The sequence below is a fragment of the Mugil cephalus genome, chromosome 2 (genome assembly GCF_022458985.1).
Source record: "Mugil cephalus isolate CIBA_MC_2020 chromosome 2, CIBA_Mcephalus_1.1, whole genome shotgun sequence".
Taxonomy (NCBI): Eukaryota; Metazoa; Chordata; class Actinopteri; order Mugiliformes; family Mugilidae; genus Mugil; species Mugil cephalus.
In genome coordinates, this window is record NC_061771.1 from 20,670,510 (window position 1) to 20,742,598 (window position 72,089).

Sequence of the window (72,089 nt, forward strand, 5' to 3'; positions counted from 1 at the left end):
AACAAGTTACTAAACTATACTTCAACAAAATGAAATTTCTTATGAAAAATAAGTTCAACTTAGATACATTACTGTTTGCTGTTTTGTCCCGGGTCTCAGTGTTGTGTTTGTCCACTTCTCTGACTAAAACAGTGGACAAATTATTGATGACTTCTTCTATCTCTTCTATGTCTACTTTTTTTGCAATTTGCAAATTCATGCTGCCGGCCAGATCAGATCATCACCTGTAACTGAAACTTTGAAGCAAACACAGAAGTAACAAAAACCTCAAAGATTTTTATTGTCCATCCTCTATATTTTCAGGCAAAGTAAACAGTAGATATAAAACAAAGAATAAAATATATAACCTGTGAACAACAGTGGCAATGGTGCAATATACATAGTAAGCCTCAACTTGCTGCTTCTTGCTCACAATTACACCCATCTCTGTGCTACAACCTCTTATCATTCCAGCCTTTTCTCAAAAAATAAATAAATGCCTATTTAGGACATACCCAAATGAAACTGAATGCTGTTGATGAACATTTTAGAGCTCATGCATGGTCTTGGTCTCTTTTGAAAGCCAAGACTCTGACATTTCTATCACAAAAAAAAAAAAAAACTCTCTGAGTGGTATCATTCTTGAGGAATCAAAGGTGGCACAGTTAAAACATAAGAAGTCGCTGGGTTCGCCTGGTTTTGAAAAATGCATTGGTTGTGTCAGCCCTGCAATGGGTTTTGTCAGTGAAATCAGAACAAAACGAGATTTCCAACGACATATCGCATGCAGCATTTATTCAAACACAACTCGTGCACAGAGCTCTGATTGGTTCAGAAAGATACTGCTGTCCCACATAGCTACGACCCAGCTCAGTGTTAACGGGTCAAATGACACAAAAGCAAATAAATATTGTGAGTAAAATTAAAAACTAGTAATGATTACCAAATCTTGAAATGATCAACAAAGTTGATAGAGTTGAATCACGACTTAGATTGGTTAATGGTAATGTATTTATGTTAATGAATGAACATGAATACCAGTAGAGCCGGCGTTAGTGCCTCTTACTTTTCCTTCTACAAAATCACAAACCAGATTTAGTTCTTATCCGACCAGGTTTGGCACTTACATGATTTGTAATATCCAGTTTCTCATCATCTCCTCTGAGACAGATTTAATGGATTGTTGCATCCTGATCTTCGAACAATGACGGCACAGCTTGATCAGTTTCTGGGTCACGGGCTTGAGGACGGATGAGTGAGGAGGAGATGGATGGAGCATAATTAGCAGAAGGAAAATCGCTCGGTGAGGCTCAGTGAGGCTCAGTGAGGTGTTCACACAAAGTTTATCCACACGTGCTGCTCAGGTATTCCCATAAGAACAACTTTCCTATTACAACTTTCAAATTCTAGCTCCTATGATGGGTGTGGTGGTGGGAATAACCTTTTGTGGTGGGTGGCCCTATGTCGAAGCTGGGGGGTGGTTTTGTGGGAGTGGGCTGTCTGTCACAACCGCATGTCTGATTAAAACTGTCAGGGTCATGTGACTTCTTGACCCGGCTGTTTGCCTTTGACAGGGTTTACTGGAGCTTGACTCCGTCTCTCAGATCGAAACTGACCCATGATTGTGTGTAATCAGTGCCTAAATGACACGCGCTCACCTGAGATTCAACATTCAGAGAGTTAAGCCTCAGCCTCACACCTCTGCACTGCAGCTGTCCTCTCAAATCTGAGAAAGTTCTAGAGATATCCAGATTTAATTTTTTTTTAATCAGATCTGGAGGACACTTCACAGTTGGTTCATTATTCATTTTACTTCCTCTGTTGTTTCCATGTTAACTTTAACACACAAAAGATACTGAAAATGGTTAATTTATATAATTTAACATGGAAATATAATGAAAAAGATGAGCCGTTTGGTTTATTCACGTTCCTGAAGCAAAAGATGTGATCTTGGAACGTGTTTTTACAACGTTATGCTTCGTGGTGATAATATTTGTCACTGGCAGAAGATCAGACTGTAAAGGAAGCTAGTTAACTACTAAATGAATAACACTGACTCAAAAACAAAAGAAAAACAAAGGCGCCGTCACACCTTCCTGCTGGTGGCAGAATTCCCCTCCGGCTCCATGTTTCTGACTTATTTGTTTCTTGTGAACACAGCATCTCAAGCCTTGAGGGAATATCCTGATATTTGGCACAAACGTCGAGTTGCACTCAAGGATGAATTGATTACATGTTGGCGGTCAAAGGTCAAAGTCACTGAAGCCTCATGGGTGTCACATTCTTGACAGTTTGACAGTCGTGTCCTTAGGGGACACATCTAAATTTGGCACAAGCCTCCATTTGGACTCCACAATGAAATGATCTGTTTGTTTGTTTAACTTTGCAAAAATTATTTAGGAAAGAAAATGGAGTCATTATGATGATGTTAACTTTGTCCTGATGTGATAAAAGTTAAGCACGTTGACTACGCACAGAAAGGCCCCAGTTGGCATCAGTGCTCACCACCAAATGGGTTAGCCCTAAGAGTGTTCCTCACTTTATGTATTGATCAGTTATAATAAATTCAAATTGTAAATTATTTTGGACAAACTCAGGAAAGCAGTATGATGCTGCGTTTTGGCTTCTAGTTTAAACAATTATACATTTAGGATTCACATTAGCTGCGTTTCCATTACAGTTTATTTTGTGCAAAAACACAATTGAGCTTTGTGCGTGTTTCCATTGAAAGGTGTTTTGCGAATGAGCTGCAACTCCCTAAAGTCTCGTATCACGAGACGTGACTTTGAGGATAATGGACTTCAGATGAACTGGTCACATGACCCACTGCGTCATCTCCGGTGACGGGGAAATGCGGAAAAAGTGATTCCATTGCACTTTTTGCTCTTATATCAATATGAAAAACAACCTCATGAGAACTTAAAAGTGTTTTAGCTTTATATATTTGAGAGTTTTTTTCGAAATGGCATTTCCATTACCAGAGGTTTGTTGTTATATTTGGGTTTTGCACATTTCTAGGGGTAATGGAAACATAGCAGGTCTCTTGATAACACTGGCAAGGACTCGTTTTTAGATCTTGTAAAGTATTTAGAGTTGCTACTACTACTACTACTAACAATATTTATAATGAGTCATGATTTCTCAGGAGCAAGGCTGAAATACAAAGTATTTGCCAATAACAGTCACAGATGAAAACCAGTCTTAATTCTTCTGTTATAATAAAGACTTTCAGCCTGATAAGTAGGAGAAAGTGGTTATCAATCAATCTCTGATTTAACACAAGGAATTTGAGTGAAAGTTTGTCACCAAATGTCCTGATAAACATCTTTATTTGCACGAACAGACGTCAAACTGTAAGAAACTCCTGTTGTGTTGCTGTGGAGGCGTGGTAACATGAGCTTTCTGTCAGTTTGTGCTTTCGTAAGGACACGCTGAGGTTGAGAAGTCACTTAAAAACAGAAAGTGCTTCACACCACATGCACGCAGTCATTTTTCCTCCTTTTCCTTTCCCGCTGCTTTGTTCTCATTTCGGTTCTTGTGACTTCTTTCCTGTTTCTCCTTCTTTCAAATTACAGACAGATGACGTCTCTCCTCCCTCGAGCCCTGACGGCGGCGCGCCTTGAAGAGAGCTGTTTATGTTTATTTATACAATAAAGCCGTAGGCACATAAACTCATATTCGGAGCCCATTCTACTTTCGCCCTTAAAGCTTCTGGAATAAACTCGACATGATTTACAGGAATCCCCCAGTCTTGAATGGTTGCAGTGAGGAGGTTTAGAAAAGGAAAAAAAAAACGTATGTGTGGGGGGGAAACATTCCAACAGGGGGGGAAAAAAAAGGCAAAAAAAAACAAAAAAAACGCCCATCCCAAAGAAGGCAAAGAAGACTTTCATGAAAGTAAAATATGACCTGTAGATTACTGGGTATAAATCTTAACAGGAAAAGGTTACAGGTCCAGGAATTGTTTCGTCATCTCTGAATAAAACCTTCATTCACATGAACAAATTATGACAAGAGCTTCGGATCACTGGGCAGGGCCGCAGTGAATCCATCATCCTTTAAAACCTCAGATTTACAGCAGATTTCCATTTATAACGATTTTCGGTTTGCTCCCTCTTTCCAGTTTAGAAAGCCAAGGTAGTTTTTTTCTTCTTCTTTTTTTTTCCTGCCAGCTTCTGTTCTTCTCTTTTACACCGTTCACACCTTTTACGCCTGCACTGCTGCCTTGTTTTGAGGCGTTGGGTTAAATGAAGAATAAAAAATGTCCACAAACTGCCGAGTGAGTTCAACGCGCACGTGGGTTTTCACTAGTGGCGCTGGAACGCAGCCACACGAGAGAAGCTAACTGAAGTCAAATAAAAAATCAGTGTGTGGGAATGCTCATTTCCCTATCCTATTAGATGCAATCAGGATCGGATTTTGGGAGAGCGTTGTGTGCATATTTGCGGTATTCCTGTTAAATGATACAATAGACAATAGATGGGGAGTGTTACAGTGTTGATGAGGGTTGCCTGCAAGCGAAGCCAGGATGTAAACCTGTAGATCAGGCATAACAGACTGAATAGGCTGTCTTTAAATTAAAAAAAAAAAATATATATATATATATATGAAGGCTGCAGAATGGGAAAGCAGGAGTCTTACATGTCCAAAGAGACAGGATTTTTAATGCATCCTTACAACCAGTGCACTTTTAGTTCAGATTTTCAGATGTTTCATATTCATATTCTCTTCTTCCATGTTACCTGAAAAATACGAGAAACGATCAGTTTGATAAGATCGTGCCTGCATCCATCCACACAGACTGTATCTTACCTGTTCCAGCTTCCTGTGTTTTCTCCGGCGTAAACCTTCACTCCCGCAGCCTTCTCCCACGAACGCCTCCGCGCACTAATTGAGACCTGCTACGACGCCCGACGCCCACACAATGACGGCTGATCCCCTCCTGGAGAGTGGGAAAGCTGGGCCGATTTAACCAGCTCAGGCGGGAGAGGGGTCGGGGGGGGGGGACACAGGGAGACGTATAATGTAATTTTCAAAAGGGAGTTTGATTTCATCCTGCAGGTATTTGAAAAGGAGAGGGAAAGGCATGCCCCAGGGATAAGGCTCTCCTTTGTGTAAACGTTTCGCTGTATGAAAAAAGATCAACAAGTTAAAAAAAAAAAAAAGAAAGAAAGGAAGAAAGAGTGGGGGAAAGGAAAAAAAAAAAGGACTGCTTTAATTTCTAGAATCCTGCAGGAGCTGCGGTGGAAAAGTCGGGGGCAAGTGCCGGGCATGGTTTTGATTAAATGTTATGAGGCACCGCAGGGAGGTTTGCCAAAGCGTTTGTATATTCGTAATTCCGGCCGTCACTCAGCACTCAGCCCGCTCGTACCTCGGACGCTGAATGAGAAAAGCAGATCTGATTCTTAGGTACAGGAACAATACTCAGACAGGGAATTATTCTCACTGGTCAATTTAAAACAGGACTAGAGGGACAAAAAGCTGTTGTGGAGCACGTGTTGTGCGCAGCTTGAATTTGGATGTCTAACTCTGCCTCTATCGTTCTCCTCAAATCTCCTGCATTCATGAGCTGCCTTACTAGAAGCTGTTTGTACATTATCTCTCTGCTGCCTGTGGGCACATGTTGGCTTCGACAAACAAGGAGGAAACGGTACTATTAGGCAACTATTAAACACATAATCCATGATAAACAGAGCAGCTGACAAGAGACGTCGAGTAGCTCTTTCCATAATTATATTACTCTGTTGTTTAGAAGTTTTCTTATGGCCGCTGTGTTATTTTTGGTCTCGTTGTTGGCTGCAGCCCCAGTGACCTTAAACAGAATGGAAAAATAAATATAAAAGCTGAATTTGAGGCAGTAAGTGACCTTTTCTTGTCTTAAAAAGTACAAGCCTGCGATGCTTTGCCATCGATCGCTACAGACAAGTCCACGTGTGATGAGGAGCTGACACCCTGATGGAGTTAGAAACACGTAGCTAGAGAAGCTGACGAGGATGAGCGTGTATTTGTATTGGGGAGTCTGAATCTGGAAAAATAAAAGATTGGTCTCTAAAGACTCCTGCGTTTCCAAGAATCCACTCACTAGCCACAAACCAAACTCTGGGATCTTCTAGTAATATTGAGAATTTAATCGTCAGTAAGCTACAACTCCTGTTATAACCCTCCAAATCTATGATTAAACCTGAAGATTTATCGCAAAATCAAAATTCTGCCTTGCACTTAAGGCTAAAGACTGCTTTCTTGTTGGAAATAATGAGGTACAATCACATTGTGTGCGGAAATTATATAAATTAAGTTACTACAACTTATGTTAAGGAAGTAGGTCACATCCCATATAATTCCATTTCACGTACAGTACTTACCTATAAAAGTGTGTCCCAAACAATCTTCTTCCTTATTACATCATGGGAACCAGGTGGACAAGGATCCGAAGCTTCCTGAGAAGTGCCCCCACCCTGAGTCTCACTCCCTGGGTTCCTCTACTATCAGGAGTCTACACATTCCTCCCCCTTTTCATCCCATCCTCTCGACTCCTTTTCATCCCTCCATTTGTCTCACAACCTGTCTACCAATAAACTTGTTTGCATCAATTAAGGTGTCGGCCTCGTGAGTAAAGGAACCACTGTGCTGTCGTTATTACCTAGATTACATATCCAGATCATGTTTTGCCATCGGATATGAATGAATAGCCGACATTTACCAGCTCTCTGCTGTTCCTGAACAATTAAAGTGTGGCCAAGTCAAATCAGTTGGTAGTGCTGTGCTTCTTTCATCTCCCTTCTGAAGGAAGTCCTATTCAGTATACCAGTGAGGAGAAGGAAAAGAGTGACCGCAGCAAACGTGAAAGTGAAAACAGGCAGGACGTGTGAGCTTTAGCAAAGCTGAATGAAACTGCATCATGGGAGTTGCAGTCACAGCAGCAGCAGCAGCAGCAGCAGCAGCGTTGGTTTTGATTATTCCGCACCGAGCAACTCATGTTCCCCAGTCGATGCTGTAATCCATCCATTCATAATGTAATTTCCAAACGTAATTAAAATGTCACCTAACACACCTTTTAACTGTTATGTGCTGGCGGATGATTAAGACAAGCTGGCTTACTGAAAACAATGAGGTAAAGGGCACATTGTTCACTGGGAGGATTAGTTCTTTTGGCGTTTGTTGGTGAAACGAAAGCTTCCTCGCTATGAGACCCTGGAGAGTTCTGGCTCACACAAAATTATGTTTGAGGAAAGGGACATAACTTAGCACAGCAATCAGGCATAGCATTATGACCACCTTCCTTGTATTGTGTAGGTCAGTATGTTGTTAGTGGGAACTTTGGGTGCAGATATTTGATCAGTTTGATTGGAGTTTTACATGTTTTTTTTTTTTTTCGTTTGTTTGTTTTAGTTGTTGTTGTTTTTGTGTGTGCATGGTCTGATCTAGGTGGGTGCTACATGTCTACATGACATCCACACCAGTGCCAGGTCCAAAAGTTTCCCAGCAGGACACTGAACTGTCACGAGATGATCAGTGTTATTAACTTCTCCTGTCAGTGGTTTTAATGTTTTGGCTGATCGGTTTATGTGAAAATGAATATGTATAATTCACTGAGCCACTGTTTATACTTCACGAAACCGATTTCATGACTAATTTACAGTGCTTGTGAACAACAACAAAACCCGGAGAACCATTTTCCCCCGGTGTCATATTGGCCTGTTTTGCATGTGTGCTCATGTTTACTCGATTGCGTGTGTTTCTCTCCGCCACAACCGGTCTACTATCAGAGAAGAAAGAGTTCTGCCGTGATTCTTAAGATTAGCGTGTCATCGCGACTCTAGTTTTAGCCCCTGGTTTGTTGGAACACACCTCTGTTTTTCCTGTCCGACTGCTCGAGTTTCTTCCACTGTCTGTCATTACGCAGGTTTGGTTCGCTGAAATGACAGACTCACTCAGTGGAGCTCCTTCTCCTACAGACATCTGATTGTGTTTGCATGAGTCTGACAGGATGTCGTAGCTTTAGCAAGGACATAAAAGGAAAAGTGCCACATGTGACGTTAGATGAGGCTAAACTCCATTTAGTGCAAAGACAATTTAGACTGCTGGGGCTTTTAAACTATTGTGGAAGTTTACATCTTTTTACCCAAATTATACTCAAGGGACAATTCCTCTAAAAATAAGACGTGTTTAATGCATACATTTGGATGCATATATTCACTTAAGAGCACCACAGTGGCTCAGTGTGAGGGCGAATGGTTGTTTGTCTATGTGTTAGACAACTGGGATAGGCTCCAGCAACCCCCTGCGACCCCAGTGAGGACAAGCGGCGGTAGAAGATGAGATATTCACTTAAACTAACATCTTCTGGTTTCTCCATGACAACCTGTCTGCTCGTCATGGCAGTTTTTCGCATCTCATATTGCTTCAGTGAGTGGGCTTCACACGAACTGCTGCTGAGTTTTAATATTCCACCTAACTGAGAGCTTTTCGTTGTTCACACAGCTCACTGCTGATCCTGCACAATCATAATCTCCCCTTGAGTTAGAGAGGGGAGGGGATTGGAGGGGAGTTTTTTTTCCTTGGGAGAGTCTAACATGAGTGAATTTAGTGCTAGATCTCAGTGACTAGTGCTTTCGGAACAATATGAGAAACACTCCAAGATTTAGGAGCCGCTTTAATGGCCAAGGTCTCATCTGAAACATTAAAAACAACCCTGAATCAGCACCATGTTGCATATCTACTGATTTTCTGACAGCCATTCCTCTTACAAAGTCTCTGGAATCAAAACCAGACTCAACCCCTGGTTCACTCCAGAACTTGCTTCAGCAACACACTATAAAAAACAAATGTTGGAATGGACATTGGAACATGGAAATCGTCCCACCTTCTACCAACAGCAATCCGTCGGCATTCTGCAAAGGATAAAAGTGGGATGCTTGAAATATTTGACTCTGAATCATGCCATGTGTGTCAATGAAATGTATATCCATGCCAACTGCAAAATGCAGGGACCTTTCTGCAGTGGTTACAGTGTAGCCATACGTAGCTATGTTGGTGGTGCAGCTTTCCGATGCAAAGCGTGAGAAATAGAAGTCCCTCCAAACAATCAATGTGCGAGGTCAAAGGTCAAAGAGGTTATTATTGTCATTTCAACCATATATAGTAGGTTCAGTACATGGTTAGATGACAGCACCTTCCTCCAGGACCATGGAGCTACTTGAAGATATCATCTTGTCTTCTACTATTGCTTATCCTCACTAGGGTTGTGGGGTTTGCTGGAGGCTATCCCAGCTTTCATCGGGCGAGAGGTGAGGTACACCCTGGACAGGTCGCCAGTCTATCACAGGGCTAACACAGAGACAAACAACCATTCACAGTCACACTTAGGGTCAATTTAGGGTCACATGAAGAGGTACAATAATACAGTACGAGGGACTGAGAATAAAGTTTGTCTGTGCAAGCTTATAAAGACAGTACAAACATTTGGCAGACGATGCTTATCAAAAAGGACACAACTCAAAAACAGAGAGCAGCGCTGTCTAATAAGCATACTAACAGAGTGTGAGTGGGGGTGATTGGAGGTGATCTCACTGATTCGCAGCAGAGTGTGTGCAAAAGATGCAAAGATGTGACAGACAAACCCAGCGATGGAGGAGACTGGTATACACTGTTATGTTCCGAGCTACAGCACTCACTGTGCGTCACAATGTTACTGACGCGACTGGGCCGAGACACTTTCACAAAACATACTTGTAAACTTGGAGTAACATTTCAAAACGCCTACAGTTTTTATTTCTGCTGTCCAGACTTTCTGACCTCAGTCTGACCTGATCTCACGCCGTCTAAACAAGGCTCTGGCTCTCAGTTATGGACACCCAAATCTAAATTTACCTCGTACAGTAAACTGGTGGCCGACGCAGGAGAAAGTACAATTCCTTTGAACTTCTTTTATGCCGGACACTATTAGAGAACTTGAGAAAAATAGATATTATTCTTTAATTTTAACTCTCTGGTGTGGTTACATAAATCTCACAACTTTTAAATCCCAGTGAAAGGACATTACTGTACTGTTGTTACATCCTGTGATTTCAGAAGTGTTGATTGAGACAAATGGGGATATACAGTAAGGGACAAAGGGAATAACTTCTCTCACAATGGAAGTGTCGCTGACCTTGTCTGTCTGGTCTCCGAGGTGAATATGTTTCCCTCGCTGGACTGCACCTGCTAACCTCGTCGGGCCTACACAGAGCCTAACAAGATTAAATATGTCATCACGCACTCTTGTTTGAGCGGAGACACACACAATGTCTTTTGTGTAAGGAGGAAAACCTCAAAACCGAGAGTGGAGGTCACTCCTTTGTTCCAAAGCTCTTGGGGAGATTACTCTGTAAAAGGGAACAAACAGTCTTTGCCTGTCAGTAAGCTTAAAGAAGCCATAACAGATATAAAATCTAAAGGGCAAAGAGTTTATACACCTCTCTCAGGAGTTCTTCAGACATTCTGCATTTGGCCACAGCTCGTCCTACAACTGTTTTCATGAAATTGAGAAATGAAAAAGTACTTTAGAGTTAATGACGAAGCGCAAAATAGCATAATATGCTAAGAAGGTACAGGGAACAATACGTTTTAATGAAATCTTGAAGACTCCACCCTACACGAAGCCTGGCATTATCCTGCTCTTACTAAAAGAAAGGTCTGTTCATACACACTATGGCACACTGAGCTATGATTCACACACTAATCTTGTATTATTCCACTGGATTTTGCAAAATGTCACTCATCCGGATTCCCTTTTCCTCCTCACCTCCGCTAACCACCGCTGAGTAGGCCCATGAAAAAAAACAAAAAAAAAGCATCTCTAGTAGGAAACACTGAAGCCCAGACTTTGGTAGCAGAAACCACAGTAATCCTCTCTCCATAAAAACAAATAAGCATTATGGCGGGTGCCCATCACCAAAGCCACTGGAAAGTCCAAAGTATGTGAAACAGCCTGGCAGCCTTCTCGTCTCTTCTTTTTTCTTTTCTCGTCTCTTCTCGTCTCTTTTTAAGATTAAGATGAGACTATTAAATATGAAACTACTGCCACCGATTGTAATCCTCAGGTAAAAAAACCTTTCTTCACAGCTACCGTTGTTGGCGCAGATACAGCCCACATTCCATCACCACCTCTCTAACCACATCTTGTTATTTTTATACTACTGTATTTCTACAGTTAAACAGACCGGTCATTCATGAGCTTCAGAGGTGCTTAGTAGTGGATTTTAGTCGAAGCTGCTGTCTTGTATCTTTATGTTTAGCTGCATCTTTGCAAGAAATTAAGAAATTAAAGCATATTTCACAAAGTTCACCTATTTCTTTAAGTTGTGTGTAAATTGCAACCAAAACAAAAAATATTAATTTAAACTAGGGGCTGTACCGACTACTGTGGTTTAATGCTGTGCCATGACACTCTAAGGATTAAATCACGTAGTCGCAAATCACGTGGACGCCTCCGAGCCGACAGGTGAGGAGCAAACTAGCAGCGGTTCAAGTGTGTGGAAATACTTCACTTAAGGTGAATCATTCATCTTCATTCTACCGTGACATGCAGAGTAAGTAAGTCAGTCCTGAAATACAACAAATGTACTACTGCACTACACACTCATCTGAAAAGACATCCGCTAACGCTAGCAGAGGAATGGTACAAATCCTCTCTAAGGCAGTAACAACTTCACCAAGGCGCCACCTCAATAATTTACTGCTGGATTTGATCGTCTAAAGTTATTATACCTTTAGCTGTCATTCATGGGCTCCAAGGATATGCAGCATGTGTTTTTATCCGAACCACACTATCCTATCTTACAATTCACTGTGAAGTACTATTAAACACTACTGGCAGTGCTAATTTATATTCTAAACACATCTGCAGCACGCAGTATTGATAAGCTCATGTGTTTATATTCAGTTCTGTTGTGTTCTATTAGTTGACATCGTTGCTGTGGTTGTAGAGCATTTTCTTCTCCTTTTTTCTTTTTTTTGTCCTTGATGTCAGTGAATGCATCATGCAAGAGACAGATGTTATGGTAGAGGTGAGAGTTTGCTGAGTGAGAGCCGCATATTATAAGTGTCAGACTGACAAAGTTTATGGTGTTGGTGTTGGCTTCAGCCGACAGTATTTTAATACACTTGCAGAAAAGATGCTACTATATGTATTTAGGTGAAGAACATACAAAGAAGATACAAAACTGAGAAGTCTCGTGAGTGTGAACCCAGTTGCAAAAAGGGAAGGCGAGGCAGAGGTACACGGGCCAGAACATAAATTCTTTAATCCGGAGGGAAGCAGGCGGTCATACATGAAATGGCTGGTATAGTCAGCCAAATGAACAGGCAAGGAGTAGGCAAAAAGACAAAGAGCAAGACCAGTCATACACTTTAGACAAATAGGAGTAACGCTGGAATACAAAGACACGAGGTATTAAGACAATCTGGCAAGGAAAACACAGTGGGACAGGCTTAAATACACAGAGGTGAAGCACATAAGTAATCAACTAAGGCGGGAAAACAGGGGAAGTAAAAATGACAAAAACAATATGAAGACAAGGCTTTCAAAATAAAACAGGAAGCGCACAAGAAAGTAACAGGCTCTGACAAAGGCATAACTTTCTACATTCACCACATATTTCGTCGTTCAGCCCCAGATTTAAACAGGTGAACTTTCATGACACTGTTGCTTTAGAGAAATAAATTTTGAGTAGCAGGAAAATTCCTGTCTCTCCAGAGCAAAAGAACAGGGACAAACATCAGATTTATCAGTGGTCAGAATGACTCTGCAAATTGCTCTGCGTCCTCCTCTTCTTGTGTCTGCTAATGAAATTCCGTTGGGAAAACAAACGATGAGAGCAGATAAAAGATTCTTATGTGGCTTCAACTGGCAGAAGATTTGCACAGATCAGCAGGCAACGATGGTGGTGCACAACTTAGAATGCAAACTCCAAGCCAAGAGGGAAATATGAAAATGAAAACATTCTCAGAATAATAAACCGACTTGTGTCTTTTCTCTTCCCACATTTACCCCCAAACAAGTCTGAGCTGAGTTTAAATTTAAATGTGAGGTTTTGGGACGATCAAAGAAAAATATGGATTTAAGATTTAATGAAGTTCTGTCTTCAACTAAAAGAATTACAGTCTCTTTCCATTTTCTTGTTGGTCTATCTCACTTTAAAGAAACACTAATATATTGTAATATCATGGTCCCAATCTGTAATCACTGCTCTTTCTAATTACGTTCACATACATACATTTGGTTCCATCCAGTTTATTGCTGTTCTCCTTCATGCCAATTCATGTTTAAACCTGCCTCACATCTGGCCTGACAATAAAACAAAGCTCTTTGTTATGGTGGCAGCAATTCAATAATTCAATTGGTATCAATTTGATGAGGGGAAAGGAAAAGCCTGGGGACTTGCTAGACCTTTAAACCAAGGCAGGAACAGACAGAACGAGTCCAGGAAGGGGGGTGGGAGAGAAACCCAATAATAAAAACTGACAGGTTAAGAAAAAGATGCTCAAAAGTAACTGATGCAGCCGTGGTTGAAAGCACGCACGACGCAGGATGAGAAAGATTTAAAGAAAGCCTCATGAAATTAAATCAAAAGCATGCCGGGTGGAATGACGAGTGGGGGAGAAAATTAAAAGCAGCAGAGGGAGAGACATGAGAAGGAGCCTGATGAAAAGCAAGTGATTAACGTTGACAAGGAGATGAGACGTGTAACCGAAAATATCTAAATAGTCCAAACACACCCTTCCTCGTATAAGTGGGCACGAGGAGGCTATTCCTGCCGGGGGTCAAAGGTCACCTGTTAGGGAGGTGAAAGGTGAAGGGGAACGAGCCCTGCAGCAGTCAAGTGTTTAGAGAGGAGCTCTGGGAGGGAAAGCTGAGAAGCGGCACTTGAGAGCAACAGTTGGATTCTGAGTCGTGAATTAAAAGAAGCATATAACGCTCAATAGCTGAGTATCAGATACTCGCTGACTGATATGGTTGGAATGTGGTTTGACGCTCGCTGGCCTCGAGGATGGAAGCTGTAATTACCTCACAGTAATAACAATAGTGGTGATTCACATACAAAGAAAAAATACAATTCTTCAGTGCTCAAGACACAAATAAGTCGTTCATGCCCTCTCATGCTTTTTAGTTTACGGTAACCATGGTGTCTGCGTGTAATAAACGTTTATCACGATCGTCCCTAATCTTCAGCGTACTGAACCTTGGACATACACTGACCAGTCATAACATTATGACCACCTCCCTAATACCCATAGTCTATGAAGTCTCCTTGTAGTCTCCCTTGTGTCTCTCAAACAGCTGTGACTCATCACAGAATGGACATGGGCCTTCTGAGGGTGACCTGCGGTGTCTGGCAACACAATGTTGTTGGTGGGGGCCTTTGGGTCCTGTGGGTTGAGGGGAGGGGCGTCTGTGGAGTTTTTAAGTTGCTCCTAAAGCGTTTTTGTGTGTGTCTGTGTCAGGCTGCATCCTGCTGGGGAAGAAGAAGTGTCAAGGAGTGTCATGAGTGCCACATAAATAACAGGTCCAAATGATTCCAAGCAGAAAACTGTATTGATTGCCAACGTTATTTATTTCACCTATCAGTGGTCATGATGTTTGGCCTGATCTCTGTGTACTATACTGTTTTCAACTGCAGTATTTTCAACTGCTACTCAAAGTGACGTGAGATAAACTGAAACTGATGATGATTTGTTGGTTTAGGAAAACCCTTGATGTTTTTAACGTTCAAAAACTCTTCATTTAATCATGTTTTCCACTCATATAACTCTCACACTGAAATCTACCCGGAATAGTTTTTCTCCGTAACGTTTACGACCTTTATCGGTACTGTCACGGCCTCTCAGCATCTGTGATTCAGCTAAGCCCTCACGCAAGAGTCGACCTTTTCTCATGCTCATCCGTGTTTTATGGCCCTTGCACATTACATGCATGTTCACCAGCATATGGCGTACAGGCCCGTATGCATCGCCTCGGTGCTGTATTGGTTTTGCCTGTTATGCTTTGCGCGAAGGCCTAAGAAAGGTGCAGGGCTGTGGTAATCCCTGCTCCGTGCAGTCATGTCACCTCCTATCACAACATGACCCTGTCCGGCCCCCCGAGGGTCCATTGTTGAGCCACAAAAATACTGGAGCACAATAAACCCTCAGCTGCTGCTTCAGGGCACAATGAACACAGCTCCTCCCTTCATATACCTGCAGGTTCCATCTGAGGTTCCTTTTCCCTTTAGTTCTCTCTTAAATGTTCATTTCCTTTCTTCGTTTTCAGCTCGTTACATTTTCAAGTAACCAGTCCTCTAAAAAAGAGCATAGTTTCATTTGACAAGAAGACGATGGTTCAGCCATGTGCATCTTCTCTCTGGTTTCTCATTTTCTGATTTCTTCACCATCAGCGTTTTATTTTTGGTTGCAGCGGCGATGGCAGGAACTCCAATCGGCATACTTTCAGAAAATGTTTTTAACTAACTGACATCTGTGAGATCTCGGGTGGTCCTGTGATATGTTGTGTTAAAGAGTTCTGCCCTTTGAGAACGTGGAAGTCATTAAAGGCCCTGGGTAAAAGGAGACCCTTGGGTTCCACGGGCAAATGAATAGGAATTAAAGCTAATTCAATTAAACCTTGTGCTGCATTTCAGAGAGGAAAATGGCCATCCACGGCTTTATCCACCGTGTCTTTCTCATGAGAATAAAGGAACATGAGCTCTCAACCCACTTAGTGTGGGAAGTCATTTTGGAGAGTACTACAAAGTGAGCCTGCGCTGTGTCTCTTTAACTGATTCATTCTGTTTAAAAGCAGTGGTGTAAACACATATGTGACCTTTTATTCTGCTTTACTTCAATTTTAATGGCAGGTTTCATTAGACGAGAATAAGCAAATCTGAATGCTTATCTTTTTCATTCCAAATTTTCCTCTCAGATCCGCGCTGACAGTATTTTCTGCAAGTTCTGTCTGTTCATAGGTATTTTGTTCAATTATGCAAGCAGTGTGATTATGGCCTGACTTGGAATGTCTGAGATTTGTGGTTCAGAATGAAATATGTCGACTGCCGAGTATGTTGCCATGAAATGTGCCTCAGGCATTCATGGCCCCCACAGAATCTTTATGAAGTCGGTGAAGTCCCAGCTGTTCCTCTGGCACCGTCATCGAGTATATTTCAGTGCCAGTGGAATATATGTGACTAATATTTGAGACATTCATTACCCCCAGAGGAGGCATTCTGACTCTGGCACCGGTCACAAGGTTTAAAGTTAGGCCTCGTGACTGAAATGTATTAATCAAGTATTTTGAGGATTGTGCACATAAAGACATACAAGGAATCCTAAACCCAAACGCCCCACAAACCAGCAGTGGCATAGGATGAATTCTGTTATGCCACAGGATGGAAAATGCGTGGCACCTAGAAGTATTTTTCTAGGAAAAAGGGTGCACTTTCTACAGTATGTGATGCAAACATTATGATAAAATGCCCGAGTGACACAAGACCGAAGGTGAAAAAAAAGATGGATACACCCATCAAATGATCAACATTTCCATTAATGTCATCCGTGCATAATTGCAAATAAGCATATATTAGCATGTTAATTTCTTCACTGTAAGTAATTCAACACGCGACTTTAGCATTTAGCGTAAATGTGCTCAAATACAACTTCACAGAGCAGCTAATGGCTGCAGACTAATGCACTAAACCATAGGTCTTCAATAGGGGATCCGCGACCCCCAGGTGGTCCGCAGAGGTACTGCAGGGAGGTCACAAAACCTTTGGTTGATTGGACATTTCTTATATATTTTTTATAAGTTTCCCCCACAAATTTAAATTTATTTAAATACACACACATATATTTTAGTAAAGGGATAAATGGAGAAAGAAGACCTTATCTTTCAGTAGCAGTTCACTCATTCTGTTCCTCACAGAGCGCCACACTAACCAAGACCTGCCAGTCCAAGCCTCCTGTACACACTAATCTAAGAGGACGTGGTTCTGAGTTGTGAGGTGAACCAGAATTCAGTGGGACTAGATGCAAGCTCAAATGCATGACAATAAAACCCAAGATGAGAATTTTCCTCTGGACGATAGATCTGCATTCTGAACGAGTGCCAAAGAGGTTTAGCGCACGAGTAAATGATTTTAAATCCTATAAAGTATGCAAATCCCTTCTAACTGAAACATCCCAGTGCCAGAAATTTCCTATCAAAATGCATCAGTGTCCAAAAGGCATAAACCATGCTTTTAGTGTGCGAGCAGCTGCAGTAAACAGTCTCTCCGTATCTCTCTCTGGTGCCTCTATATCACACAGGTATGTCAGCATGGACAGAAAGATGTAATGCAGCCCAAATCGACTGCATATGGAATCTGTGGTTGTAATAGGATATGTTGGTGAGTACATACACAGAAGTACATGTGCGCACACCCGCGCCGTGCCAAGGACTTAAGAGGTTTGCAGGGTCCGTTTAAACCATTATCAAGTCCAACAATCTGTCTGCAGTTGGATTTCACCCCATTCACTCTTTCCTCCCCATTCTTTTCACTGCACACTCCATCCATCCACCCCCAGCAAGTCTTGACTGCTTTCATTACAACCAGATTGTTCAAATAAATCAAGCCCCAGTCTCTCCTGCCTGTTTTTTTTTCTTTCTTCTTTCTCCCTGTGTCTTTCTCTTTTCTCTCAGCGCCCTGCAGCAGTACACGTGGAAGAAGGTCTCTGAACAAGAAGCACATTTAGGGGCTAATGAGAGCGATGGGCTGTGAAGTTGGGGTTTGCTATAATTTGGGGCCTTGCAGTGGCCCTAGTGGAGTTTTGTCGGGTATGCACCGTCTGTTTCCTGTCTGTCTGTATCCACCGGGTTTCCTTGTTTAATACACAACTCAACGTGACGCAAAGTGAAAGCAACTTTTGATGAAATGCAAGAATAGATGTGTTTTATTGGATTACTCGGATTCAAGAAAACATTTTGATATTGGTGTGGATGTAAGTTAATGACTTTACTAGTCTCTCTGAAAATAAAAATCTTTTAAAAGAGACTCCCTCCCTAGACAGATCACCATAAACTTAATTGAACTGAGTGGAGCTTTTACTTTTTATCCTCATTTTGGAGCTATGTTTAATGTTCACCCCAGGTTTCATACACCGATCAGCCACATCATTATGACCGCTGACAGGAGAAGTTAATAACATTGAGCATCTTGTGGCAATCAAATGTTATGCCAGGGAACTTTTGGACCTGGCATTCATTTGTATGGATGTTCCTTAGACATGCACCATCCACCTAGACCAGACCAGACACCCCCACCCCATAGCAATGACACTCCTTGATGGCAGCAGCCATCCCCAGCAGGATGCAGTTTGACACAGACACACACACAAAAAAAAGCACAAGTCTGATCAAATATCTGTGGGATGATCCACAGAGGGCCCTGCCCTCAACCCACAGGATCCAAAGACCCGACACTAACAAAATCCTGTTCCCAGACACCACAGGACACCCTTAGGAGGTCCATGTCCATTCTCTGATGAGTCACAGCTGTTTTGTAGGCACAAGGGAAACCTATACATTATTTGGAAGGTGGTCGTAATGTTATGCCTGATCCGGGTATATTTTACATGAAATGAAATGTAATGTTTTTCCTACTTGCAATTGGATACAAATGTAATAAAATGTACTTTGAAAATATTATTATGTTGAAACCAGGAAACGCGTAGTCATGTACAAAATGTGAGAAATATATATAAAAATATGCACAAGTGTAAGTGAACGTGTAAGTGAATGTGTTCTGAGTTGTTGCTCTATAACAGGGGTCGGCAACCTTCACTCAAAGAGCCATTTGGATCCGTTTCCCACAGAAAAGAAAACACTGGGAGCCACAAAACCCCTTTGACATCTAAAATGAAGATAACACTGCATATATCGTTTTTACCTCTATGCTAGGCCTATGGTGTGTTGCATTTATGAAATGAAATAACTGCTACAGAGAAAACGAAATTGCATTTATGTAACATTACAGGGATTTATCCGTGGTTGGGGTCGAAAAGTCCAATAAATAGCGGGCTGGGCCTGCCGGCGGGTGTCGTAGTTGTGACGTATATTTTGAGCGACAAAAAATTAAATACATTTTATTTTAATGTTAAAAGATCATCATCAATTCAAATTTAGAATTATATATAAAAAACTAACGCACTAAAATAAAAAAAAAATACATTTGAATTAAATACTCGATAGCAACTAGTAAATGTGCTGCAATGCACCGTGGGAGTTCAGTGTTTTTTGGTTGTGTGATGTTACAACCGCGAGTGTGGTGTGGCGTTCAGTGTCATTCAGTTGTTGTGTAGCTCTCGCTCGTTCACTGATGAGTGACTAGTTGCCGCTATTCTGATGCAGTTAGCGTAAAAAAGTGAACGGCTTTGATCAGTGTCCTTGCGCAACAGTGGAACGAAGGAGCCGCATGCGGCTCCGGAGCCGCGGTTTGCCGACCCCTGCTCTATAACAACTTTGAATATGGGGGTATTGCACAGTGGAAAAGTATTGCACATGGTGAGTGCAGAGACCAATAAATATCTAAAGAATGTATATGAAAAGAAAGTGAACATGAGTTTTTGCACAGAAGATATATATGTACTATATGCATACTCTGTATCAGCTGGTAAGAACTGGCTGGTCTAGAAGGCTAGTGCCCTGCTGTACATATCCAAACAAGCTAAGTTTTCCATCATTAGCTCCAACAGAGGGGCAGTGAGATGTGAACATACATGGCAATAAAAACAGCCAAAGCATGGACTTGCTACTTGCTGCTGCTCAGCTACCAAGTGGCTTCCTCTGTTGGGTCTGTTACTATCATCTGAGCAGTATCTATGTATTTTGTATCCAAGATTTTGACAGATGCAGACAGTGTAAAGTTAAATGGCACCCTAGCGTGACAATGCTGTTATGTCTCTGGGGCAACAGTGATTTGTCATTGATCAAATATTTCTGCGCCGGACAGCTTTCCCAGTCTGAAACTGTACAAGCTTTCAGTTTCAAGGATGTAACATCAGAAACCAAGCTGATCTGAAAAGTCAACTCCAGATGCCCCAGACGTTTAACATGCCCAATTCTTTTTACTCCCTCCCTCTTACAGCTCTGTACTATCATGACATTTCATTAGGTTTGGCTTTTGCGCGCACATTTTGTTGAATTCTAAAACGGTCTTTTCTGACTGCCACAGCCATAGTATGCCATATGAGGCCACACCCGCCAAAAGCGGCTCTTGTTTTAGCAAAGCACACAAAACAACCAAGCAAAAATGTTTACCCCCTAGTAATTTTCTGTGGAATTCGGCACGATAATCTAAAAAACCCGCCCTCTGAGCCACAGTGGCTTGTGTCGGTTCTCCAGCTTTTGAAAACCGTCCCCTTAATTTTAATCTCCTTCATTTTTTAGATACTGAAAGGGTATAATCTGTTCCATGAATATATAATTAAGTATTTGTATATCTCTATAGACTTCCTGCTGCTGAAATGTTTTCAGATGGCAAACCTCGACTCATGGAGACCTCAGTATAGATCTGTGTTTAGCTCGTGTCCCGAATTCATTTAGTCTGTGTCTTTCTCGTTAAGGTCGGGGAAATGTTCCTCTTCTCCGCATTGAGGCCGCAGATTGGTTCTTTGAGGACACTGTGATGAAGTTTGGGTCGTGCAACTGTCGCCAGATTTCAGCGTCCGATGAATAAGGTCTTGACTGGACTGAACTTCAGTGGAGCAACATAAAAAGAACCAAACATAAAACAGGTGAGAGTATCACCCCGAGTCCTAGTGTATCTGAACATCAGATTTCTGCAGGAATGCAAGAAATTAGCCTTTATTTAACCTTGACCTTTATTGTCACTTGTGTATAATGAGATTGAAGAGGTTCTCCTTATCAGTGCAGACACAAAGTACTGTATATACACAATAGTACAAAAAGTACTATTTACAGAGAATTGGACATATAAATATGTTTTACAGGTATTGCACATTTTGTGCATATTGCACAAAAATAGGTTAAAAGCATCAGTGTCAGTAAAAGTCTATGTTGTACAATAACAACATGGATAGTTAGCAACTTCACCAAAGGCCCTACGATAACACGGAGAAGGAGGCTGCAACTCAACAGTTGTTGGTGAATTTCATTGTTAAACTCTGAAGTTATCAGGCCTTTAGCTGCAGCACATGGATAAGGCTTCAGAGAAATACCAGAATCAGAATCAAAAAGAACCTTATTTATGCCCAAGGTGCAAAGAGCGAGAGAAGAAATACACAAAGGTGGGTGGGCAAAGGCAGCAGATTGTGTGCAATGGCAGTAAAAGAATGAGGCGTCGCTGTGGTAATAAGGCAGAGGTATCTATATGGAATCGAGCTGTGGTATATATGATAAATATAAAAAATGTAAAATAGCAGATTCAGTACAGCAATAAATACTAAGTAGCATGGACTAAATTAAAGAATGACATGGTAATATTGCACATGAGGACATAGTGATAGTCGGATAGACAGGACAATATTGTTCAGGACAAAGGTTGCTCACCTTCTCTGGGTCTTACAGGCCGGACAGATGTCAGCCTCTCACATGCTGGGAACAGTGTGTGCGTTGAGTCACTAAGGATTCGACGAGTCAGGCCACTTGCCTGCTGTTCGTACACAGCGCTCAGGTGTCAAACAGGAAGTTTGATCTTGGAACACACATTTGCAATGTTGTGCAGGTGATTCCTACCCTCTACAAGGTGTGTGATGGTGTGTTCTGAGATTATTATACATATTATTGATTTTACCTTCATGGCCTACGTCACTGTGATGTCACAAACGTTAGCTGGAGGCGAAACTGAGGGAAGCTCGAGGCGAACACTGTCACTTTGAACCACAGAAATGTCTCTTGTTGTATTGTTGTATATGCTGGATAGTGTGTATCATGGTGCTTTGAGGTTGAGGTTGAGGCTTTTGAGGTTGAGGTTTATTACAAACTGTGGAGCTCTAACTCATCATTGTGTCTTATATAGTAAAGTAAATTGGCCATCTTTATATGTGCGCTGGCTTGGCCATTGGTACGAGTTGATTTATAAGGCTATTCTTCAGATGACTCCATCTTATTTATCACCCCTTCTAATCTTGAATAATAGGGCCTACAGTCTCTGCTCCCAGGACTTTTAGATTTTCTGCTCTGAATACATGGAACATCTTGCAATCAGAGCTCAAACTCCAAAGTCTGGTATCTCTGAATAAGAGTGTAAACGTTTTATTTGCGTCCAAATTTTGACTAATCTTGCAAAATCTTAACTAATTTTGAAAATTCATTGTTATTTGTATATACCTGTATTGGATCAATATAATTATGTGTTGAAACTTCATGTGCTGCCATTCTTGGCCAGGTCTCTCTTGCAAAAGAGATCTTGGATCAATGGGACAAAGCGGGTAAATAAAGGTTGTAATAATAATAATAATACTACTAATAACAATAATAATAATAATAATAATAATAATAACAATAATAATAATGTTTGGGAGCCAAAACCAGAAAAGCTAAAAAACTAACTTGAAGTTGTATCACATATCAGTCACTGCCAGTCATGGTCAACTTTTGTTGAACACGATTAAAAGAAAAGATTGGAGTGAGACAATTAAACGTGCACACTTCATATCAGGTAAGATTAATATGCAATGCATTATTAGTTTCAGTCCAATATAGCCCTATCAGTCAGAGTCAACTTCTTAAAATAACTCATGGCCCAAAATATGCATTTTTCTCATCCATTTCAGCCAAAACAGTCCGTTCAAATATGCTAACTGGCATTTACAGTCTATTATGTTCGAAATGTTTACCTTTAAGCCCCTCAAAAAGACGTCACACTCTTTACGAACGGTTTATACATGTCTCCAGCTCACAGTATGTTGCACATGAGCTGTCTCAGTACATGTATTCATGTCAAGAATATAGATTTCATTGTTGCAAAGCATTACTTTCACCTGTGTTATTATTAGAGACCTCTAACGATAGTTGAATTAAGTTTTTAAACACATTTCCTGATGAGGACAGCTGTCTGATTGGTGTCCCATGACACCTGGACACCAGAAACCTGAACATCTGCATCTAGAACACAAAGCTTTCCAGGTCCGATTAGGTCAACAGGCAAATTAGACAGAAATGCCATAATAATGCTATATCTGAAGCTTAATTAAAAAATTTCTTCATTTAGACCTGTATCCAAATAAATAATTTTGGTGACTGGGGCTGAGTGACAGTTTCCTGTCACTGATTTATAACAGGAAGAACAGTGTAAATGAATAGCATTAAAGTGTATTGTTCCATTGTTCCATTTGTTTTACATGCTGGCTCGCTGTCATGCCTCGATATGACACCAGTGAAAGTAGATACACTGTTGTCTTTCCTTTCAAGGCAGGCCTGTGTTTTAAAAATCCACGACATGCTCAGTCTTGATAGCGGGTAAAATATTTTAATAAGAGAACAGACGGTCATGAACAATGCATTCTCTGTTATCTCAGGCTGCCTGGATGGATTTTGATCAGCGGCACGAGTGAAAGCTTGGAGTTTGGGTTTATTGCGCTGTTTTCGGTGTCATACTGGCAAGAGAAAACAGCCACCAAACAGCAGCCTGAACCTCGTAATCTCTGATTTGAAACCCGTGTGCTATTGGGCAATTTTTTCCACTGGCATCTGTTCTTGACTATTAACGGAAAATCCTTTAAATGACCTCCATCCACAAACCAACACAACGTCACGAAGTAATCATGTTGTGGTTGAGGTTGGTTCAAATGTGTGTGTGTGTTTGTGTGTGTGTGTGTAAGTGTGTGTGTCATGTACGTGTGTAATGAGGTAATGAAAAAATACAGGCTGTGTGCAATCAGCTTCTGTTGTAGATGGAAATCCTTTCTCAGCTGTTTTACAGAGCTCCATAACAACGTCCTTGTACATTCAAAACTTTGCTTTAAATGAGACTAAATTCCTTAAATCCACAAGGAAGGGGAACACTGCTAAAACTTCCCTCTTTGAAAGATGTCAATATGTATATTACTTCACCATATATATATAAAAGCTTGAGCCAACATCTTTTCGATAAAAAACAAAACAACAGGCATGTTATCATTAGAGCATTTTAATACTGTTCTTTCTCTCAGCATTTCTCTTCTGGCAAAATAACAAAACAAATGTACACAGAAATACAACAGACAAACATACAACAACAATAAAAACAAAAAAGACAGGTTCTCCCTAAATAAACAGGGAAGTTCATGTATGTTGAAACATTTCAAACATATTCTGCCCCCCTCTCGCTGTCCAGAGCAACACAGACAGTCTTCCAGTTGATGCCGGATGTTGTGGGAAAGCAGATATATGAGCATCTGGGTCGGTGTTTATGCTGGAATATTGACAGGAAGTAGTGAAGCCAGAAAATGGTACGTCTGTTCTAGCGTAGTGCATGGATTCGACAATGTGCTGAGCTAAAAGCATTAGAAAAAAAAAATAATAATAACCTGAACAAACCTTTAACACACTGTAATATGAGATTTCACTGGTGACACAACCAACAACCAGTCATGGTATGTTTCTAAAGCCTGACTAAATTCATTGCATTACACTCATGTTTCTTCATTTTTAGTTTGTAATGTAATGTAATGCAATTTGTTGTAAAGACAAAACAAAGGCCCTGCTGTTCTTCACATATACATCAGCATCTGATATGACACTAAAAGACGTCATGAGGCCATGTACCAATGGTGCTAAGGTCTGTCTCTGTAAACTGGTTATACCGAGAGGTTTAAAAAAATGTTTTCAATCTAATTTAAATATAAAAAAAGAACACTAATAGCTTGTACGGCCTCCAGACTGGGAAAAAAAATACACCAGTACGCTGCATTTAGCCTGTATATTTCACAGTCTGGTTGGCGGTAAACAAGCAAAATAGTCTCCAAGCCACTGATCGCTGCAGACCAAAAACCCACTGGATGGTGAGAGTAGACTGGCAAGAGGGTATAAGAAAAAGAGAAAAAAGCAAGTGGGGGATACCGACTAGATGATATGGTCTGCAGCATGAAGAGGAAACTAGTGCCTAAAACTGAACATTGCCTTGAATCTCTTTGAAGATATTTCTTAACTTGGCACGTGTGCGCTGCTTTATAGGACTGTCCTCGGTGGCGGGAGGCCTTTGAACACAGTGTGGGGAGCGCTGGTGTTCAAAAACAGTCTGAGGCTTGTCTTAACCATGTCTTTATGGAGCGTTGGCAGACCTGGCACAGAGAATAAAGCGTCTTACACTCAACCGTTACATTCACTTGGTGAGTTACTTAGAGATATGCTGGCAAAAACAGAAGAAATTTGATCAAATTATTTTACGTTAGTAGAGATTTTAGTGGACAATTGGTCACTGCTGTTCCTTTTAAAATCGGACCCCCAAGAACCTGAGCTAGTATTAAGCCTAATTCCACTTTTTACTGCAAGTAGCTCAGTAAGGTTTTAGCTACGTGTAACCTAAAATGCAAAGAGACCACTATCATAATCAATGACGATGTATGCAGGCTTTTTCAAGCAGCAACGATTCATGTTTCAACTCACAACAACTGCAATACTGAATGGAAACAAACAACAACAAAAATACATGATAAAAAATTAAAAAAAAAACAAAAAAACAAACAACAACAAAAACAGAACATGATAATATCAACTAGCCACAACAGCCTGTCCATCATGGCACAGAACAATGCAGGCAAGTCCAATTCCAATTTATCTTTCACAGCAAATGTATCTCTCACGCAGCCAAAACGTTATCTTAGATCTGACCACAGAAAAATATTAATCGACATAAAAAAAAAATGTATTTTTTTTCTGGTCTGATGTTAACAAAAATATGGAGTTTAGACAACTTTTGTGTTTGCTAACTTATTACTACTACTGATTTTCAAAAGGTATTTGTTCTTATTGCATTTCCCTATGATCGTTAGTCTTGTGGCAGTATGTGAGAGGAACATTGGGAAGGAAAAAGAATATTTCTTTTCAGTGCAAGATCTTTTTTTAAATCCTCATGGAGTCATTGAAACTCCACTGTGAACTGTGACATGTGATCCAGGCGAGTCGACATCTGTATCACTGTTTTCAGTTCAACCAGGCTCATGTCCTCCAGTTCTGTAGCCCAAACGCTGAGCCCTTTTCTACCATATCCCCGAAATCCAGCAACAGGATTACAGCTCATTCACATTGTTTTTTTTATATAAACAAAGGAATTAAAACGAGCTGTCAGTTACAGTTACGTCAATGCAAAAAGGCACTTCTGTTTTCAGACTGCTACTAAGGCCCCTCTAGTCAATTGCACTTAATTTAATCATTTGATTGATTTTCACCACCATCAGACACTGCTTGGTGACTTTAAACCACATACTGTTCACTGTCCTACGGTGGTTTAGCACATATCCAATATGCTGTAATCTTTCAGCATCTCTGAAATAGATGATCCATTCTGTAGTGTCATCCTTCCACAATAAAGGATAGTAAGTGCCGCTTTTCAAAGTCTGGATAGCTGAAATTGGAATGAAAATTGGATTTGAATCACTAACTCAGCACTAGTCTGAGGGTCACGCTTTCCAAAGTCCTCCCAAGTGTTATGTCTGTGAAGGTTCTCAGTTTTTTGGACTAACAAGAGTTAGAAATAAGATGGCTTCAGGGATGATAGATTGTTATTTGATGGGCAGTGACCTTGCATCAAGGGTACGTCATAGTCCAAACCTCCATTTTGCTGCACAAAGTGAGGCGACTGAGGAGTGTGACAACGATCAATCTCAGGTTGCTTGTGGGGTAGTGTGCCATTTCCTCCGTTCTCCAGACAGGCCTTTATCCCTTCCAGTTCCATGGGATCAGGATCAGCCGGGCCCAACTCCAATTCCAATCCTGCATTAGCATGCCTCCTCTTCCTCAGACAAATAATCGTCCCAGCCACTACAGCTAACCCCAGGACCAGTGCCAGGGTAGCCAGAGCAGAGATGAGAGTGTACTTCACTGAGGTCTTTGTCTCCACCCAGGGCTCTAAAGATGTCAATGGAACTCCTTCAGTGCGAGCCTCTGTACAAGACCCTATTTCTACAGAGTTGTTGGCCCTAGAGTTGATTTTCTCCCCCATTGGGCTGGCACAGACTGAGTAGGTACAGTTGGGTCTCAAGCCACGCAAAGTGTACTCAGGGTAGGTTGCTGGTACACTCAGTATAATGGGGCGCCGGTCCGGCCCTGAGAGGTTCCGGTAGGTCAACCTGATGCCACGGATATGTGGCCGTGTCTCAATGAAACGGTGCAGGTCAAGAAGTATTGAAGTAGAGGTCACCTGTCGGGAAGTGATGGCATCAAGTTTACCAAGTATCATAGGGGTAACTACAGAAACTTCTGTTGGTGAGGTTTTCGGTGGCTCAGGGACCTCATCCACACTTTCGCAGTAGAGACCAGATGTTCCTGAGGGACACAAACAGCTCAGTTGGCCTAGTGGGTCGAAATTACAAGTGCCTCCATTAAGGCAGATGTTTGGTGGGCAGAAGTGCTCGTGTTCCCCACTGGTGGGGGAGACTGGAGGCTCTGGCGAAAGGTTATAGTTATCTGTTTTTGAGGAGACGGTCTCTTCACTGGGTGGTGGTGGAGGAGGAATAGCATTGGTGCGTGGGGTTTCTGGAGATGTAGTTGCTACCTGGGGAACATAAGTAGTTCCAATGGGGGAGCCAGTCAGAACTGTTGTGGTTGGTGGACATCCAAAATCTTTGTGCTCCAGTGCTGCAAGTGTTTTTCCAGCATTAACAAGAGGAAAGTGGCATCTAGTTTCCTCAGGCCTCCCAAGCGTCACACCTTTCTCTTTAAGCCAGACAGGGAACCAGGCTAATGGACACAAACAGTTGAATGGGTTCTCAGCTGCTGTCAGATGCATCAATCTAGGGAAGGTTTGGAAAAAACTATGGGGAAATCCCTGCAGATTAAGCCCACTAACGTCCAGGTCTTGAAGTCCAGACAGTTTCTGAAAGTCTTCAACCCTTAGCTCACCCAGTGGGTTAGCAGCCAAGCTCAGCTTGATCAGCCCCTTGAGGGAGTCCTGCTTTAAGGCTTGGGGAACCTCATCCAATTGGTTGGTGGAGATATCGAGCTCATGAAGGTTCTTCAAGGAGGCTATGAGATCTTCATCCACAGAGGTAAGCCCTAAAGAGGCTATCTTAAGGGCCTCCAGGTGGGGAGTGTGTAGATCCGAAGGCCCCAGGGCTGGAATGTTGTTGTAGCTGAGGTCTAGAAGGAGAAGCCTAGGGAAACGAATGGATGGCAGAGAGGTGAGTTGGTTCCCTTGCAGCTTGAGTTCCAGCAGCATCTCTAAACCTTCAAAAGCTTCCAAATGAATGTTCTGAATGCGGTTTGTATGGAGATACAGCCTCTCTAGCTGGACCAACCCAGAAAAACTGTATTTGGAAATGTGAGTAATCTGGTTTGCGGACAGGTCTAAGTTCTTCAATTTTGACAGCATCTGAAATACGCCATCAGGAATCTCTGACAGCTCATTTTGGCTCAGATCTAACAACTCCAGCTCCGTTAGACCTTTGAAGTCATCTTGTGACAATGTGACAATGCTGTTCTGAAAGACGTAGAGAGTTTGAGTGGTAGTGGGAACACGGGGAACAGTTGTGGATTGGCTGCGAATGCAGAATATTGTCTCCTGGGTCTGGCAGTTACACTCTGTCGGGCAGTTGTAGGATAGCACCAGTCCAGAAGAGAGGAAGAGGACCAGCAAGTAATGTAACATGGTGATGATAGGCTTGAAACTCTGAAAGACATAAGGGGGAGAGAAAATGCTTGGTGTTAATTGCCATTTGCTTCTATTTAAATGAAAATACATAACATAAAATAGAAATACCATGAACAAGAAAAAGTGTTATGCCAGAAGTCCTGTTCTGAATGTACTACCTAAAAAATGAGCAGATACCCCAGGGATCAAGGCAAAAAGGCCAAGTGAGAGGGTAACATGGCCCACCCAGGGTGACCCTTCTTGGATAAGTAAGGAGCTCATTCAGCCTTTTCCTTGTGTTTATGACACGGTCCTTAGCTCGTGAAACCCAGTCTGCAGTAATGCAGCAGGACACCGACAGCCACCAGGCTACTACATACAAACATAAGCTAAGGCAAATATGGTGTGAACACACATATGCACACACAGAAGAACTGGTGCTGGACAGATGATCCAGTAGTGTGTGTGTCTGGAAAGTGTGACCGAGAACTCCAGACTAACTGGAGGCCAAAAAGAATGATTTAATCTGATTCAGTTTGGATGACTCTGTATAGTGTCAGACTCTCAAAGACAGAGACTTAATAGTGAAAAAGTCAAATGGTAAAAAGATAAAAGCAAACATTTAATTTAGAGGAATAAAAAAACTAGAACAGTGTAAATAAAACAGATTTCCAAGCATTTGAAATGCTGCCATTTCTACTATGAGGTTAGAAGTTCTATGATGTTCACGGAAATGTTCGCATGATAGATGGCCAGTTGCTTAAAGTAATTTCCAAATTACAACATAGTGAAGTAGAGGATTATTTGTCATCATGTCTATTAGTCGCCTCCCCTCCCTTCCTCTCATCTCTCCCCTTCAGTCCTCTAGTCTGGTTTGGGTTAGTACACTGTTGCACTGCTGCCCTCTCCAAGACTCCTGAGGTGAAATTTGAGGAGAAACCCAAGATGTTTTATTAAAGTCAGGGGCGCACCTCCGGCCCCATGCCCCCGTTCCCTTACCGTCCACTGCCTCCTCCACATATTCCCCTCCACTCATAACATACAAGGCCAGAGTCTGTCAGCAAAGAAGGAATGTGCAATATTCCCCTTAAAATCTATTTTTGTGAATAGGCAAGCGAAAATCAGAAGGTGTAGGGATACAGACAAGTTACACTGATGACGGAACGTGCAACAATATTCTTGTGACTAATGCTCGATTTAACAGCTTTTTTAATTTTGAGCCACTGGCAGTCTTGTGGTGGGGATTCAGCGGCGCATTAGAAAAAGATCAAACCTCTAACCTGCTTCTCTCTCCTTACTAATAAATAATAACTAATAACTGTGTTTCCTTTACCCCTAGAAATGCTCAAAACCCAACTACCCCAATAAAAAACTTGTAATGGAAACCTGTACATTTTGAAAAACCTCCCAAATATCACTAAAACATTTTTACGCTCTCATGAGGTGGTTTTTCAGACGTATCGATATAAAAGTTTATCGTAAAAGTGCAGTGGAAACACTCTTCTTTCACGGTTCCCCGTCACCTGGAGATGATGCAGGGGGTCATGTGACCAGTTCATTTGAAGTCCATCAGCCACAAAGTGAAGTCAGGTGTGACGAGAATTTGAGAGAATTGTGGGATATTGTGAGAGACGAGACTTTACGACAGTAACAGCTCCTTTGCAAAACACCTGTCAGTGGAAACACATGCAAAGGTTGTACTTTAAAGGATGAACTGTGTGTTCTGACTGGTATATTAAACCACATAATGCTGTCTGGTTTTGACAGCTTACAACTGTGATGCTGTTTGAGTCTTGTCCATACAATGTCTATCCGCCTGCCTGGGCTGAAATGTGAAAATGACAGGAGAATCTGTTTAACCCTTTACAAGAACCTCACTGAAATGCCTGGAAACACAAAATTTCAAACCAAGAGTGTTACTGCAGCACATTAGAAGAATTTCTACATTTACATTTTTCAGTTTTTCTACTTTTTTTTTAATTTTTATGTAGGAAATCATGGTTAATGAAATTGCCATATGTGATTTCTTGCCCTTAGTTGGTAAACAAACGTAAACGTCCGTATGTATTTCAGACCTTTAGAACATAAGTGCGAACACTAGAACACATTATTTCTTTGTGGTACCTAATAAAGCAGTTACGCTCAAACATTTCTTTTCTACATGTTTCATTACAGTTAGGTGTAAAAAAAAAAAAAAAAAAAAATTACTTCAAGTGTCAATGCAACATCAGCTCAATTTGTTCCATACGAGGAGACAAGAGGAGATTATAAAGTAGCACAAAAGCCGGGGAAGAACACTGCCTGGAATCACGCTACGAAAGTCACCAAACAACTCTGTCACATCATGTTCAGAACAGCTGTTGTTACGTGTGCTATGCTACAAATGCAAATGACAACAATTAACACCCACTTGCACACGAGCAAACAATGAAATGTCTGCATTCAAACTGCACGCTCCAGCGATGACAAAGTGTTCTCGCTACGACAGGACTTGTGACTGCTTTTGCTTCGACTTGATGTCTTTGTTTGAAGACACGCTCTGCTCCTTTGTGTGCAGCTGCTCACTGTTTGGAGCTGCTTGTTGAGGTGCCGCTGCTGGTTGAGTGAACAATGTGACGTGATGACTGAAACATGAATGAGAGAACAATAGTGTCGTAGAGGAAAGGAAATAGAGACAAAACTTATTAAATTAAAATCACTACTATTGCGCTCTTTAGGATAAAACGTGTATCTGCAAGTATTAATCATTTGTGACTAATTTACACTTTGTATGTGGTTTCAAAAGTTATGCTTCTGCCAAAAGGCTGATGTCAGGGCATGCACCGCAGGTGAAAGTTCTTCTACGGGATGAGCCACTCGCCGCTTGTCTGCAGGTGTTATTCAGGTAAAGCCGGTTGTTTTCATACTGTTGTGGTAGAAACACATTCAGTGTTCCCTCATTGAAAAAACTGACAGGAGAAATAAATGACCATCTTGTGACCATTCAGTGTTCTGCTGGGAAATGTTTAAACCCGGCATTCATGTGAATGTTACTTAGACATGTACCACCCACCTAGACCAGACCAGACACCCCCACCCCATAGCAATGACACTCCTTGATGGCAGCAGCCATCCCCAGCAGGATGCAGCCTGACACAGACACACACACACAAAAATGGTTTAGGAATAACAAATTCACTAGATCCCAAACTGATCGAGTATGTGTGTGATGCACTTGAACAAGCCTGATGCACAGAGGACCCAAAGCCCCCCCACTAACAACATCCTGTTGCCAGACACCACAGGACACCCTCAGAAGGTCCATGTCCATTCTCCGATGAGGAGAGAGATAGGGAATCCTACACACTATTAGGAAAGTGGTCATAATTTTATGCCTGATATAACTTTGTATGTCAAGCATCTGTATTTTGAAGATATAAGTGCTATAGAACTTTTTTAATCTATAAAATAGGAAATAACGTTATTGATCATAATCAGAAGTACTGGTTGTGGCGCTGGTGGACAAAGCAGATATATTTAATTAATTATATTATATTCAGCTTTGTCGGCCACGAAAGCGAGAAAACGTGAAAGACTAGGGCTTTTCTATCACGCCAGTGTGTCGTTTGACACTCGTCTAGTGCGCTTTAAACACATTTTCTTCAAAGAAGTTGCAGGAATGCACATCTATTCTTAACAGGGTCCACAGCCTGCTTCATAAACACCTCCTCCATTCTGAAACGGGCTCAGCTTTTCAAAGGAATGACGAGAGGAAGAGGGGAGGAACAGGCTTATTTTAAGCGTGGCTCTTTTTTATTTCAACAAAAAACAACAACAACAAAAAGCAAAAGAAACCAACTTGGTCCTCTTGTTGACCCGGTGCCCATATAACAAAGCTAGGAGTCTGCCAAGTACCATATTTAACAATCAGACAATGAGGAGCACTTGGATTCTGCGTGCAGTCAATCCCTCATTACACTGCCTTCACAAAACACAAGAGTTGAAAAACCAGTTGCGCTTCGACTGATTCATAATGCAATGTGACAACTTTTGCCCGTGTCACAGCCAGCGCTACAGCGTATCTTCAGCTATTAGCATGAGGCAGGGTTAAAAGAGAAACAAGAGAAACATCACTGTCAAAATGACACGAAACAGTTCAACACACACACACACACACACACACACACACACACACAACCTGCATAGCAGCACAGCACTCGGCCACACGCGCATTCCTGCACACCAGCAGACGCACACTCACACACGCAGTCTACAACACAGCTGGATTCTGTTACCCACAATCCACCGCAGCCATCTCTCACTGTGAGACAGAATGAGAGGCCCACATAAACCTCTGTCCTCCCCCGTGATAAGAGAAAGGTAGTGAGGGAGAAGAAAGGGGGGAGACTGGTTGACACCGAGTGTGTGAGTTAAACTGAGAGGGGAAAGGACAAAAGGGAAAGACGGGCAGAGAGAAGCATGGTGGTGTATTAATGGCCGGCAACTGACAACCGCCTCCATTAATCCAAAATGAGATGTAAACAAGGCAGACTCCTTTAAATGCAAAAGTCAGCGACGCAACCCAGGAATGACCGGGTGCATGTTCACCAGAAATGTGGAGGGAGTCCTGAAAAAAATCCTGCATTTGACCGTTACTTAGCGTGAACACAGTTAATTACAACTTACTTTCAAAACTTCACACAAAGTGACAGGAATGACTTAAAATAAATGGAACCCAATCACCATAACTTGTTAGGTTCAAGATTATTTGTAACTGCCAGCACAGTTCGCAGACTCTACCATATTTAGAAATACTCAGAAGAAAACTTCAATCCAACTTGATGGGATCATACAACTGTGGGCAGCACTTGCCACAAAAGGAAATCAGATTTTTACCACTTGAAGGTAAAAAGGGACGAGGAGAGTCTGGAAGGGCCGTAGAAAAAGAATCAAGGGGGATAATGGGATACTATATTGTGTTCGAAAAGTTGGTCTCCAGGGAGATTACCTCATTTTTATTTAGGAAAAAAAAGTGGGAGTGGGGGGTTAGTGGTACCGACTCCCCAAAGTGGTATATTGTGTTACCTTGTGCTTGAAAAGCTTAGCCGTAAAATCTGTCTAACACCTTCAGTCTTTCTCAAACTTCTAACTATTGCGTAAGTGGAGGAAGCAGATCCATGTGCTGTAATGCTTTTACGCAGGAATGTGTACGGATACGCACCAACGCGCATGTGTACTAATAATACAATAACACTGAATACGCCTGAATACACGGAAAACAAATAGAAATGTTAGTGAGTGGTGTGACAACCCTGGAGCATAACACAATAGTGATAGTTTTGGTCTGCCGACACAATGCAGTAGGAGGAGCGAAGAACCAAGACCTGAGTAATTGTGTTGTTGATAAATGGGTTCTATCTCTTTAGGAATTTGTGTGTTCTTGTCTGCTCTTGGCTTGAAACATTGTCACTTTCTGCCCAAGTCCTGTCCCAATTCAAAGTACAGTAGTTTTGTCCAAAAGCCCAGATGCCTTTTGTTCCCCTGTCCCTTTTTATGGAGGATGCATCAGGAGGTAACTTGTATGGACTTAGCTGCATCAAGTGTCCCAGAATGCATCATCATTGGGGGCATCAACAAGTTGCTGCTGTTCCATAAATTTCCAAAAGACCCCATCCCCTCCTTCTCCAAAGTCTGACGTAGAACCCATCTAGTCTGAACTACCAAGGACTCAAGTCTAAACTTTACATATCTGTACATCTCTGTGGATCAGGCTAGTTTGGGATCTAATGAACCTGGAGACCAGGTCCAAACCATTTTTCTGTTTGTGTCTGTGTCAGGCTGCATCCTGCTGGTGATGGCTGCTGCCATCAAGGAGGCCGGGGGTGCCTGGTCTGGTCCAAGATGGTCGATGTTATTAACTTCTGCTGTCAGTGGTTTTAATGTTGTGGCTGATCAGCTGCCACTATCTGAACTAAAGACAAACATCCCCAGTCATCCTCTGTGTAATGGTTGTTAACTGCTTATGTCTAGACTGGGCGGTGACAGCTGTGATGTGATCTATGAATGATGAAGAGAAACCATACTAACACAATTAAATACATCAAATGACACATGGAATTGTTTGACAAAAACATTACTGCATTTCTACAGTGAACTAAGACGAAGCCCAACCACCTCATGTCATTAGTAAGTCTCACTGGACCCGACGGACCGTGTGAAAGATATGACAACATTTACGATTTGTCTAAAAGCTCAATAATACATCAGTTTTGGTTTCCTTCAAACTTTAGTCCAGCTCTTCTGCTCTCACACACAAATGCATAGCAGGGGAATAACCAGTCACCTCTGGAGCAAATTAATAACATGGTGCGGGACAGCCCATCTCCACCTGTTATTTCAAACTTCCCTGAACCTCCCTCATCACGTTTTCCTCAGCTGCTGGATCTGATCTGCTCTGAGTCAGGTCTTTTCTTATCTAATGTTTTTTATTTTTATTTTCAAGTGTCTGTGTTGTTGTTGTTACAAGTGTCTGTGTGTGGTGTCTGAAAGTCTTCTACTACGAGCCGATCAAGCATTACGATTTATAATGAATTGGGCTACTCCCAAGTTACCATGGTGTTGTTTCACAGATTACACGATGACGCGATAGAAGCGCCAAACAAACCCAGTCAGCCAAGTGGATAGCATTGGCCTCTGTGATGCCTCTGACTCAGGTATGGCAACCGTTCCAGCTATGCTTCTGCGGCTATGTTTAAAATGCAGAGTGGCATTTAGGTATGCTGCTTCTGCGGCTTGCTCGACCGGGGCACCCATTTGTGTGTTTAGGGAATGTACGGTAGCTGTTAGAAGATGCAGTCAAACAACAGAACCTGCCAATTTATCAACGTATCTGTCCTCAACTTGAGGTGCTTCATTTACAAAAGCAACTGCTCATGTGATTGCAAATGGAGATGCAATGACAACTTCTGGAAAGATCCTCCCGTACTGAAGTTTCTTCAAGACTTAGTTTTAAGGTCAACAAATTAAACACTTAGAGGGAGAGACCTAACACGCCGGATTTGTAGCACATGTTGTAAACACAGGTCAGGATTAGGGTTTAACTACAAATTATAGTCCCACGTTACTATGAAAGCTATGCCATGACCTGACATCCACCTCCCCAGAAATGTAATTTCGTGTCAAGGCGACTGCAGACTGTGGCAGATGGTCTGAAATGGATTTCCTTGTTCTCGTGTCTCAGCAGCGGAACCAGCACAAAGCGTTCTATGTAGTTCTGCCTCCTACAAACCATCTACTCAGAAGTCTCTACTCGATGTTCTGTGCCGCAAGGATTTCAGAGAACGTAACTGTTGATCAACTGTTGTTGACCTCAACTCAGCTCAGCTCCACACGCCATTGTGTGTGAAGTACAAACTCATCACGGTGGACCAGTTGTCGCTTAGCATTTTAGTGGCATGATTACAGAACACCTGGTGCAGGGACCTTGAGGCTGACATCACACAGTGTGGTCTGACACGGAAACGGCTGGAAAAGAAGGTATGGCAGACTGCAAACAACGGCTTGTGGTCCATGAAGGAAAGATAGTTTGACGAATTACAGAACCTAGGGCGTAGGCTCTGTGCAGACTGGTTGCAGGGCTGTAAATGGGGCAGCAACCTCCAGGTCTGGGCAATGAACTGCAGTTCATCGAGTGGCTACTTGAGGCTCCAAAAGGCAGCAAATCCCCGTAGAACCCCCACTTTACGGCATTATTAAACATGTTTTATTAAACATGTTTAGCTACCAACAGAGCCCTCTCACAGGACACATCTTGGTTTATGACCTACAGCTTATGTAGATGAAACTCGCTGATAATGTTCTGTTTAGGTTTGTGTGCCAGTGCCACTGTTAATGTGCCCACTGGGTTCCTGGTACACCTAAATGAGACATTTCCAACAACAAAGTCTTTATATGTGAAAGTTCTATCACATACATCTTAGCAATTATGGTGTTGTATTACTGGAGTAACTGGAGTTAAAGTGCAACAATATATGTCATATTTCGTATTAACAATTTGCTACTGCTTGTCCTGGGGCACTGTTTCCTTTTACTCCACATTACCGCCACAATCTGTTGAGCTAAGTTTATGTTGTTGTGGTTGTTGTGGCCTTGGGCACAGGGGCCTGCAAGTGTGACATAACCTGCGACCTCCGGTGCACTTGATGATATTTCAGTTGGTCATACACCTTTAAAATATTCCAGCTACCTGCTGTGTGGAGGGCATGGTTCATCTGTTCTACACACTGGACTGCAGTAGGTGGTACCGAGAAGCTGTAGAACTTCTTTCTGCACTTAAGACACAATAAGGCTTCCCTGCAGACAGATGCTACAGAATTTGTGCCACAGAAACTGTCATGGTTAAGATTGTATGAGGGAGCAAGTAGTCAGTCACAAGAAGCCTTAGAAGCCTCTGCAGCCTTCGAAAGTTTGGAAATAAATGTCTCGCTTTCAAACCGTTGAATCCTGTCATCCAAAAGCTTGCGTGTGCATCAGCATTTCCATCCTGCTGCAACACAAACATAAACCAAGTCCTCACTGTTCAATAGTCCCTCAGCAACTGAATGCTTTGAGTAGGACATAACCAACCTGGCGGTGTTACCTTGCGGTACAGGCCCTTGATTTGGAATGACTTTTGGTGATACCAGTTTTTCCACTGAGGTGGTAAAAGAACAAGCTTAAAGTGTAGTTGGCATATTCCATCAACGGCTAGAGCTGCAAAACAGTGTGTGGGTGTGTCGGTGTGTGTGTTTGTGTGCGTGGGTGTGTGTGTTCAGTGGCTCCAATTTTGTGGCGTCTGTCAACAGTTGGAAATGAGCATGTCACCTGTTGTCGGCCTCACACAGGTGTGCCAGCAGGCGCCTGGCAACAAACACAACCCCGTCAAACACCATCTACTACTTCACCTCTCTCTGCTTCTTCTCACTGCTCGAACAAATGTTCTTTATCCTCCCCGGGAAGTTCACAATCGTCCAGATGTTTTAACGTCTTTTGTGCATACGTTTTAAAGCCTTTGCAGCTGGATACAGGCCCAGTACTCTTCAAATTAGGGCAATACAAACCATGTGGCATTCCTAGAAAGAACCCAGACTAACCTGTAATTTACAAATCGGGTGTTGACTAATTTAAAGTATATACTCAAATGCTCTTCTGTGTCAGCTTGAGTTTTCTCCACAATGAAATTCAGTTTCATAAAAACAGTTTATGGACTTTTCACCCTGAAGCGGCGAAGTGTACCATTAATTTCCATTCACCTCCCCCAAGATCAGTCACTTTCAGGCCTGTCATCACTTGTCACTCACCTTAATGAGCTGTTCACATCTGGGAACGGCATGTCTCCTTACGCTAGGTAACTGACACAGAAGCAATAAGTGTCTCTCATCAGAAGCAAAGGCTCACCGAGTTTTTCAATCAGAATTGGTGAAAACGCAATAAACTTCCCTGAACTGGTTCTCTTTTTATTGCCCAACATCCCTCCATCCATCCCTCCATCGTTCCACCTTCAGGCATGATTACTGATTGATGATTACCTGTGGGACTGTTACCCAACAGGGGCCCCTTGTGCTTTTTTTTTTTTTTTTTTTTTTCCCCTTCCAAACTCAGGCCTCTGGCAGGGTGTACAGGGTGGGCAGAACCGAAGGGGACGGGTGGGGGTGTTACAGCCCTCTCCTCCTGTTTTTACAAGTCTAGACAGATACTGTACCATTACAGCTTATCTGCACTTTAACAAACACCAGCCCCAGCTCTGGTGCTGACTGAACTTTCTTTCTTTTTGTCGCTTGCTGCACACTTGCCCAGTCCACATGAACAGTCTGCAAAACAGCCCAAAATCTATCAGGACAGCACGTGTCAGACGTGGTATAAGCAGTCCATATCCACATGTGGAATACGTCCACACATTTACTCATGGAAATAGAGGTCCTTGGCTGCTTCATGTTGTCATTGTCGCTAAGTAAATATGAGGACGTGCAATTAAGTGAAGCAATCATAACTTTCGGTCACAGCAACACTTTCCTCATCTGGTAAAATTCAGCAACGCCTGGCAAAAGCTGGTTCATGTAATCCTTGACCCTGATTATGTAAAGCAAAGTTCTATGACTGCATAGCAGCAGAATTGTATTCAGATTACTCACTCTTTCACCAACGGCCTGGTATCATTCTTTTGAGTAAAAAATATTTGAGCAGAACTTTTAAAGATGTTTTAAGAACCCAGTCAGTACTTTTACGTAGTGATAATGTTAAACTTAGATGAGAAATGAATCCGAAATGAAAACTAGGAATCCCATGCATTTGTGTCGTGGTGTTTTATGCAGAGCAAAGCACTACATAAAATCTGAGCCTTGAATGTGCTCAAAGCTTATTTCAGACTCCCCTACAGGCTCAGGAGCAGCTACAGGCTACAGGCTGGCGTGCGTTTAGGAGGCTTAGGATTATCATGGGACCTCCGTCTTCACCAAAAGTAATTTGCGCTGGAAATTTACACGCATGGCAGACTTGCACTGGAAAATCAGCAACAATCAGCGCCGTTATTTACTATCACTCATCTCCGAATCGCATTTGCTCTGTGCAAACACGACTTTACGCATGGATGCTCGCTGCCCCTGCGCACGGACACTTCCACCAACTGCCCACTGCAGCTGGAGCACCTCATTAACCCAGGGTTAGGTCAGAGAGTGTGGACGGATTTACCGCTGCGATACGTCTATAGGAACTGCCAGTGAGGACAAACACACACGGACTCATGTTTCTATCTTTGCGAGGACCTTTCATGGGCATAATGCGTTTCCTAACCCTAACCTGAGTGTAACCTCACTGTAAAACCAAGTCTTAACAGGTTTTAACACCGGAAAAGTTTGTGGCTCAGGAAAATGACTGCACGTCCTCAGCATTCCTAGTATTGTGCAAATCAGAATGCCTTTAATCAGTTTGCCCCGCGCAACTTCACAAAAACAAGGACACACACATGTATTTCATAATTGGATTATATGTAGAGAATGGAACTCTGAACAGAGGACAGTCTCTTAAGGCGAACCGTCGGTGTTTGTGTGTAGAAATGTATCCGCGATGATGGATGTTGTTTTAGCATGTGTGTGGAATGGGTGTTTACTTTGTCACTTATCTATTTACTTCAACTCCTGACAGATCCTTTAAAGTAAACACACGCACCCGCACACAAACACACACACACACACACACTTGTGCTTGTCTCTGCTGGAGGGGGGAATCAATTAGTGCGAACTGAACTGTGTGCGTGCGTGTGTTTGTTTGGCTCGGTTAAAGCCACTGACCTTGACTGGTTCATGACCCAGAAACAAAGGCAGCCTTTTGCACAGAATCTGATTTTAACTCTTTGCGGTCCCGTTTCAGAGCCGTGCCGGGCCCGTCAACTTTTACGAGACCGGACCTGTTCCCCGCCATTATTCTCACACTGTGAGTCTTTTGAGGACCCCTTTGTGTCTGCCAGAGAAGGAAAGCATGCGACTAATTTTAGTTTGAACGAACTTTATCCTGCACTAGTTGGGTAACATGTCACTGGAAATAACTGTGAAGAAAGCCCAGAGCCTTCTACTTGGATTGGGAAAACGTTTTAACAATAGCAGAACCTCCACTGTTCAAAGTCAACAAAAAAAGCCTTAGCTGATGAAGTAGCGTGCAGTCGGATTGCCGACGTCATCAAACATAAACGCACACGTGTCGGAGTTCGTATCTCCTCTGCGGACGATTAATCGGGGCAGAAAACAGACTCTCTCTGTTTGCACCAGGAGTTATCACACTCGCAAACACTCTCCTCGAGCAAAAGAACTTCCTCAAAGTCACGGCGGATGTAATGAATTGTGTTGCAACTGTAACACAGCAGCAAAAAGGTTCCCTAAGTCACCCCGCAAGTGATTTAGTTGCACGAGGTCAGAGGTCATGTTAACACTCTTGCTCCTTCTGTTTGTTTTCTTTTTAGAATGAATGGTATCAGTGTGCAGCTGCGCTATCTGAAACGCCGCGTGAATGTTGGTGTGAAGCGGCCGGACAAAGCTGGACAGACTGTTTTAAGGAATGTTTCATCAGCTTGTAGGGATGGGTGCCGTTCAGGTTTTATCCGTCATCGGTGCCAAACTGGTGCTTTTGAAACGGTGCCGGTGCTGAATATATTAACCAATAGGTGTCCGAACCTGCCATTCTTTAATAAGCACCATTCTTTAGGTGCTTAAAGAATGGAAAACATACAAACTTTGGCTTCACAACAAACTGTCATAATTATCATGATATAAACAGTAGTGTGTGGTCTCTATCAAACATGGTACATTCCTTGGCTTTTAAAAAAATGTGTGTTAGATGATTCATCAAATTCCAGGTGTTACCTCCCTTGCACAATATCTCTTTGGAGCACTCGCTGCAGGTTGCCAAGTCTGCATCTTTTGAGGTGAAGTGCAGCCAAACTTTTCGCCTTAGGCATTTTGAAGGTTCACTTCCACCCATGCAGGTGGAAAATCTGTAGCGTCCGGTAGCCAGTAGCGTCGGCACAGCAACAGAGCAAAGGGGGCGCTAATTAAAAATTCAGTGGCACCGACATCTGTGTTCATCCACCGTTTGCATAGCACCGGCACCGTTATGGCACGGAGTATCGGCACCCATCCCTGTCAGCTTACGTGTTTTTATAAACTGATCAGGCATATCATTATGACCACCTTCCTAACATTGTGTGGGTCTCCCTCGAAAACAGTTGTGACCCATCAGAGGATGGACAAGGGCCTTCCAAGAGCGTTCTGTGGTGTCTGGTAACAGGATGTTGTTAGTGGGGGGCCTTTGGGTGCTATGGGTTGAGGGGAGGGGCCTCTGTGGATCATCCCACAGATACTTGATCAGTTTGGGATCTAGTGAATGTGGAAGCCAGGTCAACACCTTGAGCTGTTTGACATGTCCCTAAACCGTTTTTGTGTGTGTGTCTGTTTCAGGCTGTTTCAGTGGTTTTAATGTTGTGGCTGATCAGTGTATTTTGTATGAAGCAACACCGAGGAACAACCACAGCTGCAACGTGGAAAACTACTCATGACACACTTAAGATATGCTTGCCTTCATTATTAAATGGCATTGTTTGGCTGCACTGTGAACAGTTAGACCAGTTTGTTTTTCCCATAAGGTATCAGCTCAGGGAGTGTTTGCCGTAGTATCAGATTGCACTCTCTGCCACTGTGGCAAGCACAGGTTTTGCCAGATCAAGCACTAGTCAGAACCAGCAGGACCGAGTTTGCGTGTGTAACAGGACGCCTGGTGGAAAATAACAGTCTGTCGGTTTGATGTCAATCACACGAACTGAAAGAGCCACAAGTCAAAAAGTCAATGCATTGTAAAGTCATTAGTTCAAGCTAAAAATATGAACGCTGCGACCAGTCACATGACACTGCTGAGAAATAGCAGACACCAGTGTGGCTACTGGAGTATGGTGAACGTGGTGTCAAGCCTTTAAGGCACTTAAAAAAAAAAAAAAAAAAAAAGCCCACTTACTGCTTTCCCTTCCAGTGACAAAGCACCATCCAATCCGTCTTTTTTCTTTTTTTTACACAAAACATCATCAACATCATTTCACATGTTTGCATCTAAAATGGCATGCCTCGCTGCACGCTGGCTGGCGTAACCGGACTCCGAGGAAGGCAAATGTGAAGGAATGGCAAAGACACGCTCCGCTGCAGATCGGGCGCTGACACACGACTCTGTAAAAAGCCCCCGGGCTTGTGGGGATGTTTGGAGACGGAATGGGATGAAAAATGGTGTTGGTGGACGGATGACATGCATATACAAACACACACCCAAACGAAGGCATGCACACACACACACACACAGAAGCAACAAGAGACCTCGTTTGATTTTACAATAGTTGCACAAATAGGGCTTGCCAGAATAGAGCGTGACTTGGCTGTTTATTATATTTGAAAGTAATAAAAAAGTGACAGAAAACGAGGGGTTGGAGCAAAAAAAAAGGTCGGCCACATACACTCAAAACAGCCCTCAGAATGCAGCCAGATAGTTGCCAACCTCATTTAAACAGTTTAATATGAACGTTTGAAGTGTGTTTTTGCAGTTTCATAGAGGCTGAAACGGGCCAGTGGAAGCGATACCACGCTTCTGACACATTCTTTTGAAGATAGCATATCGGCCTGTTTGATTTCATGGGAAGATGTGTGACCGCTTCAGCTAGTCAAGAAAAACACAGCGGCTCAGCTGAGCAACAAACGGGACGAACAGACTGTTTCTTGGCTTGTTTGGTTTGGCACATGTCTGCACATTAGCTCTGACCACAACAACTGTGACTAAACGCGCAGGTATGCGTTAAGAGGATTTCTGACGTGCATTTGCATAAATGAAATGCACTCTCCTTATCGCGAACATGTTTTTCCACATATCAATCACAGCCAGTCCACGAGACAAATCCCTCTGGATCATCTGAATGTTTAATTGCACTGTCAGTTAAATGGCTTGATCCTAACATGATCCAGCCCATCTTGTCGTTTCAAGCCTTGTTTTTTTTTCCCCCCTAGATTTTACATCAGGGTTTCAAAAGAGTTACTTACTTTCAGCCTCTACATTAAGCAAACATTGGGTCTACATCTATCATCTCAGATCAGGACTGCATATGCCATAAATTTGGTTTTAGCACATAGAAAATTAATCCCACGCGGGGTGTGCAAAAGTTCCTGTGGCCAGAGATCATGCGGTTTCCAGTCAATTTAAACCCTGCAGTGGAAATGTTGCTTTTTGTTTTTAGGGTTTGGTAAGAGCTTAACGATCACTAAAAACACATTGTCCGTAAGTTCAAACAAACAACCACTTAGAGTCTCAACAGGCCAAATGTTCTTTAAGGTGGCAATTATATAAAAAAGCAGTTTCTTTCAACATCACTGGGTCACATTACAGCAGCTTTCACTCCATGTGCCCTGTTGTTTGCTCAGTCAGCTTTCCTGATGCGTGGTGCCGATACTCTGCTGACAAACTTGGGGGTTCAGACTCAAGATAATGGTTTTAATTATTTTACATGATACAGCCCTTGTCAGTGTCCAGATTCAGGTCTTAATGAGAGTCACAAATTTTCTCTGAAGAATCTCTCAGCAGCTTCCATGCTTCCATTTAGATCTAATCAGAAGTTAGGGTATTCCAGTCGTCCCTATCCCTAGCAACATCTTCCACTTCGTCCTGAGGGACCATTGTTATGTAATCCCTCCAGTGAGTTCTTAATCTACCCCGAGGGTCTCCCACCAGTTGGACCTTCCCTGGTAAACCTCCAAAGGGACCCTCAGTGACCAGGAAACATTTCCACCAAAAGCCGGAACCACCTCAACAAACTCCTTCTGACATGAAGGAGCAGTGGTTCTGAGGCAGCTTGAAAAGTAACGCCAGTTATGTATATTCATAATGTCCACACGAATGCCTGGCCCAAAAGTTTCCCAGAGAAAATTGCCACAAGATGATCACTGTTGTTCACTTCTCTCGTCAGTAGCCATAATATTATGGCTGATCGGTGTGGCACGCGGTGACTGTGACGTACTCTTGGGTAATCTAACACCCTCACTCACTGGTGAACTATAGGCACTGCAATAAGTGCAGATTCCTTCCTGAAACCCCACATCGCGCGCGCCTTTCCATCACCTTGAATGATGGCAGCAGTCAAATTTTAATGAGCAGGGGTTTTAGCGAAAGCCAGAAGCCTCTGAACGAACTAACAACCCAATCGAGTCTCAACACAGACATATTGCGCGCACTTTTCTGCCATAATCGAGCCTGAGAAATTGCTCCATCAATCCTCGCTACCTCCATTTGTCTAATGTGTCCCATCTGTTCCAGTGTTGCAGTGTGGTGTGTCTTGGCCTCATCAGAGGTAGGGAGTGACCTACTGACTGCTTGTTTTGGACTTGCAATGGTCTGTCTGTGTTTATAGAGCGTCTTGCTTTTGCTAGTGTATTGGCCTGGCGCACATGACGGACTCGAAAAAACAAACACCAGAAAGTTTAAATTCAGTCTGGCAGGTAACAGGGGATAACCCAAAATAAACTGCCGCCTCGTATAACTCGATTTGCAAAAACCAAATTAGCAGAACTGACAGCATTATCCCCTATAATTGTCTTCATAGATCAAAGGCTATACAACCGTGTCTCAGTCCAGAATCCCAACAAAAATGCATGCCTTATTAAAGACAAACAGGCCATTTAAACTGCTCCGGGCATGACAAATTTGCCTCTTTATGTTCCTCGCAGCAGCATGTGCACAGCTAGACTTTAGACATAGAAACAGATATGGAAGAATGATGCAATGTAATGCTTTCAAAAATATGAATAATGTTTTTTTTTTAGCAATTTACAAAATGCAAAGTGAGTGAACATCAATATTTGGTGTTACTACCCTTCAAACCAGCATCAATCCTTATAGGTGCACTTGCACAAAGTCAGGGATTTTGTAGGATCGTAGACGCAGCCAAGAAAATGATAAGCGTATCACCCTTCGAAATCTGATGATGTCCAGCAGTAAAATCAGCTCAGAAATGGAAGAAACCAGTGGGACCCAGCTACACCCATCTACAGTCTGGAGAAATCTGGCCAGAAGTCATCTTCATGGAAGAGTTGCAGTCAAAAGTCACATATATTGCTTCCAATAGAACACATAAATAATATGCAAACATGTGTGGGAAAATGAAATTGAGGGAACTGAAACAGAAACAGGAGCTAGCTTGAGGCTAACTCCTTCACAAACAGATGCAGAAGCTGTGCAGAGTTTCAAGTTAAGGCCAAAAAACTGTCCCCTTTTGCACATGTCAGGCTCCATACATAGATTTACTTGCACTAATATTGACTTTTGTGTACGCAGCCCGCTCTCTTTGCTTTAGCACGAACACCGTGATTAGCATGCACTCGCAGCGCACACTTTTCACCGTTTACTCCGCCCGCTGCCAGCGTGCATTAAAGTTGCTGCAGCCTAAACTCTGAACCCGCTCTCCGTGTCTTTGAAGTGGCGCTCGTTTCTCATCTGTGAACAAGATGTCCAAATTAAAAATACCACACCCACGCCACAGTTTCTTTTAAACACTGCGTTTAGCGGAGAGGATGATGTGCAAAGTGCAGAGTCAGATTTTAAGGATGCATCTGAGTCAGTGCTGACTTACTGGTTTAACAGCCAGAGCGGAATGTTAGTAAATCGTAATGATCATCTTTTCACCACAAAAACCTGCTTAAATCTGCCTGTTTGTGTCTGTCTTTTGTACTTTTCTCCTCAAAATATTACTATTGTCTGTTAGGACAAAACCACACTAAAGGTTGTTTGTCTTGTTCATGAACCTCTGATTTTGTCCACCAGATTTCTTCACACACGCCATGTGGAGGCAATGAGGAAATAATCAGCGCCTTTTGACTCAGAGCAACAACTTTAACGCTGACAGAAGCGTCTGCGAACACTCTTTGCTCTGTGCAATTATTCTCGACTTTCGGCTCATTTTAATATTTGAATTCTTGTTTTGCGATAAATTAAACACTGCAGTGTCACCCGCAAACATTTTTTATTTATTTTTTATTCCCCACAAGAGCTTTTGAAAATCCGTTCAATTTATTTACACTCGAGCACCACAGTAGTTTTACTGAGATGATCATTTATTGCTCATTGTGGAGCAGTGAAGCCAGAAAGACGTCAGAAATGTGCCCAGCAGACATCCCAATGTTTAATACTGCTTTTTGTTCACCCTTTAATGCATTAAAACTCAGATTTTGGGGTTAACATCCTCAACCATTTGAATGGCTAGAAATGGTTAGAAATTGGGTACAAAATGAGAAATTAAGTATTTTATTGTCTACTGCTACAAAAAAAGATCAACCGTGTGGTTAAAACATGCGATATTTGAACTAGCCCGAACACTTAGAAATTGTGCTTTTGTCTAGAAGACATTTGTGACGTCTCAAGGGCATAACTAACTTCATTTTTACCAACAAATTCCTCCAAACAACTCTCTCTTACGGGGTCTCCCCGATCTCGCGTCGCTTCTTCAACCTGCAGCCGACAGCAGCGGTGCATCATCATTACTGTAATGGCAGCTTTTTTTCCCAGAAAGCGCAACTTCCCAGTGTTCCGCCACACTTTGAATATTGTCCATTGGTGAGTTACGGTCATTCAAAAATCACAAGCCATTTTTATGCACAGGCGGATCTTAAAGGGTTAATAGTAGAGAAGCGAATACATTTAATGTTATCTGATTAAAAAAACAAAAAAAAACACTGAACTTCACATCTTGACATTCCAGTCTCAATCTATTTTGTTGCAGCCAATCTCCAGACAGCTCCACTTTCAAAATGCCGCTCCCCTTGCAAGATCCAACCGCTCAAATCATGACCTCAATCATGACCTTAACCTGCCCTCAGAATGATAAACAAGCAGTTGACAATCTTGCACAAGCCCCGTCTTGCCGGTTTGATCTGTTTGTCTTTCTCTGGTGGTCCAAGCATCATCATACCGCGGGCTCCTGGCCAAGTGGAAACATGGTGAACCGCAGCGTGTTCGACTGCGCGGTACTCCCTCTGTATGGTCGATTTCCTCTTATTTGGATAATCTGGATTTTGTGTTTGACTCTGATTCAGCACTCTTTCTCTGTCTGCGTTTCTTCTGCTTCGTCAGTTTCTTGGCCCAGACTCTGGGTTGACTGGTTCACCCTTTGACTCCTGACATCTTAATCCCCTGCCAGCCTCAGAGAGGGACTGTGTGCATGCGTGTGCATGCGAGTGCGAATACGTGTGCGCTCTTTGTAAAAATCCGCATTGTGCAACACTTAGATTCTTCCTGACAAGCCATGAATGTGTAGATTAATGTGGGCTGGTGAGCGTGCATAACGTCACCCCTGCAGCACTGTACGCCAACCAGCCACAACATTAAAATCACTGAGAGAAGGAGACCATCTTGGGACAATATAACAGTGTTCTGCTGGGAAATGCTTTGAACCTGGCATTCATTCATGTGGGCCTAACTTAGACATGTAGTACCCACCTAGACCAGCAATGACACACAAAAACAGTTTAGGAACAACTCAAAAAAACATGAAAAGTGGAGAAGGTGATGATCTGGCCTACAAATTCACAACATCTCAAACTGTTCAAGTACCTGTGACCCCTCCTCTTAGCCCATTGGACCCCAAAGCCCCCACTGACAACCCTACCTACATACACCACAGGGCGTCCTCAGAAGACCCACGTCCATTCTCCGATGATTCTGTTTTGGAGATGTACACGCTATTAGGAAGGAGTTCAGAATTTCATGGCTGATCTGTGTATACTGTGACTGTATGAAGGAGCGCGTCGGATAAATAATGAGCTGGAGAGAGTTACAACATAACTTGTTATGGCAGGATTCTGCTTACACACAAACAACCCCAAAAACACGCTGCCATTTGCCTCCTGGCTGTTGTTTAATAGAGGCGTTAAAATCCCTATTGTGTGCAAACAATGTGCGTCTGACTGATGAATTTGTTGAGGTTGGTCTTGTCACGCCTACAGTCAGAGCTGTGATTGGGCTGAAATTCCAGTAAGTTCCAAATAAACACTCATTAGCGGGGGATTTTATATTGATGTTGGTCGCTTAGCAGACAAAGTCTCCTGGAAAACCAACTGGTGTTGTTTTTTCTTTTTTCTTTTTAGTAATCTTATCAACTGGTATGCTCTCTTACCATTACTCATCTAAACTGAACCAAACTAGGAATAAAGTTGAAATGTAGCGCTTTCCTACCACGACATCTATCATAACTCAATTTGTAATCAGACTCAGCCGAGAATTCAGTCCTCAGATACAAGTAAAATCCATTCACGTCAATCGTGTGCTTGCGTCAAAGGAAACCTAGCACACAAATCTGAAAGCATGTCGTGCCGAGACGACTTGCATTCTATCACTCCAGCGAACTTTCTGTAACACTCTTTGATTTGAAGGGTACAATTCTAGGAAGACAACTACAGAGTAAGAGACAATCTTTGAGAGCTAGCTTGGGTCATATTAGCATTAGCGACTAGCTCGCCAGCTGGTTAGTGGTGCGTTCAAGCTCTTCGCATGGTCCCATTTCCCCAGTTGGGTGAATTTAAAGCTGGACTGTGGAAACAACATCGCGCTCCAAGTGATTAAGCAACAGTTTGATAGCTGTTTCCAGTAGTAAGAGCAGAAGACACCAATCAGTGGATGTGTGACATGGTGGATTTCAAACAAGTGCATGTTAATGATAAAAGAAAAAAAGTCTATTTGCTCTAAATTATGGTGTTAAGTGCTTGTTGTGATAATATAACATCAACAGCCTGCCAAGCTCTGTGAAAAATAGTTGCAGACCATGGGTCTTGTGTATTTTCTCACTTGTGACCTAGTTTCTTTGATTTTTCTAACATCACGCCAATGCACAATATGTCATGAAGTGTCTTCGGAGTGTCTGACGCAGATGGATTCAGCTGGGGTGCTTTCTTACCTACGGTTTTACGAAATGTGCCAACAGATCCCAATCTGCAGCCTGCGAGGAGCTCAATAAAGCTGTTGAACCAGAAGGGCCACCTCCTCCAGACACTCCTCACGCACACTTGCTTCTTGGCATGTTTCTTCTCAGTGTCAGTTCATCCCACGCTTTTTTTATTCATGCTTCTTCCAGCAGAAGTGTTTATGTATAGTTCTGTGACGGCTCCCACATGTTTTATCTGCGGCGTTCACCGCGATGTATTCTTTCCTCCCATTCTTTCAGTCTGTTCATCACTCCACGCTTCTCAAGGACAAATCATTCCTGTGAAATATGCATCTAATTATGTATTTCAGTCACGTTACAGCTGATATATCGAACAAAGCTCAATAGTGGTCGAGGCTTTTAGGAATAGACTAAGTGGACTGAGCTGCATATACACCGATCAGGCTTAACATTATGACCACCTTCCCTAATATTGTGTAGGTCTCCCTCCAAAATGGTTTTGACTCATCAGAGAATGGACATGGACCTTCTGAGGTGGTCCTGTGGTGTTTCGTAACAGTATGTTGTTAGTGGGGGCCATCAGGCCCTATGGGGTGAGGGGTCTCTGTGGATCAGGCTATGTTTTTTGAGTCTGGCCTGGTCGTCTAAGTAACGTCCACATGAATGCCAGGTCCAGAAGTGTTGTGATTACTGTTGCTTTGATAGGATTTTAGGCATGCTCAACCACCTGCTGCTCCTTAGCACCCTTAAGAAATAATACAAATAACAGGAGAGTATTTTCATTGGTTTAAACACAAACATTCTCGATCTCATGTGACGCAGATGGGAAGAGCTACTGACAAGCAAATCTGGGCACCAGGGTTTGATTTGCTCACGTTACAAAGAGCAATTCATTATTATTACTTCCTGAACTGAGTCCCCCTAAAGGCGTGATCTCTGGCGACTCCCATGTGAAGCGGTTCCAAGCAGCATGCTGAAGAAAACATTTAATGCAGTTTAATTGACAAGTTAATTGGCTTGTTGTTTAACTGTCTTGCACTCCACTTCAGCAATATTACACTTGGACGTAAGCGGCAGGAAATGAGGAGTCACCTGCCAAGAAAAGGAAACAAGACACAGAGACGTCCCGAGCACGTTTCCTCAAACACCCGGGGCAACTGCGGCTCAATAGTCGCTGCACGCCTCGACTCGCACCGCGGGTTACACACAGTGTCGAACTTCCGTGCACGCGTCCGTGGTAACCAGCCCCGCCGGTCCACCTCGAGTGGGTTCAAACGGCACCCCTACTCACCTGTTGTGCCTTCGAGTTGTTCGGTATTTGCGCAGGTCCAAACCTCAACCCTTTTGAAGTGCTCTGTGAGTCACCCCCCCTTACCCCGAAGCCTCCAGGCCGCTGCGTGTGTGCACGTGTGTCGGTGCACGCGTGGGCCGGGTGGAATGAGGGCTGCTGAATGGGGATGAAAGGGTGCGTGTGTGTGCACAGGCAGACTATGTGCCCTCAGGAAAAATAGAGCCGGGCTCAGAAAAAGGTGGGATAGGAAGGGGGGAGGGGTCCCTCTACTTCACCACCCCCCATCCCAACAGGCACACACATACTCGCCCTCAGGTTGTAGTATGTGTGCTGTCGAAGGATGAGGGCGGCGTTATCTGGAAAACCTCGGACAGATTTCTTTACACGGTGACGATTATTTGTTGTTTTATTTTTAAAAAAAAATCAACTTATCTAGATTTCCTTCAATGAACACCTCATTAAAGGATGTGTGCTGAAGGTCTTATTTCCGATTATTAGAGGGTTTTGTTGCTTTAATCTCTGGATTAAGGTAATCTGACCACAGATCTGCTGCCAGGCGCATCCTCCTCTCTCAGTGTCTCCTGGTACCTCGAAGGAATGTTACGAGGAGTCTGTATGTGTCACGCTCTTTACCTTCCTATTGAACCGCCGTGTTTATACAACACACCGCGGGGATGGGGGAGGGGGGGGGGGGGGGGGGGGGGGGGTTGAGGTACTTTAGAGACACGCTTCATAGGCTACTAAAGGAGTGACAACCCCTAAAACTGTCCCTGGGGGTGAAGGGGAGGAGGCGGGCGGCCCGAGGGAAGCGGAGGTCTCTCTCGGGCGAGCGCGTTAAATCTCAGCCTGTTGTGCGTCGCCGGAGTGTAGAATTCCACCGGTGTCAAGAAAGCTTGTAAAGGCGTAACGTGAGCTTTTGTTTTAATGTCTCTGAAAACAGAAACCCAGTTTAGCAATATCCCAACTTCCGACAGTTGAATTTGCTCCAGGCGAGGTTTGAGTGTACGCCGATCAGCCGCAACATCGACAACACGAAGTGAATAACACTGACTGTCTTTTTTTTCCCCCCACATTTCCTGTTCTTTAAAAGTGTTTGTTTGTTTTGCACCTCATGCTGCTCACATGTGTCTTAAATTGCACCCCGGGGACAAATAAAGTTTTCTGAGTTTGAATCTTTTGACAGTGCAGCGTTCTGCTGGGGAAACTTTTGGACCTGGCATTCGTGTGGATGTCACTTAGACATGTACCACCCACCTGGACCAGACCAAACACATACACACACAATAACAGTTTAGGAACAACTCAAAAACACATGAAGAACAGCACAGGGTGTCGACCTGGCTTCCACATTCACTAGATCCGGACAAGTATCTGTGAGATGCACTGGAACGAGACTGATCCACTGAGGCCCAAAGAGAGACCTACACCAAACTAGGAAGGTGGTCATAATGTTATGCCCAATCAGTGTATGCGTCAGTGTGCAAAAAAGAGAAGTGACAAGATAAACTTGGAAAAAGTAACTGATTATTAATCTCTTGACGAGGTTAAGTCGGCAAAGTGTGGCTCTACTTCCAGGCTAGATGATATACTTGCATAATTATATAGACTGCAAAAAATCCTCATATCAAAGAAAGAAATCTTTGTTCAGAGACAAGAATGTTCTGCTTATTTTAAGAATTTTTGTCAAGCAAAAAAAAAAAAAAAACTCAACCCATTGGCCGATTGTTTTTCATAATACAAGATGATTTGATTGAATGTAGGAATATTTTGCTTCTTCCCGGTAATGCCGCTGCTGCAGCGCATTTGTCAAATGCTCCTGAAGTTAGTGGAGCAGACCTCTTTTCAGTGCAACGACTGGGCCGAGCGCAGTGATTTATCAGCAGTCGGAGGCTTGACGCTGGACGTCCACTCCATCTGCGCGGTCCCCGCTTCCTTAAACGTTTCCAAATGAGCTGACGAGTGGCGCGGCCCACCCCACCTCTACATCTGCTCGGCAGCAGGACGGAGGGAACGCAATTTCTTCCACTTACTCTTACGTGAAGTTTTTTCTTACAATTTTATTATGCAAACGCTTTCAAGCCCAGCTGAGGTTCAAGACGTTTTTTCAAGGCTACAATGTTTTGTTTGCAGGAAAACATGAACATTCATGTGACACTGGACACTTGAAGTGTCTGACGCTGCAGTAGAAGATTAATCTCTAAACTCTTTGACTTTGAGCAATGGCGCATGCTAGACGTTTGCAGAGACTATTTGAGGGTGAGTAAGTGTGACATTCGGTATATATAGATAGATATTAGGCCAGCAGCAGAAAACCGGTATGGAAAACAGATTGAACAGAAACCAGAAGAAGAGAGCGAGCGAAGTGGGTGAGGCCGGAGGCGAGCCCCGCTGCCGTGGTAAAAGTGTCACATCTGCACACGTCAAACGCAGTGGATGCAGAAACCAGGAGAGCAATGACAGAATGGCAAAAAAAGAAAGAAAAGAAAGGCAAGAACTAGGGAGGGGAGGGAGACTCTTTGTCCTTGAAAGCCAAGAAAAACGCTGCAGTCACTGCATCGATGCGTCTCGAGTAGTGGAAATTTAAAGAGGAGAAATGATTCAGGAAGCCAGATGTCAGTTAAAAGAAAATAGGAAAATCAACTCTGCTAGTTCAGTGACCGAAGTCTGACCCGAGGGGAGGGGTGTGTGCGTGCTTGTGTGTGTGTGTGTGTGTGTGTGTGTGTGTGTGTGTGTGTGTGTGTAGGTGGGTGTGTAGGTGGGTGTGATGGTGTGTGACACTGGAGCACCACAGGGCACTAAAAACCCCACTAAAAAGGAGGAGGGGCTTTTAGCTGATGTGCCTGATAACAACTGAAATCTCATCCACACGCACACATGCACTTTCAGCCCATGACTACATCCTCTTCACCTTGTACCTCTTAACTTCCTTCATGGGGTTATTAACTCCCAGATTGGGAAGCTTCCACCCCCCCTCCCCATTAAGTTGTCATGGTGGCATGACCCGAACACTTATTAGCTGACTCTGTGGGATTAGTCCGAGCTTGAAGCGGCGGGAGCTGGGGTTAAGCCTCCACCTCGAGGTGCTCGCTGCAGCATCTCACAAAAAAAAAAAACACAAAAAAAAACTTAATTAAATTGCCGAGACACCGAGGCAGGAATGTTTGCTTTGCTCTCCCTCCTCTCCTCGCATGTACTTCGGTCCATCCCTCCATCCCTCCGTCTCCACCTTTCTTTGCTTTTCCCATACTTCACGCGGCGTCCGTCCCTGCGCCTCGGACTCCTCGCTGGGCCGAAGGTGAGGGCGGCGAGGGGCAACAGGAGGCAAAGAAAGCCAGTCACAGTCACTCATTGCAGACACCACTGTCCCGTGTCAGCAATGCATTACCAAGACATTACCACAATATGCAGATTTATACCGAATAAGGTTGTAAAAATGTCTTTTCTTTACAAGGCAGGAGACATGACACAAGGTTTTCTTGTTTTTACACTGTAAATGTGCATCTTGCACTCCATGCAAATCTATTTCTAAGTAATAAGGTTTTAATATTACAGCTTGTGCCACTTGTTATTGCCATTAATTCTCTTGATTATTACTAAGATGGACTATTGATCCGGTCAAATGTTAGGGAATAATACAAGTGCCTAAATTAGTTTTCCTGGGTTATTTAATTCAGTGATGTACATGAAGAAAAGTGAGAATTCAACACACCTCAGAAGGCACAAGCAGCTACTAGTTTTTCTTTTTATTTATATTTTAAATTTCTTTTTTTTCTTTTCCTGGTATCAATCATTGCTCAGCAACAAACCCTCAAGTGTTGCTCATCAAAATACATGTGACAGATGAACACAGGTTGCAAAAACCCAAAGCAATTCCTTCCACTTGCTTGTTTGGTCAGATCAGATACAAAGCCCAAAAGTACTGCCTTAACCAAAGCAACTGATTTTTTCATGATGTTAATTCAAGTATTACGTATATTCGTCATCCAAGTTGGCAACAATTACAAAGATCCACACGGAAAAAAAAAACAAAAAGCCGACCAGTTAAATTCACACAAAACACCATAAAGTCGTCACTTTAAGCTCTACATCCCCGCGGGAATCTTGATTTATCTCTCGGGGATCATCAGATTAAAGTCTCCCATAAACAAGCAGCCAGATGTGAGCGTGAAGCCAGATAACGAGCCCTAATCCGATACATTCGACGCCAACACGGGTCTGAAACGGCGACGCTGATCAGAGATAACCGCCTGTTTGCGCATCTCTCTGCGGGAGACACTCGCGTCGTTGTCTTCCCCTGCCCGTGCGTCTCCCTGAGCGCGTCTGGCAGACAGATCCTGACCCGAGATACTGACCCCCGTGCGCCGGCGGAGAGGAATGCAAAGACACGCTGACAAAGTCACTGGCCGCAAGGGAAGCTTTCACATGTGAAGCAGGCTGGGAAAAGCCGCAACCAGAAGAGCGGGCTGGATGAATTAACCTCTCAGAGCTTCATACTCTGCAGTTCTAATCGATATCACAGCATCGAAACGACCCCGTACATGCGCGCGGAGTCAATAATCCATTAAAAGGTTGTAAAATTGCGTTCGTTTCCACTGACGAACTCAATGTGCAGTTCAGTCGGCTGTTTACTGGGCTCGAAAAAGGCACCTGGATGGTAGAAAATCACAATAAAGGCGCACGCGAAGCTTACCTTGGCAAAGTAATCCAAAGTCCGCTGGAATGCGCTCGAACAGCCTCTGCCCCAAACTTTTATCCACTTTGGTGCCTCTCGATGCAAAGCTCACAAATGTTCAAAAAAAAACTCCTCTTGAAACTTCGGAGTTGTTGTTCACCCGTAATAATAATAATAATAAAAAAAAGGTGTCCCCCTGCGGCGCGCTCGCTCTGCTTGGAGACTTCGGGTCCGCGGCGTTCAGTGTGTAGCGCACAGACTCTTCACAACAACAGCGCTCATTGAAGTACAGGAGGAGAGCGCTTAAACGAGCTGGGGAAGTGGGAGGCGCGGCGAGGAGCCGGAGCGCGCAGCCATGCGCGTCTCCGAGACAGGCTGCACCTGCAAAACATATCCACGGCAGGAAGGATGGTTTATCGTCCACTTCAGATATGTCTGAACACGGGTTTTCCTTAGACGAAGGAATAAAATATTCATGAAAATATTGTGAAAACGTGATTTTTTTTTTATTTTATTTTTTTTTTTAAAATGTTATAGATAAAATGTTTATCTTCTCAAAACTGAATTGATCAATATCTTCCAAAGGTACAACTTAATAAAAGAGGAATGTGCCTGAAAACAAAATTATTCCAACTTTATGGGCAACGGTGTATTTGAATGTTTTTATGACCGTTGACATGAGACATTTTTTTAAACTGTTAAGCTGATTATTCGCCTGAGGTTTTACATCCATCCCCTTGTCCCAGAGGAGAGACTCTGGCTTAGAGTTCCCTCTTCATGTATTTTTAACAGGCTATAAAAGCATCAAATTTGGTTTTACTGGGGGCTTTAAGGAGAGAGGCATTAAAGAGATTTGCTGGAAGATTTGCTTTAATTTAATCTCATTTTATTTGATCTTTCTTGCATTTTTTTTGTGAGTGTTTACTTTTATGTGCAACAAAGCTACTGTGACAAAGTAATTTCCCTCGTGGATCATTAAAGTCTGTCTAAGTCATGTTCAATAACAGGAAATGACAAACAAGAATTTACGGGGAAGGATGTTTAGCCTTAACAGTAAAACTGTACCCCAAAATCTTCTTCTTCTTATTAGTCTTCTTCTTATTATTGTGTCATTTGTAACTAGCATGGACACAACAAAAAGTCAGTCTCACTGAGTGAAAAGCGTGTTTGTTTTTCGCATGACTTATATGACAACGCTCTTTAAATGGAGCACAGTTCACCTTCATTACGTAATATGATGAGATAAGATCATCTTTTATGTATCCCACAATTGTAACTGAAGTTTACTGTAGTTGCTATTGTGGGATCAATACACTGATCAGGCATAACATTATGACCACCTTCCTAATATTGTGTAGGTCTCCCTTGTGCCTCTGAAACCTCTTATGACTCATCAGAGGATGGACACGGGTCTTCTGAGGGTGTCCTGTGGTGTCTGGGAACAGAGTGTTGTTAGTGGGGGTCTTTGGGTCCTATGGGTTGTGGGGAGGGGCTTCTATGGATCATCCCATAGACACTTGATCAGTTTGGGATCTAGAGGCCAGGTCAACTTTTTTTTTTTCTAGTTGTTCCTAAACTGTATTTTGTGTATGTGTGTGTCAGTGTCAGGCTGCATCCTGCTGGGGATGGCTGCTGCCATCAAGGAGTGTCATTGCTGTGGGGTGGGGGTGCCTGCTCTTGTCAAGGTGAGTGGGACATGTCTCCACACGAATAAGGCTATAAACTTTTTTTTTTTTTTTTTTTTCCCACTGGTTAAACATGTTTCGTGGAAGTTTCTCAGTCATCCAGGTCATGTTATGTCAGGTTGTTTCAGGTTAGCTTTTTGGATCTGTTTAAGTTTAGGGTATGATCCTAAAAGACTGGTGGGTTGAATCCTGTAACTGTGCCACAGTGATGTAAAGTCTTGGGTGAGCTGATCACGAGAGGACAGCTTAAAGACACACTCGAAATGCATTAGGACCAGTTTTAGTTCGTGTCACATTTAGAGGTGATATGGGCCACTTATCCTGTGTCTTGGCCACATCTTCTTCCCGACTTCAGACCAAAGCTGCTACTATGAATGGAAAAGAGAACTACTGTAGGTGATGACTGTTCAGGAAGATCTTTTTTTTTTCTTTCTTTCTTTCTTTTTTTTTTTTTTTACCTTGTTGTTGTTCTCAAACAAGTTCAAACACAAATACTGCAACGATGAAATTCCAACAGGTAACATGTATGTGGTTAATTGCCCATGTGTCGGTGCTGGTGTATGCAAAGTAGACACGTGCACTTAAGTTGTGGTATTTCCTGTTTACATGCACCAGGTTCTGTTTTTAACTTTATTGCAGGATAATCTTCATTTAATGCTCCAAGAATAACTGGAGTTTGCTTCCAGGGTTATAATTTGAGTTTGTGTGAGTCTCTGAAATAACTAATGTCACGTATGACAGATACTGAATACAAACAGTATCCAGTTCATGGTTTTTAAAATACGTCCTCCAAATCCAGGGCACGTACCAGGCTATAAGATTTTATTTGCACTTCTCGTCACCTCGCTGTTGATAAAGATCTAAACCGTGCGGAGTGAGTGTCACACTGGGCCTGTTCAGACCTCGCATTAAGATACAATCTGGGTGTCTGACAAATATGCAATAAGGCAACAGGAAACACTAATGCTAAAATATCTGTGAATGTTCTCAGTCATCCATGTCCAAAGGACGTTTCGCCACTCATCCGAGTAGCTCCTTCAGTTCTGTAGAACTCATCATCAAGTCGAGTTGCCTTTTTTTTTGCATATACTAATGCTGACAGAGAAATTTCTCCTCTTTTGAACGTTGCCATGCCGGCCGGGTTGTGAAACGTCACCTACCTACCGCGTGTGTCTGCCAAACTGCAGTTTTATCTTGAGCCTGTGTATTTATACGCTGCCATGGGAAAGTTGCTGCAGGTGCACCATTACTCAAACACTTCCGCCCTGTCCCCTGAGCTGCAAATGAGCTGTGGATTGGGACATTAAATTCAAGAGAGTGTCCGTGCTGCGTGTGCAGGAACACGGCGAAACCTGAAACCTGCGTCGGAAAAAAAAAAAAAGGTTTTCACAGTATCCCAGTCAGTGAAGCCTGTCCACTGATGTCCCTCACACTTGCGCGCAAACACAGGCGTAATAATCTGCCAAAACAGAGGAATAACCGAGAGCGTGCATATGCATCATAAATGCGTGCATGCTACGTATGTGCAGCTGACACACAGATGCTTCCACACACATAAACACTCTGCAGGAGATCTGAGGGTCTAAAATGAGACCTTTAGCCCAGGCAAGCCGGGACATGCGCGAGCCCTGTCCGGATAAAATCCTGTTTCCGTCGATGTCACTCGCACACAATAAAACATAATGTGCTCGCGGTTCGCCAAAGATATAATGAAAAGTGCAAGAGGTTGAATTCGTGAGAGAATTTGATTTGTTGGGTGTCGTTACCAGCAAACTTTTCATTGCTGACGTTGTTGCACAATTGCACGTTTTCTTCCAACGGTACCAGATGTAAGCAGCGATCTGAATTCCAAACTTGTTAATAATTTCCAGTGGTGTTGACCTTTATCAGTAAATTCTGTTGGTAGTGTTGTGGTTTTCTAGGTTTGTGTGTGTGTGTGTGCGTGTGCGCACGCTGAGCAGCAGGTTTGCTATAGCTAGAAGTAGAAGTAGCTAGTGAAAGTTTGATTTGGCAGCGCACCAACATAATCAAAATGTACCTTTAAACAAATCAGACGCTTTAATACATGTGGCAGCGATCGGTGGCCCCTCATCAAGGTCCTCTGTGTGGTCAGTGGCGTTGCGGGGCTGCTTTGTGTAACATGTGTTTGTGTGAGCGCGCTGGCAAGGCTGAGAAAGAGGAACAGATTTTGACAGGAGCGCGACAAAACAAACACTGGGACCCAGGTCCCTGGCAGCTATGTTTGATCTGCTGTTTTACAATGAAACACCAAAGTGGGATTTTCTCATGGGAAGAAAGCAAGGCGCCGAAATGGTGAACCTCGTTCTTATTCCTTTGCGGGATGAATTAAAAATTAAAAATAAAAATTTAGAGGAGGGTTTTAGCACTAAAACCTACCGCTGTACTGTAGCATGACGCGCACCTCCCAAAAAATGTAACTACGACCTGTGAATGGTCCGCTTGGTAGTAAAGTGTTCCCACTTTAGTATTTCCGTCTTCATCTCCACACTTTTCGTAACGATTTATTTGAATCAATTAACTTGGAATCGAGGAAAGGTTAAGTGAGGAGATTCGAAGATGCAAGCATTTGTACGACTCGTCTTCTGTAAAATTTCGGCCAAGTTTCAGTCATCGTTGAAAATTACGTTAGACTTAGGAAAGCTCAGTCATAGTAGCTTAATTGTTACAAAAAGGTGAGCTGTTGTACAAGTAGAAAAAAAGAAGTTCTGTGGCAGCAGAGCTGAAACATTCTGCTGGAGAATGAGCTCCTCTGACCCTCTAATGTTTTGTGCAGTGGATGGGATGGATTGTCCATAATGGAGAGCAGTTTAAGCAGGAAGTAGAAACAAAAATTAACCTGAATGTCAAAAAAAGACGAAGCGCTGCAGAGGTATAAAACGTGCTTAAAGGTCTCATATTATACATTTTTTTCTAATAATTTCATATTGGTGTCAGAGGTCCAACATCATTGTTTTCCAAGTATATCACCCCCAAATTCAGCATTGGTCTTGAATTTCTGCCAGTCAAAAAGTCGCTATAGTGAGCTCTACCGAGAACAGGCTGTTTCTGTGTGTGTACCTTTAAATGCTAATAAGTTGTGTCCATCCACGCCCACTCCACGCCCCTCTTGGGGAGAGGATGCGACTTTCACTGGCATCACCATGCACTGATGTTTACAGTGGATTCATGACTACGGCTGGTAGAGAAGCTGTCGTTCAGACTGAATGGTTAGTTAAAAATATTTTGCGTCTGAATGTGCCACTTAGTTTGTTCACATGTGTTGTTACAGTTACTACAATGTAGCTAAGGCTAGCTTCTGCTAACTGTAAGGCTAATTGTTACAATTCATTGAGGCAGCCACCAACAGAGAAGCGGACGTGCTTTGTTCGTACCTTTGTCATGTGGGTTTGGGACGAGGGAGCAGGTTAGAGGCAGTATCCACCACTGGAGGGAGTGCTTATTTCCCCGCATGACATCAAGAAGGGAAAAATATCAGCCTGTTTGAGCACATATTGGCTAAGAAGGTGGAGTAAGCAAGTGAGGAAAGTGACAAAATTTCTTCACTTCTGAGCCTCATCCACAGACCATGGGGACACATATTTAAGTTTAAAGTGAGTTTTGCCTTTCCTGGTTATCCACATGTTTGTGCTTTGATATTTCTTACATTTCTTCATTTATTTGATGAGTGGTCCACCTTTCCATCTGTAAATGGCCACTAGAGACCTCTCACAACAGTCCCATGCTGAAACACTCTAAACGTGAAGTAGAAAGTGCCATGTAATGGGCTAAGTGTGGCTCCTGCTGTGCGAGCACCGGAGGAAGGCTGTAGTCGGGTACAGAGTGGGAGTGTTTCACTCAGTGTTTATGTGATTCACACAGCCGGGGCTGTGGAAGGCTTGACCCTTCACAGACCTCCCCAACACAGCGGAAATGACTTCTGTCTATGCAAGGCCCTCGGTTTTCTCCGTCGGTCCCTCCCAAACTCCTGAACTCTTCAGCCCATAGCTTTAGAGGAATGTAAATAAGACAGTAAAACAAAGACGCAGAGAGAGCGTTAATGTGCATGCATGCGTTTTTCAAGCCGTGCAGGCTGCAGCAGGGCTGCATGGTTGTATGTGTTTACGTGTTTGCAGGAACGCCAGCCTGCGTGTGCTTGTACACTGCATATAGCCGCCCCTACGGTGTGTTTTACAACGTTGTCAGCATTGGTGAAGTTGCCCTTAATGAGGGCTGGTGCACATACAGGGAAAAATTGCTGCGGCAGAGAGAGAGAAAAAACATGAAATAACACAAAGGAATTCAGGCCTGGAGTTATTCTCCCCACGGGAGGCAGTCAGACTCTGTGTTTGGTGCTGAGCCAGGAACACTAAAGGAAGATGAGAACAGCGTCCATGCTTCTTTTTTTTACCCCGTCCCTCTTTCTCTGAACTGTTCTATGTGAATGCCTCTTTCTGGTTTTGTGAGGATTTGGTAAAGTGTGGTTTATCTTTCGTTTCCTTTCTGAAGACACCGTGTCCTCTGTCTGTCTCTATTCCTATGCCCAGTCTGTGTGTTTCTCAGACTCTCAGACTTATTAATAGCTCCTTTTCTCCGCTGATGATTTGGTTGCCACCTGTACCCACTGACAGCGACACCACACACACATTCACAAGCGGGAACCCGCACTAGGCCAGAGATTTAATTCAGTCCAGTTCATTCCAGTTCAATTCAAACATAAGTTTATTTTTTCCCAGGGGGCAAATTTAAAAGTAGTTATAAATAAACACCAAGCACTGAGTATAATTAATTTGTCATAGAAATGCTAAATAAACAGTAAAATCAGACCCTTAAAGGTCACAGTAGGTATTATTTAATTCCCTATACTCTCAACTTTTATTAATTTAGTTCATTGTTAGAATGAACAATAATTATTTCACTATTAAATATTAAAATGGAGCGTGTTTCTTCAAATGTACAATTTGCCTTTTTGCCTTAAACACAATGAGATCAGTGAAGCTACCAGGGAAGTGCTGGGAGAAAAAAGAAACACTGAGCCAGATGCAAAATTACTGTGAGTGGAAAATGGTTTGTACAACCTAAAACGTGCACCACGTAGACAGAGAAAGCAGTAATGATACGGTAGTTGTAATGTGCCAAAACAACCGTTTGCTGGATATTGTTTTTCTGTCCCACTAATAGTCTAACTACCTTGCAGGGAGGTGAAAATACAAAGAAAACAAAAAAGAGAATTTAACCATACTTAAGTTCCGATTAGGGAAACATCTTGACCTGGTATCACGTATAACTACAGAAGATCACCCGCGCTTTAGCAGGACAGATGATTTATTTGAAGAGATCTTTCTTTTCTTTTATTTCACCCACCAGCTGCTGGAATAGCCTCCTTCTTATCAGACAGGAATGATGCTTTGCGGGAAGAAAGAGAGGAGGGAGACAAAGGCGGGGAGGGAGAATGGAAAAGGGAGAAATAGGAATGCATGGACTCATAATTGTTCGAATTAAAAGGTAGAGAAAGAGAAGAAAGGGAAGATGAAGCCAGTGTAAGTGAGCTGATATTTAATGAGTGGGAGGAAGGAGGGAGAGAAAATAACAGGGCAGAGGGAGGGTGATATAGGCAAGAGAAAAAAGTGTGTGTGTGTGTGACGCAGTCATGGGAACCCATGTTTGGTCCCTGCCCCACACTCTGCAGTTGTTAGCCTCGTCAGTATTGTTGTTTTGTTTTCACACGGCCTTCAACCTTGCTGTGTGGACCACAAACAGATGTGAATGACGCTTCTTGCAGCGCCTTCTCCTCTGAGTCGTCCGCGCTGACACGTTTTGTGACGACAAACCTGAAAGAAATTTCTGAAACATGCAGACAAAACGTGTGCCAGAGAGCACTGATGAAGTGTCATTTTACAACTGACCATTGGACTGAGTAAAGTACAGTGACAGATTCACCGATCAGCCACAACATTAAAACCACCAACAGGAGAAGTAAATAACATTGGTCAACTTGTGACAATACAGTGTTCTGCTGGGAAACATTTGGACCTGGCATTCATGTGGATGTTACATCATATTTTTTTGTCATATTACTCTCTAATATGAAATTATTAGAGTTAAATGGACCACCTTGCTATACAAATGGGATGAGTAGGGTCGGTTGACGACACTACCCTTCTGCAATTAGAGGATGTTGTTATGACTGACCTGTAGCCGTCCTGTGTTCACTGCCCACAGATGCCCCTAACACAAACCCACACTCATCACCACCAGTCATTTAAAAAAGCCACCAGGATAAGTGGTGAAACACCTTCGAGGAAACTCCAGAAGCCTCGTCCTGCAGAGGAGACTGTAGACTCTGTTTAGGCTGTGGTCAAAAATCTTTTGTTGACACTTAACTGATCATTACAGAAAAAAAAAAAACATTGTCCAAATATTTTCTCCTCTCTGGTGTCCTATAAAACTACAAGTAAATCTCTGGAACACTCTGGACTTCGTCATGGCCAACAGAGCTCCATTCCCAGAGTGATAACTTTTTCCTTTAGAACTGGTCGCCCTTGACATTGTTAATTTCACTTTAAAAAGTCATGCACATAACATGTAACACGGTTGAGTGTGGAGGTCTGGGCCAGGTGGGGGCCCTTTGAGCATAGTGCCTTAGCTGTATTTTAATGTTTGTCAGCCTTTGGGGGAACATCCCTTTACGAGCCTGGGGCCCCAAGCAGTTGTCTCCCCAGCCCGCTGACAAACTGCACCTCTGATGGAGGACTAAGAATCTTCAAAGTTACATGGTGGGGCCACGTCCAATCAGGTGAAAAGCAGGTGGATTTTGCTGCCAGCTAAAAAAAACAAAAAAACTGAGGAAGTGAGAGGAAGACTCAATAAACTTCTGCTTTTGATAACTTACCTCTGTGCACTAAGGTAATGTCCCTGGTTGCAAAGCAATTAGCAATGAATCAAGTCAGTGCTGTTAATGGGACCACCACTTCGCCATGACGAGCAAGTATAAGTCCAGCTTGACTATAACTACTGCTGCTAATACCATTCCTAACTCCTGAAATTCATCAGTTGACGAATAACATACGGTGACATATACACCGATCAGGCATAACATTAAAACCACTGACAGGAGAATATGTCTGTCCAGGTCATGGTTATCCAACAGGCGTTTGAAGAACGGCAAGTGGACTTGTATGATTTCTTGAAGACGCCTCCCAGTGGAGTAGCTTCTTCAGTTGAGAGTGAGAGACTGGTGGGAAGTTGAGGTTTAAATAGGAAAACTCTGTGAGTAAAACCCCATCAGAAACTCCAGGATCCAAGTCCAGTTGCCTTTCTTCAAACGCCCGTTGGTACTGACAGGGGAAGTAGATAATGTTGACCATCTTGTGACAATTCAGTGTTCTGCTGGGAAACGTTTGGACCTGATATTCATGTGGATGTTACTAAGGCATGTACCACCCACCCAGAACAGACCAGGCACCCCCACCCCATAGCAAAGTCACTCCTTGAAGGCAGCAGCCACCCCCTGCATCAACATCAAAAATAACTCAGCAGACATCAGCTGATTACATAAGGGATCTATGTGGTAACTGCCACGACAAGCAGAAAGCATATCCAGGCCAAATGGCATTTTTGTAGCATCAGTGTCAGAGCAGTCTGAACAGCTGTGTTTGTTATAACAAAGAAAGAGAGCAGGGGAAGGGATGCCGGGGAGATGTGTGCCATTATGTACGCTTGTTTGATTCTGTATATATACAATGTACATTGAGTTGTGACATGTTTGCGTGTGTTTTGTTTGTCTCTGCATACATGTGCCTAGGGAGTGGAGCACAGCGCGAGGCCTCTTGTGGCCAGGGATGCCGGTGGTTCTCACAGCCCCCAGAGTGACTCTTTGACGGGGATCGTGAGAACCTGAGTGGCCTTAGGTCCTCGCTATAAAGAGGAATTTGCCAGAAAAAAAAAAAAAAAAAACGTAAAAAGAGGAGAAAGACAGAAGTGTTCGTAGATGTCAGCTTAGTGTGAGAGGAAGGCATCTGACAAGGCTGCTCTAGTAAATACGGACACATTTTTTGACTCCTTCCTATTAGTCTCCCAGTCAGGGGAGTACCCTAAAGGATTGGGAGTGTGTCCGAAAGGAACGGATAACTTATCAGTGATAAGTAACTGCAAAATCAGTCAAAAAGGGACAAGATACAGTATCAACCAAGGCCACGTTTGCACAGATACAAGTTTTGGGTGAAACCACATAAGTTGCATATTTAGGATAGTTGCATAGTTTACAGCGTCTAGTCCCATAGTACCCTAAATAAGTCTTAAGAGATAGAAGAGACTTTCACATCGGCAAAAGTCCCGGGTCGGACCTCCTGCTGTGAGAGCTGCGTGCGTGCGTTTTTTTCCTTCCTCATTGTCATTGCATATATTTTGCAGATAATGTTGCAGTTTATTGATGACCTGAAGAATGGACTGGTCAAACCCCCGCTACTTCAAAGGCTGCTAATATTAGAATAAATCACTGTGTCCTGCACAGTGTTCGATATCTGCCGCCAAATCTCCTCTTTTCCTCGGATGCAGACTGCTGCCATGATAAAATTGCTATACAAGCTGTATATAAACACAGTCACACAGGCGCCGTTCATCTATAAGCTTCCATTAACGATCATGTAACAACACATTTGATTTGTTTGATTAAAAAAAATCGAACAAAGCGACTAGGGTCGATTGCCGAGTTGTTGACCCGGATTGACCCTTTCACATCGAGTGAATTACTTTACTTGGGTTTTTCGCTTGATGTGAAAGGTGTGAAAGGTTAACTAAATATAATAATAACTAGAGTAAAATATGAACAAATCAACTGAATTAGGCCCAACCATACAAAAAGTTGCAAAGAGCAGTTCTCACTCTTTGTAACTTCCTATTCTTACTAAAGTAAAAGGACAGATGTAAAAGGACATCTGAATTTCTCTGTGACACCACACCTGTCTTCCCTCTCTTTGCAGCACTTGTCTTTTCTCTCACTACATCCAGAGGCGCCATCCTCTCTCCTCTCTGCCTTTTTCCATCCGTCCTTCATCTCAAACTCCGACTCCCCTCCTGTCACTCTGTGCCTTTGAGATTATTTATGTGCTGGTGAATGGAGCGAGATTGTACGAGACACAGAACTCGACCTTTACGCTTGGACTGTCTGCTACCCCTAAATCACCACCGGCTCTGGTTTACTTTCACATTAATGGCCCCTTCATGGTGTGTGACTGTTAGAGAGAGACAGACAGACAGACAGACTCTGCTGGTTTTAAAGTATCTGCCAAAACTATCTGCATAAAATGTTAAACAGTATTCCAGGTGCCATGCAAGTACTGTAATAAAATGAGGATCAAATATTGACAAATACACCAATTGTGCATAACATTATGAGCACCGACAGGAAACCATCTTGTGACAATTGAATGTTCTGCTGGGAAATTTTGGGACCTGGCATTCGTGTGGATTTTACTTAAGCCCCTTTCATTCTGCCTAAAAATGTCCCGGGTCTATTTGGTAGTGTGAAAGGGTTTCCCCGGTGCAGGTACCAGATCTGCTCGGGTGAGTATCCAGTGCTCCCAGATGTCATCACGATGTAGGGGGTGTTGATGTCGCATTTTATAATTGGCTGGACAACAGGAAGAAGCAGAAGCTGAAGACAGATTAGCAGTTTTAGCAGTCGGTGGTTTTTATTGAAGCAGAGCAACTTATTTGTGTTGTTTTGTCCTTTTAATCTTTGGATAAATTGACAAAAGCTGGATTTTTATTTAATCTTTTTTAGGATAAAACTTGTTCATTTTGCGCCTGCTATACTACCGAATGGGCTGAACTCAAATTATTTTGTTGTTTTATTGCTTCATTTTTTTATCAATAATGTGCTGTCATCGTATTTTTGGGTTTTGTGAAAAATTTTAAATTATAAATAAAAAAAACTTTATTGAGCTATCCTTTCCAAACATATTGCGCTCGTCTGCAGTGTGAAACACATCCCACGTCGTCCCGCTAAATTACCAGATGATGCCTGTGTCATTCTGATTTGGTCACTGGTCATTGTGGAAGAAGCTCCAGGGGTGTGAGAGCTGTTCGCTCAGATATCAAAACAGACCAAAGATTTGGTCCACTCCCATAAGATCAGTCTTCCTGTTGATCTTTCCAAGACCGATCTCTGAGGAGCGGAGATTTTTTCAATTTTTTTCCAATTAAACAAACTAAATGTGTACCTACACAACCTTTAATGGAAGCACATACGTAATTTAGCTCCACATCATGTTTGGGAAATCCCACCGATCAGGGAATCCTGATGTGAACTCTGCACACGCGACTGTGTTTATATACAGCTTGTCACACCGCTGTGTGGTCATGTCTTATTTTGGTGTGTTTGTCTCGTCATTTCCTGCTTTATTTTGGAACGTTACTCTCCCCTCGTTTCAGGTCACTTGCCCTTCCTCATGTGTCACCAGTCTGATTGTCTTCCCTGATTTCTGATTGTGTCCACCTGGTGCTCCCTTCCCTCCATGTGTTTAAATAGTCTGCGTCTCCCTAGTCTGTGTCATTTTTGTCGTTTCTACCCAGGCCTGTGATCCATGCCACAGGCTCTCTTGCCTTGCTGCCTTGAGCTTCCTTGAAAGAGTGATTTTTTTGTTGTAACTTCCTAGCTTAGTTCTAGAGATTAGGTTTCTGTTTAGATTTTGCTGTTTTTTGTTTCCTCCCTCTGGAGTGTTTTTGTGTTTGGTCCTTCTTGCTTTTCCTCCTGTTTTTTGGAGTTCCTTCATTTCTTAGTTCTTCTTACCAGGTTTTGCTTCCTCCCGTTTGGAGCGCCTTTTGTTTGACAGGGTTTTATTTTTTTCCCTTCCCGTAGGTCAGGTTAGTTTGATAGTCAGTATAGTTGTAGTCTTGTGCATTGTTGTGACCCCCCCCCCCCCCCCCCCCCCCCCCCAGGGAAATTGTTTTGTCCAAGAGTTTCAGGATAACAAAGAACATACCACAAGTAGACATCGGAATAAGAGTCAAAATGCAATATGGTGAAATAGAATAAAAATAAAATAGTATTTAAAAAAAAAAAAATAGAAAAAGAAAGTGGTTGGTAGTGCGAATTACAAAAGAAATATACGGTCCAATCTACACTCCTATTTACTTGGAAAATACAGCATTTATCTACAGACATGAGATTTGACATTCTCAATGCGATGACGTATAAAAAGAGGGAAACAACAGGCACTTTGCTCTCAGAGTTCTCCAGTCCGTTCCACCAAGGTGGGTCAGAAAATGCTGTGGCAACGCACTATTTTAAGTGTGAAAGCGGTATTAGACATGTACCTCCCACCTAGACACGATCAGACACTCCCAACCCATAATTCACTAATTATGACAACCCACTTAATCCTAGTGGTTACCTATCAAAGAGAAGCATTTGTTCCTTTGGGTATTGGTGCACTTGAAGGCCGGGTATACATAGCTAAAACAGGACCAGCTGACATTTATGACCCTGCAGTGCTGTCTGTTTTCTAAGGGTGACAGAGAGGACAGACGGTCTGCAGGGGGCACAGGAGGAGAGTCACATTACAGCAACACCTGGTCTCTGAGCAAAAACTGGAGGGTATCTGTGCTTTACTTCAAAAACATTTATGGGATTTATTCTGGCTGGTACTTAAAGCTAACTAACGTACCATGTCATTGTTATAACAATAGAAGCACTTCTGGTTTTTTATTTGCCTGTCAACTGGTTCTCATTCGGTGCAGTCTCACACCTTTAATACAAACTTTCAATCATGCTGTACCAAATTAGTGGGACAACTTTAAAAATCTTGAAAGGAATAAAGAATACCACACCATAAATAATACAGCACTGGCCTGTCTGAAAACTTCCAAGGAAATGTAGGGAAAAAATTAGCAATTTCCTCTGGTGTGTGTGTGTGTTCAATTGGTAAAGTCTGTGTAGTCTCCGTGAGGGTTTGTGTTTATACCTGAAACAGAGGGAAAGTAAATGGGCCTAGTAACGCACACACACAGCAGACGCACACCCAAACAAACTGTCTGGTGGGCAGACGCAGGAATTAGATGAGGATATACAGTATGTATACGTCTGCACAAGGAAGAAAATGACCAGGGTTTTTTTTTTTTTTTTTTTTTTTTTTTTTTTTTTTTTTTTAATTCATCGTTCACCCCAACAACACAACCGACCATGAACTTCACACTGCACTGCAAAACTAGCTTCGGGCTTCGATGTTAGATCACAGCAGAACAATAAATCATCACTGCGCCCACTGTTTGGGTTTTCAGTGTGTGTGATTTGTGTAGGCTGCCGTCAACAGGAGGTTCTTGAACACCGGGAAAAATCAAAAAGGAAGCGGGCCACAAGTCACTGTCTCCATTTTGCTTTGCTTTTAAGACCTGAAGATGAGAAGACAGTGGCCCATGTGTTTGAAACTCTATATATTTTCAACTTTAGAAGAGACTTCAGTGCATTGGCGGATGCTCGCAGCTTGTGACAATCAACGATATGTGCATGAGCAAACCAACCAAATGGTGTGGCTGAACTTTGGAGTGGGGCGAGGCGGGGATCAGGAAATTGTGTGGATTGCACGAAGGACAACAACAACAACCTTCACTTGTAACTAATAGAGCTTTTTTTTTTTTTTTTTCCAACATCTCACCATAATTAAACTCTGTGACTGTCCTCAAACTCTACACTCTGCGCTGTGAAGATGCAGCTGCAAGTCTATGGAACCATAATCAGTAAAGAAATTTTATGAAGGTTTTAACAGAAAGTTACAAACTGACGGTGAAGTTCCCCTCAACATTTTATCCTGTTTGACAATATATCAAATGCGTAGGAGTTCTTGTTTTGTGAGGCCACAGCGATGCTGTGAGCTTCAAATTCCAGCTGCTACCAAAAAAAAGTCAATTCACGACAAGTTGAGAACAGTCATGTGAGTCTTTTTTTTTTTTATTTCATGTCAAAAAAACAAAAATAATAATAATAATCATTTAAAAGAGTCATTCCAGATTGCAAATATTTTTAAATAAAATTTCTTGGAAGGTCAGAGCTGAGACGCTCTTGGGTAAATTATATCTTATATTGGCCTGACCTCTACTGGAAGGATGAGAAACAGCAACTGTAAAATAAGAATTTGACTCCATCAGATCCTTATCATCATCGGACAGAGCGAGACTTCAGAGGACAGTCAAGTCGGCAAAGAGGATTGTCCGCTGCCTTCTCCCCTCCCTGACGGACATCTTCACCACGCGGTGCCAAAAACACATCCCATGCAAACCATTTACTTATTAATTATTGATAGAGGAATACTATACGAAAAGGTAATTAATTTCCCCGCGATTCATTCTGTAACTTTGAAAGGACCCTGAACACACAATCAGAAAGGATTCTCTCCTTGATTTCACCCCAGGATGAGATATATAAAAATAGGAAATCCACAGCTGTCACAATAACCCTGAGATGCTGGAAACAGTTTAGACTTCAATTAAATTAATGTAGCAAACATGACACCTCTTTCTAATATACGACTCTCGTTAGCATGAGGCTAGGTAAGATGCTATTGCTAATTTAGCTCATTGTTGAGCTTCATTTGTGTTGTATAGATGAATTTGCATCTTTATTGCTGTGTTTTATATCATGATAACCTTCATGTGGGTGTATCCATGTGATAATGGTGTGTGTTTACTAGAATGTGTTACATATTTCATGTACTGTAACATGTTGTGTATTTAATATGTGTTGCAGTACAAAATCATAGTAATAATTGAGAAGATTCAGAAAGAAATTCAATGTTTTGTTTTTCTGTTGCAACTTACTAACAGGATTGGCATGGAAGGGAGGGTTTGGGGGGAGCAGCTAGGGACACATGAATGTGCCTCCAGGTTTTGAAACAAGGTTGTGACCAATGGTCTGCTGCCTGTCGCTACCGACATGGACCGAACTGTAGTGTAATTTTAAAGCCTGTGATGTGCAAAGCAGAAGATAAATGAAAAAAACACAAGCAGAATGACTATAATGTCATGTTTGATTATAAGGTTGTATTGATTACAATGATATTTGATTATAATGTCTTTAGTTTGATTATATTTGATTATAGTAATAATCAAAAGTATATCCACTGTATTCCTCACAAGAGCACGTGTGTATGTAGAAGATAGTTGCACTTATTACACTTGGTAAAATTCACAGCTTGTTTGCAATAAACTTTATTATGTTTTAAAAAAGCTTAGAAGTCAATTAGAAAATAAGGGTGTAAAATAGACAGGAGTGACTTTATAAAAACTGGGAGCCTAGGGGAAATCCAAAACTACTGGTGTAATGCAGGTGGAGGAACCTGAAAAAAATAAAAAAGATAGCTGGAATAGATCAAGATGCTGCATAGGAGTGAGGTACTAGGCTCCCAGGGCCACGATGCTCCAGCCAATGGTGCACAGCCAGAAGAGAACACTTGGCATCCAAGGTCAGGAGGCCCAGCAACAGTGAGATGATAATTTCTAATGGTATGATTGTTTAAAATGAGGGGCAGGTATAAGGGTGTGCCCCAAATGTAGGGGATGGACAGAAGGTGTGACCTCTGAAGTCCTAAAAGTATTAAAGATGAGAACAGTAGCCTCTACACTTCAGAGTGGGGTTGTGGTGTACTTTGTGCACTGTGATACTGCTCTCCTTTGTTGCTGGCAATAAATATCACTCTGATGGTCTGGATGCTGACTCCTGATTCCTGATGATTTCTTTGAGACTCCAAAGAGAAAACACTACCAGGCTGAATTGAACATCTGCCAGGGACAATTTTTTTTTTTTTTTTTGACAGAAGTCTCATATGTGATATAATTTGACACAACAGAACCAGTTCACCTTGAGCTCCTCCATCATCAGTAAGTCTGCTGTGCTCTTTTATTCACATAGAACAGGGGTCGGTAACCTTCAACACTCAAAGAGCCATTTGGACCCATTCCCCATAGAAAAGAAAACACTGTGAGCCACAAAACCCCTTTGACATCTACAATGAAGATAACACTGCATATATCGTTTTAACCTCTATGTAATGTATAAAAAAACTATAGTGTGATGCATTTATGAGCGATAATAATGATAATGCGTAGGTTTTATTTTTGCACTTTTCCATTTTTAGATGTTCAAAGCACTTACAGTTGTATGTATTATTCATTCGCTCACACAGTCTCACCCTGGTGGTGGTAATGTTGAACTACCTCAGTTACTACCTGTTTTACA

The 72,089-nt window shown here is 42.6% G+C and overlaps 1 protein-coding gene across 1 annotated transcript; it reads right to left on the minus strand.

Moving 5' to 3' along the window:
* Positions 1-24,100: 24,100 nt before the first annotated feature.
* On the minus strand, positions 24,101-55,463 carry LOC125004447 (vasorin-like). Its single transcript, XM_047579046.1, has 2 exons — positions 55,194-55,463; positions 24,101-28,793 (listed from the first exon to the last, which is right to left on the minus strand). The coding sequence occupies exon 2, from the start codon at positions 28,770-28,772 to the stop codon at positions 26,655-26,657; it is 2,118 nt and encodes a 705-aa protein (XP_047435002.1). The 5' UTR covers positions 28,773-28,793; positions 55,194-55,463; the 3' UTR covers positions 24,101-26,654.
* Between the last annotated feature and the right edge of the window lie 16,626 nt (positions 55,464-72,089).

Coding starts and splice junctions, on each gene's coding strand:
- LOC125004447 (XM_047579046.1), bottom strand. CDS start 28,772: ATGTTACATTACTTGCTGGTCCTCTTCCTCTCTTCTGGACTGGTGCTA.